Source organism: Quercus lobata, chromosome 8, assembly GCF_001633185.2.
Source record: "Quercus lobata isolate SW786 chromosome 8, ValleyOak3.0 Primary Assembly, whole genome shotgun sequence".
Taxonomy (NCBI): Eukaryota; Viridiplantae; Streptophyta; class Magnoliopsida; order Fagales; family Fagaceae; genus Quercus; species Quercus lobata.
In genome coordinates, this window is record NC_044911.1 from 6,220,755 (window position 1) to 6,283,344 (window position 62,590).

The following is a 62,590-nucleotide window of genomic DNA, read 5'->3' on the forward strand; positions in this document are numbered from 1 at the left end:
TTTTAATTCTTACAGTGACGTTTTAAAGCCCTATAGCAGCGTTTTTCTGCAAAAAATTTTTATAAGTACAGGTTTAGGGGGTCCTATAGTGGCGTTTTTAAGACCTATAGTGACGTTTTAAAGACCTATAGCGGCGTTTTTTCTTAATTAATGGAAATCGAGTTTTTAAAACTCAATTTTCAGCCTCATTGTTTTCCCCATTTAACTTAATCCACTTACAAATCGAGACTTAAAAACTCGAGTTTTATCTTGGAACTCGAGTTTTAGACACTCGAGATGCTAGTTTTCAAAATTGTTTTGAAATGTGACAATTAACTAAATTTTTTAATATTTATTGTTATTTAGAAAAAAAATTCGAGAGATGCGAGAGGGACCGAGTGAGCCGTGTTGGAAGGGCCAAGTTACTGTTAGAATTTTTCTAAACAAAAAACAAAAAATTGTCATGGTTAGTAATTGGCGGCTAAGCTGACCTTGAAAATATATAAAAATAATAAAAAGTCACCATCATTTTGATTTAGACCAAAAACAAAGAAAAAAGAAAAAAAAACTGTTGTTGATGTTAATGTTGGATATGTTTGGATAGAACTTATTTTGCTGAAACTGAAAAATAGAAACATTGTAGCGAAATATTTTTTAAATGTGTGAATAGTGTTATGAGACCATTTTTAATAAAAAAGTTGCTAAAAAGTGTAATTTATGAGACCCATGAATAGTACATGAGAACACTATTCACAATTGACTTGTCAACAATTACGGGCTGAACAAAAAAAAAAAGGCAAAACGCGCTACAATGCTAACGTGGATGTGGAATAATCTATATCCAAACTCCACCATTATAGATTATTGGGAGATAAAGTAATATTAGTGAATCAATTTAGAACCAACAATAGTAGATCAACTTAACTATATAAAAAATGTTGTTAATTTTTTTTTTTTTATATACTATTTATTCTTTAGACCATTATTCTTTGAATGGAAGCTAGCCATGAAGGCTTGAAACTTATCTTAAATTATTCTATTTCTTTGTCGGGAAAGAAAGTTGCACGAAGATTTCGGCCATTGCAAATTTCTTCTAACAATGCACCTTGACTTTGTAATTGAAGACTTTACGTTGTTTCAGACCATCTAGATCCATTAATTCTCATCCACTAATCGTGCTTGAGATTGAAGACAAATAGACTCTCTCTAGCTTGCCTGGCAATGCTCTTAATTTGTTAAGAGTCTTATAACTTAATTAATTGACATTTTTTGATATTTTAAACAGAGATATGTGTGCAACGTTCAAATCTCCCACCACTAACTATTGATCAATATATATAAAGCAATGCTCTTGACTTGAAAAAATATTTTTCTAGTTGCATTTTTACAAAATATGTTATAAGTTGGATTCTCTAGGTAAGTTTTGCATAACAATTTTCATTGATAATGTGGCAAAAATAATTGAAATAATACTGCATAAAGCATTTTTAGATAAAAATCATGAAATTACATAGTACATGTTGTGAACCACCAAAACAACATTAATCCTAAACAGGAAAATAATCCAACCCAAGGTCTTGTCAATTGCTGTCACACAGATAGAACTTATTAACCCCCACATGGACACAATAAACATCACATATATGAAACTCAATAGTCATCTCATAAACAAAACTAAATAACAGTCATATAGATGGCTGCTTAGATACCAATGTCACAAAGACTAAGGTTCAATGCAAGCTGGGTAATCACTAACATCTCATAGAAGGATAAAACATAAGAAGCTTATATATAGGTTTAAAATAATTAAACTACACAACATATTGTTGAGTGGTTTCAAATAAAATACTCTCAATATCCCACAAAGATTTATAAAGCTCACAACTTTTCCATAATAATTCACAAATAATGAATATCTTCCGACCAATATCACAAATAATGAATCTCTACAAATTTTCAGGTTATCCTATAAATTTGTTAAATAATTAGGAGTTTTTGCTACAAAATATGTTAATCTGAATGATTTTCTATGTTTTGAAAAGAACAAGTTGAATACTTACATATCATTATGATGTTTGTTGAATTTTTTAGAAATTTTCAACCCTGAATCTCCTCCTACATTTTATAATTAGCCAAATACCTGGGTGCCTACAAAACAGAAAATTCCATAGTTTTCAGAACCGGACCGGACCAGGAGGTCGAACTGTGAAAACCGAGAACTGGAATAAAACCGGTTTTTTAAGCATAAAGAACCGGATTTTTTTAATTCCGTGAACCGTTAAAACCGGACTTGGACCACACGAACCGGTGAGAATCATGCGGTCCAACCCCTTAGCAATTTTTTTTTTTTTTTTTAAAAACGACAACTTAACACAATTTTATTCTACTTACTTAAATTATCCATCTTTTACAAGGAATAAAAAAAAATATAATTAAAATCCTTCAAAGATATTCAACTTTACTTCAAAAATTAATCATAAATTTTAATGTTTTCATGGTTGTTATTTTATTTTATTAACTTTCTTATTTAATTATTAAATATATGCTTGAAAATCATTAAATTTCCCTCACATATATAGATATATTGTCAATTTTGCTAGTTTTATAAATTTAATATCTATATTTAGGCTTTAATTAATTATTAAATTAATTATGACGTCATCACGATTCGACCCCCGTTCGACCTCGATTCGACCTCAAAAACCTTGAACCTCTCCCTTTTATGGTTCAATGAACAGTCCGGGTCTGAAAACCTTGGAAAATTCTAGACTTGCATTTTAGGATGTTTAGGAACTATACTTTGCTAGTTTGGTAAACTTAAAAGGGTTTCCTGGGTAAGTCCATATGTATACCAAACTTGAAAATCTTGATTTGATGTTAATGGGGGAAAACAACTATGAAAATTGAATAATATAAACTATCAGAATTTGTTTTGTAATAATTTAGTCAATTTGAGTATTTAATCATTAAGATTATTTTATTTTATTTTAGTTTTTGAGCAAAAATCGAAACTAAACCATGGAGAATGGGATGCACTTGCCTTCAAACTATCAAGCTTGGCTGAATCACCCCTCTCAACTTTGAGATTTTTTTTTTGAGAATAACTTTGAGCTAGATTACATATTTAAGTTTGTAATTTTTTTTTTTTTTTTTTGAAAAAAACTCCAACTTTATTACGTACTACTCAGGGACGAACCTACAGTAGGCAGGGGGGCCATTGCCCCTCCACCCCACACAAAAAAAAAAATAAATAAATAAATAAAAAAAAAAAAAATCCTAGTGTGCATATATATAGGTTGAAATTTTAAATTTTCGTCCTAATGGCCCCCCCAATTTAAAAATAATAATAATAATAAATAAATAACTGGTATACCCAAAATATGCAATCTGAAAAAATAACCCATAAACTCTCATCCAAAAAAACAAAAAAATAGCCAACAAACTAAAAACTACAAAAAAAAAAAAAATATATATATATATATATAGACTAAAAACCTAAATTAAAATTCTCAAATTTTTACCCTAACCTCACTCTTCCTCCCCTCAACCTCATCAACACCTCCAATCTTCATCACTACTGCTGCTGTTCTGCTCCTCCTCAAATCAGATCTGGACTATTGCTACTACTGTTGCTCCTCCTCAGAACTGGATTGTTGCTACTGCTGCTCCTCCTCAGATCCTTTGCTATATTGCTCTGCCTTAGCCGGTTAGCCCTTTGCCCTCTGAGTTTTTTTATGAACTGTGGTGTTTCATGTTTGATTGCTGTGTTTGTGTTGTGGCTTTTGTGTGGACAGTGGACCGGTTTCAGTGTATGTAAATTGTAACTTTTTTTTTTTTTTTTTTTACTCTTATCTCTAAAGAAATAAAGAGGGACCACTAGGAGTCTAGGACATGGACGTGACTAGTTTTGTGTAGGGTTGTACACGATGCAGTGCGGTCGGTTTTTGTGGCCATTTCTACACCGCACTAGAACCTTCGGTTTCCTAAAAACCTGAGCCACCGCCGCACCTAAGGAATGTTTCTTTGGCAACATCGGTGGCGGTTCTAGTCGGCGCGGTGGTCAGTGTCCACCTATCTATCACACACACAGAGAAAAAGAGAGATCTAAAACCAAAATCAAACCCAAAAAACTCAAGGATTCAAACCACAAATCAAAACTTAGATCAAAAGATTCAAAACCCACTACAAACCCAAATACTAAACCAAACAAGCTGAAGATTCTTGGGACTAACCATCGATTAACTCACCTTCAAAGTCTAATCAACCACCAGGCGATGGAGGTAGAGACAATACCTTGAAGATCTGACCTGGATGGCACCATGGCAGCAAAAGCAGAGGTGGCTTGAAGATAAAAAGCTGAAACGGTGGTGGGTTTTGTGTTGTGGGTGGGGATGGAAATCTTAAATCTGACTTGAAAGGGTTAGAAATCTCAAGTTTTGTGTATACATAAGCAAATCAATTCGGTTTAGTGTTCATCAAAATCCAAAAACCTTCGTCGAAAACCATAATAGCCAACTTCGGTGCTTGAAAATCGTTGCTGACCATCGTGCCTAACACCTATGGTGGAGGTTTAAGGCAGGCAGATCGGTTCGGCTCCGACCGGTTTCGTAGGTGGCGGGTGATGCCTATACAGCCCTAGTTTTGTGAATCTGTGAGACTAGCGTTTAAGTCATTAGTGAGACCAATTGACCAAAGTCTTTGGTCTTATTGTTTTGGTTTTATCAAAATTTTTGTCTTTGTGACTTTGTCACTTTGTGGGGCTAATATTAGTAATATATATGAACTTGTGAACTTTGTCTTTGTCACTTTGCTTGATGTGGCTAATATTAGTAATATATATATAAACTTGTGCTTGTCTGTTTGTGATTATTTTGGTTTTAGATTTTTTTTTGGTTGAGAAGTCCCTTTTTTTTTTAGTTGGTGTATAGAACTACGAAATATGGAAATAATGAAACTTTTTTTTTTTTTTTTTAAATTTGTAGATCATGAGTAAGTCCACTACAATATTAAATTTTTTCAAAAGAAAAAATCTAAATAATTCTAAAGTCATAGCTAGTGATTTTCTAATGGGCTCTATGATTTTGTACATTGAGAAGGAGATTGCTGCAAAATTTGTACAGAATCAATCATAGACGACTTTCGAGACTTAAAAGAGTGTCGAGTTCCATTTTGATAAATGTGTTGAAATGTTTAAAATACACTTATTATGTATGTTATACTTTGTTGACATTTTTATAATATCAAATGTTTAAGAAACACTTATTTTATATGTAGTATTTTATTGAATATGATATAGATGTTAGTTTTTATTTTCATTAAAAAAAAAAAAGTTTTAAGCTTTGGCCCCCCCAGGGTTGAATCCTGGTTCCGTCCCTGGTACTACTTGATTAACTTTCCCCATAAATAAGTAAATAAATATAGTGACCAAAATTACTACGCATGCATATAAATTTTTATTTTTGAGAAACAAATTTTTACTAATTGTATATGACTTTCTAATTAATATTAGAAAGTCATATACAATATTGTTTAGAGTATATTGTTTGAATTAATTAGAAAGATTGATTTTAATTTATGAATTTATATTATGGCTAGAAGTCATATACAAATTTTACTAACAAATACATTCTCAAAAAAAAAAAAAAAAAAATACTAACAAATAGAGACACGTTATTGAAGACATTCCGGAGGACATTGTCCCTTTGGTAACTGCTGATATTTCTTGAGGTTTTTGTTTCAATAATAGCCCAGTTTGGACATCCAGTCTAGTTTCTCAAAAAAATAAAAACAAAAACCAAACAAAACGTAGAGACACGTTATTTATGTGCGAGATTGAGTGTATTTCTTTTTTTTTGTACAACAATATTGAGTGTATTTCTAAATTTATTGATTAATAATTAATGTTAGATACAATCTTTAATTTTTCTTAAGAGAGATGCTACGTCTACAATATTTTTACAACAAATCAAATGTGGTTAGTTGTTATTGATTCAAATTTCAAATTAACGCTAAGATTACTTTTTTGTCCCAATAATAACAACTAATAACAACTTGCCACTTAGGATTTGTTGTAAAAATGTTGTAGACATATCATTTCTCTTTTCTTAATCTATGTTAGAGAGTAAATGATTTTCTAGCAGACTTGTACACACAAGAGGATGGTCCAAAAAAAGATAGATTTTTCTATCCGTGCGTTTTTCTTTTTCTTTTTAAATTATTAAAAAACCTTCAGATATTTTTATTTTCCTTTCGACCTTAAAAGATAGATTAAATTAAGTAATGTTTCGCACAGTATTTACACTATTATATTAGATATTTATGTGTTTGTGGATATTATGTGAGAGACTTTGCATTGGTCCAAACCGAAGAGTATTGTTTTGGAAAACAAGTTGCTCAAAGATTTCAGCTATTGGAAATCTCTTCCGATAATGTACTTGACTTTTTTATGTATAGAGGACTTTAGGTTATTTTGGATTATCTAGATCAAAAGTCTTTTGTTTTTCTGGGTACTAAATCTTTATCTACAGTCACCATATACTAATGAAATTCTAGTTGGTAGTAAAATTTCCATACCCATACTTTGTCCAACTAAAAAAAAAAAAAAAGAAAAAAAAATCCGTTCATGAGTGATACAAAAGGCAATTTTTCCATTTCATTAAGTCTAGATTCACAAAAAAAAATAAAAATAAAAATAAAAATAAAATAAAATAAAAAATCTTAAGTGTTTTCAATTCAATTAAAAAATAACAATCTCTGTCTTGTAGTTGAATTGATACCTCCCTATGTATAAAGTGCTTGAGGATCTAGGAGAGAAAGAGTTCGAGTTGCGGGGTTAGCAGCAGCATGTTGTAATTATTTATCAAAAATAAATATATAAATAACAAGATTACAAATAGATTATACAAATTTTATAAAAGTCCCACTTTTTTTTTTTTTTTTGGAGAAACATAAAAGTCCCACTTAAATTCATTACTTTTGTAAAAAAAAATAATAATAATAATAAATGAAAATTCTTAAGTGATTCTAATACAATGTTATACATTTAAAATTCTTAATTTATTAAGTTACTCATACTTTCTAGTAAATAGCAAATACATACATAACTATGTACAACTGAGTGTATGTGTGTTTTGGTCTTAAATGTCGGTGTCGTCCTAAAGATTGGCCCTCCAAAGAAAAATTTCTGATCCTATTGGGAAAATTAGGTATTTGATGACTTTTGTGCCCTATTTAGTATCGAGACCATTCATGGGTAGAATATAACTATAAACTCTTTTAGCCGAACAATTGACGGCAGCACTACCAAAATCAAAACTGATAGTGACCTACTTGAAAGCCAAACATCATCAACCTCACGTTTATAGCCAAGCCCCCTCTGACCCACAACAAAACTCAAAGACCGCTGCTACTCACAATGGAGATATTTTCATATGCAAGTATATGAAACATCCCTCTCACTCACATGTGAGCCCCCACAAAAATCCTACCTCATAGCAAATAACCAATGCTAATTCACAAATCACTTTTGTCATTGGTTTCATCATCAATCTAGTTGTAAAGTGTCTTAGCACTATGTGGATCAATCAACTTTAGATCTCTAACTGACCCAACTTTGTATTTTCTTAGAAACTGAAATTTAATCTATTCAGCTCATATTTTGTGCATCTTCAATTTAACTACAGCGCCACATCTATTTTTTAAGCATGTTCATTTCATGTGTTCTGAAGAATATATGACATGCACAATGCACAAGAAGTAAAGATTAATGAAAAACAATCGCGCACATATAAACAATCATAAAAAATTTAAAAATAAAGTCAAATTAGGACACAGAAGAATTGGGATTAGGAACATCATCAAAATTTTCCAAATTGGTTGTCTAGTCGTCAAGGGATAGAGTTAGAAAATTGTCATTAGGGGGCCAGTCAAGACTAAATAATCATATTAATTCAAAAAAAAAAAAAATGTGTGTCTCTATTACATAAATGTATGACCTCCACTATTAAATTTTCAAACATCAATTTCAAGATTTGCTTCTCCAAATGTCATACACAAAGACAAATAGCACTTGATGCGTTTATCAAACCAAATTCTACCTAAATCTGGTTGTTTGAGTATGTTAGTATGACATATTAGATTAAAATAATGAATATAGACTATAAATTAGTTTTATAAATAAATGAAAAAAAAAAATCATCAACCTCAAAATAAATAAATAGAAATTCAAGTTTGATTGAAATGGATAGAAATTGGAAGCAAAATAGAATGAAAAAAGAGATGAAGAAACGGAAGTGTGAAAAGATTGAAGACAGTAAGTGTAAGACTATGAGAACATTTGCATAAGTGATGAGGTCTCTTGGAAGGTGGCCGGAAAGTACAACATTGGTAGGGGTGGCAAAATTGGACACGACTCGCGAACTCGACACGACACGAAATTAGTAGGTTATGGGTTAAGGTTTAATGGGTTAATGTCATATTCGAGTTGACATGATTAACCCGTTTAATAAATGGATTGGGTTAGTGTCCGTCATATGAAACCCGTTTAACCTGTTTGACCCGTTTAATTAAATGGCATTTTACTAATATACCCTTCAAAACCTAGGTATATAAAGTTATAAACTTATTAGTTGTTGTGGTTTATTTTCTTTGACATATTATGATTAATTATTTATGATATTGAAATATGCTTTAGTTTTAAATGATTATTTGTGATGTAGTTACTTGTTAGTTCTGAATTTTATATTAAAAATATTTATTTGTTTAGATTTTCATAATTCATACCAATTTGGTTAATACTAAAATTAGTTGTTTTTTTTTTTTTTGGATGAAATCTGATAAATAGGTCGACACGATTAACCCGTTTAATAAATAGGTTGTGTTCGGATTGAGGAGTCTTGACCTGTTTAATAAATATGTCAGGTTAGGGTTGACCTATATAGTCAAATACTCACGAGTTGACATGACACGAACCCGACACGTAAACACAAATTGCCACCCCTAAACATTGGACAATATATATTGAAAAGGCGAAGTAATTTCTTTATTGTAAAAGTGATTAAAATCATAAAACTTATGAAAGTTGTGGGCTTGTTAACGTGTTGGGGGAAAACAGGTCAAAGTAATTAAGTATATTTGAATGAAACAAGAAGTCAAGGACATAGGGGGAGGGGGGGGAGAAATTTTGTAGAAGCTATTTTTTACTGGCTATAAAATGTAGCTTCACCCCTGGTTGTCATTAATTATTTGGAAACAAGGATGATAGAAGAATTTTTTGGCCATTTATGAATAGATATTTTTTTTCCCTTTTGTTTTTTAATCTATCACAGCCATTTATGAATAGTTGAAGGGAAAGGGGGTGCTAAATGCAACCTCCTTAAAGTTTAAGGGTGTTAGTCCATTTTACCCCCCAAAAAAAAATTTATTATAATTTTTTTTATATAAAAAAGAATAATAATCTGGGGTCAATTCAAGAAATCCCATAATTCCGTAAGTTTTCTATTCGACTTAGTGTTGATTTCAAGCAACCTTGCTAAAAATCTTGTACCTCGACTTTTAAGATAAATCTAGAGTTGTAGAATAAAATATACATACTTCCTCATAGTTGTTTAAGTGTTTGGAGAAAAAAAAAATACTATATGATAGTGTATATAAAAGGGTCTTATAGTCTATGGTCTTTATCTCATATATATATCCATTTGATGGAGATACAAGCTATATATATAGGCTAAATTAAGGTCCCTTTTAGATTAAGATTTGTTCCATTACTATTCTTCCATCAAGGAGTTTAAAACTTGTAATTTCAAGGTGTTTATTAACCAAAAGTGTTATACCAATTGAGAGTTACCTAGAAATTGTCATTCATCGTAATGTCTTTCACAAATAAAATTCTTATGACTTGAGTTTTCACTTATCACTTAAATGTGGGTCACAAAGTCTTCTCAAAATCTTATGTTCTCCCACTTGGCCCACGTGACATTTAAATAACTTGATAAGTGATATTCATTTAATATGGCTATGATATTACCCATGTCAACTAGTTGTGAAATGCTCTCACTTAAATAAAAAATCCAATACATGCATAATGGCGGTAATACCCTTAATTGTAATGAGTACTTCCTTCTATGTATTATAATATATGGTAATCCTTATATGAGTAATTTATGAGCCATTAATTCTTTATGAATAGACTACTTATCAGTCATTCGGGTTCTCCTTTATACATCCCCACAAATATATCATTTTTATATATATCCACAAATATAATTAACTTAATAAATATACTTTATGTGCACAAGATAAAAATCATACATTTTCTTCTCCAAAAATAACCAAATATGTGTCAAAAACATAAAATAACAAGAGAAATAATTAAACACCAAATGAGCTAACAAGTTCTGTATGTCCAAAAGACTTTTATACTGCTTTGCCAGCAAACATTTAGTTATGAAGCTAGTACATTTACAACTTCTAGGTATACAAATCAATTTAACACATAGCAGTGTGAGTGAGATTAAGGAAGAGAGTAGTAGTACAAACGAGATCATTGAGGTCAACAATCATGGATTGGTACGTACGGAAATGATCAAATAAGAGTTTGAGGTAAGTAGTTTGTATTCGTTGGATCTTAACTTGGAAGATAGCATGTATGTTGGTCTGGGGAAGAGTGAGTCAAGCATGGAAGTGCTAGCTTGTATGTTAAAAATTTTTGTCGTAGCTGTTTACAAGTATTTCGAGTCCATTTGGGAACATCTTATTTAGTTGAAATTGAAAACTTTTTGTTAAAAGTACTATAGATGGGACCCATGAAATAGTAGAAAAAATAAGCTAAATAGTAACAAAAATAAACAAAATAGTAAAAAAAATTGGCTTTTTAAGCCAGTACCAAAAGCAACCTTTGTGTATGAAATCAGTTAAAATATTAGTTGAAGGGGAAAGGGGCGTTAGTCCATTTTACCCCCCTAAAAAAAAAAAAAAGAAGATTTATTAGAATTTTTTTTATAACAATAATAACCTGGAGTCAATTTAAGAAATCCTAGAATTCCTAAATTTTCTATTGCTTAGTATTGATTTTTTTTCTCAAAAAAATAAAAAAAGCTTAGAGTCTATTTGGGAACGGCTTATTTAGTTAAAACTAATATTTTTTTTTTTTTTTTGTTGAAAATACTGTAGATAAATGTATAAGATAATTGAAATAGTACAGTGAAACCCATGAATATTTTAAAAAAGTGTTGTAGGATCCATAAGTAGTAACAAAAATAAGCTAAATAATAAAATAAACTAACTTTAAACCCTAATCCCAAACATTACCTAACCCCAAACATTACCTTAGTGTTGATTTCGAGAAACCTTACTAATAGTGGCAAAGTCAAAAATTTTTCTAGGAGCTAAACTAAATATACTCATATTCATTTTTATTTTTTCCTTTTATTTTTTTGAGAAAAAGAAGAAAGGAGATATAACCATATTCTTAAATAAATAAATAAATAAATAAAAAGGCATTATTGTACAAGTTAACTTTAACTCTTCAAAGGCCCATAGTTCGGCATTTTGGGCCCAGAAGGCATGATTGCAATTTTTGCGTTTGGTCTCGTATTGGACCATCAAGCAATACAAAAACACAGCAAAAACCATTCACTCGTGTCCTTAAATTAACCGTACATTTTTTTTCCATAAACCCAATTTTGCCCTTTTTCCCTGAACACTAAATCCAACGCTTTCTCACCTTTCTTTGTTCCACCGCCAGTTCTCTCTCTCTCTCTCTCTCGGCACTCAAAAGACCTTCAAACTCATTCACATTTCACAGCCTTTTTTTTTTTTTTTTCCTTTCATTTTCTTTTCTTTTTGGGTGATTTGGGATTGTATTTTTATTTTCTTGAGAAGATCTGGATGTATATGCTTGGCTTGTTCCTACACCAGTGCTCTTCCTCTCTCTCGGTACTCAAAACTACTTCCAAAAAATCTCACCCTTTTGTTTTCATTTTCTTTTCTTTTTCGGCGAATCTGGGATTGCATTTTTTTTTTCTTGAGTAGATCTGGATTTATGGGTTGTGTTTTAGTAGCGAAGTCCTTGAAAGAGTACTGTTGGTGTTGTGTTTGATGTATTGTGATTGGTCTAGATGTTTGATCAGAAAATACGTTAAATTCAGGAAGAACGAAGAGATAAAATTAATAATATATTTTGTACTTTTTGGAAATTCACACCTCAAACAGAAATTTTAACAAATTGCCAAACACTCATTTTTTTTTTTTAATTTTTATAATTTATAATTTTTTATTTTTAATACTGCTTTTTAAAAAATCTCAATTTAATAACACACATTTTGAAATTGCATTTTTTTCAAATAACATAATATAAAAAAGTTAAACCAATAGATCATCTTTTACACATTTTGAAAAAGAAATAGAATTTGAACCCCATCATAGATCATCTTTTATATAAACTATGACAGATATTTGGTTTATAAATAGTAATTCAAAAGAAGTTGTAGATAAGAATTTACAGACATTAAAAGCAACTGACAGATTAGTTGACGAAGAAACTGGCCCTATTAAAAAAAGAGTAACACGTATAAAAGATAGAAGTACTATAGAAAATGACAGACTAAAAGAAATGGTGGAAAAACAAAATAATAGAGAAGTTTCTAATTTAGTACAAATTATATGTAAAAAACTAGACACAGATAGACAAAAGAGCCTAATAGAGACAGACAAGAAAGAATCTCTACATGAGAAGCTAATAGATAATAATAAAGAAATAATAAAAAAAGGAATGGTAAAAGAGATGAAAGAAATGTTTGAACGACAGAATAGAGAAGACGTAGGAAAAGTGATAGACATAGTAAAACAAAAAAACATGACAATGAAAGAGAGAAAAGATGATAGTTTTAGAAATAATGATGATAGCTTGAAAGAATTGTATGAAAGACAAAACAATGAAATGGTACGTAGGAAGTTAGATACAAAAGAGATAGAAGAAGAGGAAAAGATAAGACATGAAAGAGAAAAAGTCAACAATGGTAGGAAAAATAATTATGGTAATTTAAAAGAAAAAGCAAATAGTGATAGTGTAGTAAAAGCAAAAGAAGGAATAGTGAAAGAAGTAGTCAATAGAAAAGACAGAAAGTGTAATAGTTTTAAAGAGAAAATTGATGAAAGACTAGAATTAATTGAAAGATCTATAATAGATATCCAAAATGATAATTTGACAGAATTAACTAAAAAAATGAAAATTCTAAATTTACCTTTAGAAATAGACAAATTAAGAGACATAACAGTTTTAAATACTACAGAGTTATCAGATAATGAGAAAATTGACAGACATGTTAATAGTACTATTTGTCATAAATGCAAAAGATATGGACATACTAAAAAACAATGTGACAGACATAATAGAATTACTAAACAAATTAGTAAATTAGAATTTGAGAAAGATATTATAAAAGAATTAATGGAAATATTTAATGTTAGTAAAAAAGAAATAGATCAAGTAAAGAAAGAGTTAAAATCAATCAACCCACTTAAAATTAATAAAAGAAAAAGAAAACAAAAAGACATAATAATAAAACTGATAGAAAATCTACCAAATCACCATAAAGACAAGAAAGAATATTTATTAAAATTGAAAGACTCTATAGAAATACCTATTGCTTGCATTAGGTGTAGGAAATATGGACACCATGTTACAGAATGCTGAAAGAAAGAGAAAGAAAAAGACAAGAAAGAAAAGGGTAAAATAAACCAAGAAATTAAAGAAGAAAATCCGACAGACATAAGTGAACATGATATTGTAAAAGAATTTTCTAATTCCATGGTAGACCCCTTTGATCCTCCTACAGATAAAGAAGTTATAGATATTAATGTTTCAAACAATAGTAATAAATTTGATAGACAGAATTTCTTAAGTTTAATTGACAGAATAATTCTCCAAAAATGGCATACAGATATTACTAAACAGTTTTCTTTGACAGAAATTGCTTTGACAGATTCAGGTGCTGATATGGATTATATACAAGAAAGATTAATACCCTTAAAGTATTATGAAAAATCATCTGAAAGATTAATTCAGGCCAATGGAGAAAAACTAATAATTAATTATAAAATACCTATTATTCATATATGCCATGATGGAATAAATTTTGAGACAGTCTTTCTTTTAATTAAAGATCTTCCTTCTAAAATTATTTTAGGAACTCCTTTTATGACCTTAATTTATCCCTTTTTAGTGACAGACGAAAGAATTAATATATTGGAAAAAGATATATTCTTTAAATTGATTCTACCGCTTGTCTTGAAAGAAATACACTCTTCCAAAAAGGTTACTATTTTAACAGATATCAACGATAGAGGAATCTATAGAACTGAAAGAAGTTTGTCATCTTTAAAGGCAGAAATGCTACTTGTTAATCAATTGACAGAAAATGACAAAAAGAAAGATAAACAAGACAAAGAGACAGAGATATGTTTTTATTCTCCTTTCTTACATAAAGTCCAATCTACAGAATAACTCATAAAAGACGGAAATATGAATACAATCTTTTGTAATCAATATGCATGGACTAATAGTATATGGACTGACAGATGGCAACTTGAGACTATTGCCCCCACACAAAATATAGATGGTACAATTATTATTTCTTTTAATAATAATGACAGACATACTGATAGACTGATAGAAGTACTAAATGACAAAAGTACACTCTTTATAGCATTTTTAAATATTCATATAACAGATATTTTAATAAAAGAATCTTTGACAGACTCTTCTTTAGTAAACATTAAAGAAAATATTAATTGTGGTAATCTCTTGAATAATGACAGATTTAATCTCCCTATAGACAGAATTAATCCCCTGATAGATTGTCCTATTAATGAAAGACTTTACGAAGAGATATATAGTAGTACATGCATGGATAGAATCATACTAGATTTAAGGAATATTCTGAATCTCATTTATCCTGACAAATCCCATTATTACTACTCTAATACTATTGCTACTCAGTAAGAGCAAGAAAGTGTACAAAGAAATGTTTGTTTTATAAATATTGTTTATTTTATAAATGCTTTTCTTGTTTTTCTTATAAAATATTTCAAAAGAATTTCACAGAAAGACATTGACAGAAGAATTTCAAAAGAAGTTTTTATTTGTTCCAAATATAATCCTTTTCCAAAAACCCAATTGCAGACTACCATGAGTAAAAGATTCTCTCAGAAAGACAAGGGCAAGGCACCAGCGGTGCAACCTAGAGGTTTCCGAAAGCCCTCAGTCAAAATTTCGGATATGCATGAAGGCGTCTCGATAGAGACAATATCCCTTCAGGATACACTACTAGCAAAGGCAATGTATTCATGTGGTGATAAAAGTGTAATTCTGCAAAAAGTGCCCGACAGTGATCTTATGTTTCAAGATGGAGAATTTACAGACCTTCCTTTTCATATTAAACTACTTCTTGATAATTTACAGGCAGCCTTTACCCTCAGACAGAAACCCTTATTCCAAATGACCCTTTAGGCTTTGGAATTACATCTTGTTAACACTAGTGCAGTTATTGAAGCACTTAGTTGTCAACTCCCTGGCAAGGAGGATGGAGATTCAAGCTCCATAATGACAGAATCACAGTCTCTAAGAAGCTATCTTATGGGAACAAGCTTTTCAAAGCTCCACCCTAAGATTCAGCAAAATACGAGACTTGCCATCACAGCTTTACTTCCTGAAATTCAACAGAAAATATTAACTCATACAACCTTAACAAGTTCTTATGATAGATGGATTCATCTTTTCAAGGTATTAGTTTCTACAGCAATTATCAGGACAGAAGATATGACAGACGATACATGGCTATCTCATAAAGCTACATGGTATGAAAGTTTTGGAGACGCAGACAGAGTTTATGAAGGACTAGGAGACAGATACAATCCTTATCCGGGATTACTTATCAATACAGAGATAGAAGATCCAGTAATTTGTGATCCTTTTTGGCTATCTGAAATGCTAGAAGCAGGGTTTATCAGCAAATTAACCATAACTTCTGCAGATCAGATCAGTTTATTTCCTAATGTCATCAGAGAAGCAGCCGTACAGATTGGAGGACTTAATTATATGAAATTACTAATTTAGAGTGCTCTTCCAGCCTGGAATAATAGCTATTATATGGAAGTTCAACCGGCCCACATTTTAGTTCTTATCCATGATTGGGGTTGTATCCCTGAACACAATTGGTATACAGGAGATACTTATTTATCACTTGATGGTCCAGGTGCTCTGGCTCAAGAATGGTCTACTTTCATGAATAACAAGATTTATGATGTACAGAAAGAATTAGACAGAGAAGGCTTCCACTTATATGGCTACACCAATAGAATAGTTGTATATGGTCCAAGACCTTCAGTAAGAAAGCTTATCGGGCAAAGAAAGATTGTTAAGGATCCCAGACTAATGACAGCAAAGGATCATGGTCCTATTTACCGTCTTATTTCATATTGTGCCCTATGTAATAGTTATGGAGTGTACCACGAGCATGATGAGGACAACTCTGATCTGCTAGATTATGATAACTACGCAGATACAGATTTAATAGACGGATAGACAGAAGGCATAGACAGACAGAATACTCTTCCGACAGAAAACGGCGACAGAGTACTATTCACCAATGACAGATTACTATTCACCAACGACAGATCACTATTCACCGACATGCATGAATAGCTTCCAGACAGATCCATTATAGTCCAGACAAATACAGACAGATCCAAAAAGATATTTTGACAGAATATTATTCACATGCAGATAAACTATTCAAGATAGACTTTACTGTTCAAGATTCTACCAACAGATTAACTTGAGTTCACTTTACTTAACTCAGGTTACTTTTGAAGACTTACCATGGTTCACTTTATCTATAAATAGACAAACTTCGAAGACAGAAGATAGGTCCAAGTTTTAGGTTCAAATTTTAAGTCCAAGTTTCCATTCCAAGGTCCAATAGATCCAAGATAGCCCTCTCCCTCAGAAAGACTTTAGCTCTCCCTTTCCCCGAAAGACTTTTGTACTTTACTTTACCTTTTTGTAATCTTGTAACCTTACCTTTCCAGACAGACAATCTTGTAACCCTTTACAGATTTTACTTTGTAATCTTGTAATTCTTCAGACAGTGTTTATTTTCAAAGCTTGTAAGAAAGACAGAAGTTTTCAGTTTTAATCAAAGACAGAAGTATTTTCAAGTAAGATTTTATTTGTTTCAGTTTTCATATTCCATACCCTATTTTAATCTATTTTGACTATATCTATTTTGCTATTTTCTTCCTTATCAACTATTTTATCATTGTTTATGCTTCTATATTACTGCTTTGCTCTCTCCTGGGTAGTAAATGGTATCAGAGCTTGCTAAAGCCTTGTACCTCATTGACATTAGTTGAGCTCTTGCCTATGGATCCTTCCCACATTTAGGTCATCTTGCTTATGGGAGTTGGCCTATTGGATATTTGGGTGATATGATTGAGTTAACCAAAGCTTACTATTTTCAAGAGCTAAAAACAATTTTTGTTATTGGGTTTTACAAATCTAGGTTGTGAGTTACTTGTTGATGATGCTATTACTGGATTTTAAGGTTGATTTGGAAGTTTTTAACACAGGATTTTTGTTGATTAGATGCTATGGCTTTCTTTGGTTGCTTAGAAGCGATGAATTTGGGTGGCTATTTTTTTGAATTTGAGTAGTTAGTTGAATATATATATATATATAAATTCAAATTGATGTAAATTTAGGGAAATCTAAATGTTCTTCCTAAATTGAGAGAAAAATAACCTATTTTTTTTCAATATTTTTTAATAATATTTTTTAATTTCAAATTTTCATAATACAAAAATTACATCATTTTGGGACAATTATCAGCAACCTATAATGGAAGTTGATGGAATAACTAAATTAAAGAAAATTAAAATTTAGAGAACTAAATTGAATGAAACTCAAGTTATAGGACTAAATTAATTTTTATGTAAAATTAGAAAATGCAATTTATAATTTAAACTCTCTTTTTCTAGTCAATTTTTCTGTAAAAATATTTGAGAATTAATTGTCCGGCATCAATTTTGAATCTTTAATATAGAGCAAAAATTCAATTCTTTGCAACAACCAAAACACTAGATCACCCCTTGACCAAGAACTCCACTAAAAATTTCAAACCCTTAAATTAGCCACCAGAATTTACTGGCACCCCTTCCGTAGCCTAAAACCACCAAATCATACAATAGCCACCCCACTCAATTCAGTGATCTTGATTATAACCCAAATACGAAATTCCCGAAATATATATTACAACTAATAATTTTTTTTTTTTTAAAAACAACTAATAAATTTATATATATATATATATATATATATATATATATCAAATCAAAATTCTCACCACTACTGCAAGTCTGCAACCTTTATGACCACGGGGACGATTGAAATTTGATGTATTTCAAGGCTTTCGAGGTCATGAAATTTGAAGGTTGCGGATTTTTCAATTTGAAAAAAGCCAACTCAACCGATTAAAGCAAGAAGATTCATCTAGCCCATTCAAACTTCAAACACCCAATCTGATTTTGACTTGACCCATAAATCCTGTCTCAGCTATACTATACAGTATACACATAAGAAACGAGTAGGCAGTAAGAAAAAAAAAGGGAATAATAGGTGGGAAGGCCACACAAGAGACAATAACATTGGTAACGATCTTGTTGATGAAGAAACATCAAGAACAACCAAAAACTTATTGCTAAAAGTGAAAGTACAAGTGCCAACAAATGTTACTACAATACTAGAGCGCTTTAAGAAGAATGACAAATTACAATTTACCCATATGTGGTTTGGCTAAAATTTAAGTTGCCTACTTGTGGTTTGAAATTTAACACTTTTCCTGCCTAAGGTCCACTCCATTAGAGGTTTACAACCTACCTTTGGACTTTCTCCATTAAAAACACCAAAAACATAACAAAACCAAAGAAAACAAAATCAAAGAGTGGCTTTGCAAAAATTTAGAAACTTTCTCAAGAACTTCAATAGAACACAAAAATTATCCAATCGCAGCTGTTGCTAACACTCTTTACAACAATTATACACATCCAAAACCTACTAAACTTGTATACAAATTAGAACACCACAATTGAACAAATCAAACATAAAAAATAATCACTAATCAGAGGTAATGGATGGAAAATTGGAGGTAATCAGTGAGGAACAATGAAACGTGAAACCCCAACCCCACTTCTCTGTTCCTTCCTCCAACCCTCCATATTTTCTCTCAACAAAACAACAAACACGTTGAAAAAATACCATTGCCATCTATCTCTCCTCTGAACAAACCCACTTAAAAAATCCATACTTTTTACATCATCTAGTGATCTACTTAAACGAAAACAAAAATAAGAAATGAAATAAGTGAGTTCTAGAAATATATCCAGCAAATGTGTGTGTTTTATACCCATCAAAATTAGAGCACTCAAATAGAACTCAAGAAATTCCAGGTAGTCCTTGTAATAGATTGTGCTCCAAATCTCAACTAACACTATTAAGGATGAGATGGTGAAGATGGTACCACCTCAACACAACCCACATCACACCCCTTCAACAGCACAAATCTAACCTTCATTTTGTTTCCCTTTCAAATGCTAGACTAGAGAGAGAGAAAGCAAAGATAGAGAAGGAAAAAGCTTGAGGTGAAAGGTGGAGTAAGGAGGCCCACCATGGGTTTGGGTTGGCATGAGAGAGAGAACTCAGGGTTTAACAGATCAGGGGAAGCCACGGTTGTTGGTGGCCGTGGTGATGAGCAATAGAGAACATGCCTTTGAGGCTTTCAGCCATGTCTGATGCAGATTGTTCAGGTCCCAAGTTAGGTTCCTAACATGGCACAAAGAGAAGCACATGGGGGAAGACTTGTTGCCATAGATGACGTGTATGAACGCGATGAGGTTGCACACAATGCGCAATTAGAGGCATTCTTTCAACGAATAGAGAAGTGGTTTGATGCGCTTTCAAAGTAGCTCACCGCCTTAGCCATTGGAAATTGACCTCAAAACTATCATCCAAATCCATGTTATGTGGAGGAGGAGGAGGATCTCAATATCGAGGAGGAGGACTGCAATATCAAAGAGAATGATGAATACATTGAAAGAGTTTGTGCAATAAATTAGGATTATCCACCAATTATGGTGACTATCTTGAAGATTTTAGTCAAGGAGACAAGATTGAGCTTGATAAAAATAATGTCATATACATACATGGTGAGCCCATAACTCACACCATTGATGAGACTTTCGACATTCAAAAACAAAAGGTTATTGATTTTACTGATTACAATCATATGTTGGTACAATTGATTTGTTCAGTTGTAGATGGGTTCTCAATTGATGAACGAAGTTTCAATCTACTAAAGCTTGAACTTGAACACATTAAACAATATGATTTCATTGGGGTGGATGAGCTTCTCTCAAATTTTTTTTGATAATACAGTTAAAATTAATTTGGAAAGATTAATGGAAAATGTTATCGATCCCTTCTAGGAGGATTTAATTGAACAAGAATCGATAGAGGTCAACAAGAGGTGTGAATGAGTGATTTTAAGTAATCATTGTAGAGGAGGTATGAAGTTTATGGATGTGTACATGGATTCTTTTTTAGTACTTGCTTCATATATCCCACCATGGCAAAAGATTTCAAGAATAAAAATTCGTACATCAAGATTTATTATGAGTGAGAAAAGATTGATAAGTAGCATATTGATTTGTCTTGTCGTGCGCAGAAGGATAGGATGGAGAGGATTATTCGGGGTTCCAATTGATCATGGAAGATTGCCACAATACTTGAGGACGAGTTTTCCCCAACCCCGAGAGAATGATGTAGATTGGTTAAGAGAGAATAAATATTTTAATATTTTATATTATTTTCTCTTTCCTAGTGGAATTAGGATTTATTTGCTTTTACAAATTCAATCAAAATCCTTTTCCTAGTTGAATTAGGATTTTAATTGTTTTCCTTTTCCTAGTGAAATTGTTTTTCCCTTTTCAAGTAAAAGTAGGTTTATTATTTCTTTTACTAAAAGGAGTAGGAGAAATTCTATTTCTATAAATATTCTTTATAGAGAAGTTGATTATTGTTATGTGTTTATTAATAAAAACATTTTAGAGAGGTTTTCTCTATTATTTTGCCTACTAGCCTAGTGTTTTTATGGAACTTAAGTTTTAGGAATAATTGTAGTAATTGTGTGTTACAGATTTTATTTCTACATGCTCACACAGCATCAATGTCCTATTTGGCTGAGAGAGAGAGAGAGAGAGAGAGAGGGCCAAAATGGCCACATACCACTATTTGGCAAAATATGTAGTATTTTACCATTGTTTGAGAAATATTTTGCAATCTACCACTCTTTTGGAACTCGAGTTTCACAAACTCAAGTTTGGCAAGTTACTCAAGTTTCCGAGTTTTATAAAAAATGGCACCTGGAACTCGAGTTTCATAAACTCAAGTTCCTTGTACATAAAGGTCAATAGACTTAAAATTTCTTGTTTACACAGTTTTATTAGCATGCAAACCAACATTGACTGACTTTGTGATGTCATCCCTCTACCTCATGTCTAGCACCACTGCCAACTTTATTTGAATAATTTTCCTTTCCAATACCTTAGATAAAAGAGTGCAAACCAACAAAAGAGTGCAAACCAAGATTGACTGACTTTGTGATGTCATCCCTCTGCCCCATGTCCAACACCACTGCTAACTTTATTTGAATAATTTCCCTTTCCAATACCTTAGATAAAAGAGTTAGAAAGGCATGCAAAGTATACTGATGTAATGTGTGGTAAGTGATTTTTGTTTGTTTATTTGTTTTTTTTAAGATAAATAATGTGTGGCCTGTGAGTGCTATGGGGAACGGTGTTTTTCTTACATGGTCAGTACTCGAGTTTTTGAAACTCGAGTACCATTTTAAACTCGAGTTTCACAAAATCAAGTTTTAAAAAAGTGGTAGATTACTAAATATTTCTCAAATAGTGATAAAACATTACATATTTTTCCAAATGGTGGTATTTGGCCATTTTGGCCAAGAGAGATGGTTAACTTGTGTGAGAGAGAGAGAGATAAATATCTTGTTGGTGCAAATTGATATGAGAGAGAGAGAGAGAGAGAATAAAAACATCATCTAAATTGCCAATTTCTATGTTAAATTGAAGTTCCTGAACCAGGTTTTTATGATTTTTACAAATTCAACTCTTTGATCTTGTTTCCTTTGGTTTTGTTATTTTATTTTAATGTTTCTAATGGGTCTCAGGTGAGTAAAGTGTCAAATTTCAAATCATAGGTAAGCAATTTAAATTTTGTTCAAGCCACATATTGGTTTGTTGTAATTTTCCCAAAGAAAAATATACCACAATGTCTAAACAATGGGTTGGAATAGGACAAAATGGGCTTCTGCCCTTTTCCGCCAAATTAATTAGCATTTAGCCCTTCTTTCCAAACTAAATAGGGAAATGCCCCTCTTTTGAAACTCGACTTTCTCAAAATCGAGTTTAAAAAAAAAAAATTTCTGGAGCCCTATAGTGACGTTTTTAAAGACCTATAGTGACGTTTTAAGAACCTATAGTGGCGTTTTGTAACTTGATATCCAGGAAATCGAGTTATAGGCAATAAAATTGCCTATAACTCGATTTCCTGGATATCTTTTATTGCCTATAACTCGATTTCCTGGATATCAAGTTACAAAACGCCACTATAGGTCCTTAAAAACGTCACTATAAGTCCTTGAAAACGTCACTATAGGGCTTAACTCGATTTTGAAAAAGTCGAGTTTCAAAAGAGGGGCATTTCCCTATTTAGTTTGGGAAGAAGGGCAAAAAACTAATTAATTTGGCTGAAAAGGGCAGAAGCCCATTTTGTCCGTTGGAATACCTGAACCATATATAGTAGACTTCATGTTGGGAATTTACACAAATTCTTAGATTTGTTAGAAATGAAAAATAGATAAAAATAACACACGCATAAGGAAATCAGATGAGATAAGAAATTATGTATATATTTCCTATGTTCATGGAGTTGTAGTGATTTAATATTTCTAAAAAAACATATATATAAGATGTGACAATACAGTGTTTCTCTCAAAACAACATGGCCTATCGGCTCAAGCCACTGTTCCACAGACTAGGCTTTAGAAAATCTTCCATTAAAACCGTAGCGCTTTTATATTGAGTCAAATCATAATTTTGATCGAACACAGACTAGGCTTCACATATCTCACCACTTAATACACTTGTTGAAGGGTCAAGTATGTTGCTTTGCCTAGAGAACGAAAATTACCCACTACTTGATGTAGAGAAGTTTCACAAAGATTTAGAAGGTGCACATCAAACCTACATGGTGCATGAAGTGGAAAAACTTGATATGATAATATTTTCCATTTGCCAAGATAAGGTTATAATATTTTCAACACTAATTCCACCTATTGATTTTATCATTTCAAATGTATTTAACGGTATGGTGGAATAAAAAGCATCTTTGACGAGGAACTAGTCTAAGGCCCCTTAGAATTCATGCATGATCCTAAATGAAATAAGAAAGAAATGCAAAGTGGATCAACACATGACTTAATGGTTTGAATATGCATACGACACTTCACTGAATGGATGCAATCTAAATGAAATGAACATGATTACATGACAAAACTATCCATTAAGGCCAATTACAAGGTTTATAAATCAATCACGTCACTCAAACGATGGTTACACAATGAAATGTCATTCACGCATCTTGTTGAAAACATGGTGTGCAACATAAAAACAACCCCTGATTAAGTGAAGGATCAGGCAAAAAAATGTCCAAAATTTACACTCACAAGGCCTCAATGGCACCAAAGGTCAAAAACCCCATCATGTACAAACATTTGACAAAAAGCAATTGAAAAAAAGAAAAAAGAAAAAAGAAAAAACACAAGCACAATATCGAAACTTGTAAACACCAAAATTCATAAACCTAGATATGAATCTATGTGATTTTATTATGTAAATGCGAGAAAATATCATGAGATTACCTTGATTTGATGAGTGAAAGATGTTGGAATCAAAGTTATGGTTAAACTGAAATTTGAAAGAGTGTGAAAGAGATAGGGTTTAGTTTCAGACGACCAAGAGAAAGAAAATTAAAGGCCAAATCATTAAAATACATGTTTGAGAATCTCAATTGACCTAGTGTCTACCGAGACATTTTGTATGACCTTTGTTGGCCGAGTGTCTAATGAAAATTCTTGCAATGCAAAATATAAAAGTTCGGACTCTCAGCTCTCATAGAGAAACTATATTAATTCACTCTCCACATGTAAAAATTACTTGCACAAAGATTAAAAGCACAAAGAAAAACATATCTTTGGCTCTTTCACAAAGAATTTAATGCGTTTATAGATGTTTGGACCAGAGTAGGGTTTTTTTTTTTTTTTTTTTTTTTTTTTTTTTTTTTTTTAAGAATAAACAGCAGAATTTTATTCAATGAAAGAATAAATTTATACAGGAACAAGGCAATATCAGGGAGAGCCAAACAAAACTACACAAGCTACAGAGCTTTCCCACCACCTATCAAAAATAGCAGCAATATGCAAGGTTACATAAAGGAAAGCCAAAGAAAAACAAGACTATCCTACAAACTCAAGACAAGCTTCCATAATTAGCTTCCAAATATTCTATAGCATGAGCTATAGCAGACCTGACTAGAAAAGAAGAGTCAGGGCGTGGAGTACCGTAGTGGGCCTCATTCTGCTTATTCCAAATCATCCAGCTGGTTGTGAAAAATATTGCAATCTCTTGGTCATTTTTCATTTGCATAATTTAATCAACCACATTCACAAATGAAAGATTTGTGCTATGAGACATGGTCCCCCTTAAGCATGTGGACTTCCAAACCATATCAGAATATGTACAGCTTAGCAGGATATGGTTTGTTGACTCCACCCCATCCTTACAACATTCACATCCAGCATCAAACAAAATTTTTCTTCTAGCTAGATTTGCTTTTGTAGGCAGTATATCTCTACAAGCTCTCTAAATGAAAGTTTTGATTTTATTACATACCTTGGCCGCCCAAATTGCTTTCCAAATTTTATTGCACTGTGAGTATTTGGATGATCTTGTAATTGGATCAATGAGGTTATCCACTGTGGCCATTGATGACATTGTGGAGCATGGGGTTACCACCTTGAATGATGGTGGAGTAGTTGGTTCTACATCGTTTGCCATCTTTGTGGACCTTGAGGAAGGCTCATGCTTTGGTCAAAGCTATAGATGTCCTTAACTCCATTTGAAGTGTTAGGACAAGCAGGTTTCCACTGCCCTACAAGAGGGCTTAAGATGTTGACTACATACCCCATATCCGGTCTTTGGTATGGCTTGGGAGTAGTGCAATGTCCTGCCAGCTCAGCAACTTTGTATATGCTCTCTATGGTCTCCTCATCGGGGTTAATAGTTTGGTCAATGGCATTGGCAATTGTCTCCTTGTTGTTTAGAATCCTACAAAACTATGTGACCAAATGAGGGTTCTCATCTGGCAGAGTGTCATCTACAGCTTTTCTTCTAGTAATTAGCTGCATCAAAACCACTCCAAATGCATATACATTCGCTTTGGTGGTCACTGTTCCTGTAGCTGCTGACAAGGAAAGGAACTCATCAAGCTGATCACTTGCAATGGTACAACTAGTGACATCTAACTAGAAAATAATTATTCATGGTGAACATTGGTGTCAACATACTTGGTATGACACAAGCACATGAAGAGAAAAGATTGTACAACAACAAGAAGCCTCAGCCTCAAATTGTAAGGTCGTTTATAGATCATCAATAGATTAGTCAAGGTTGACTATATGTATATAGTGGTAGAGTCAAAATTTCAGTTTGGAGACTGGGAAAAATTAAAAGACATGAATGGAATTTGATGATGCCGTAAAATCACCAGTGAGCTACACGATCCACGCTCGCTCAAACTAACAACCTGCAAGAAGAAAGAAGTGATCTCGCCAAGGGCACCGGTGTGGTATCGACCAAATACCCTCCAACGGTCAAGTGACCCTCCAATGGTCAAGTTAGAATTGTTCTCAACTCTAGAGTGCTAGAGAGGGTAAATCATGCGTACCTTGATTTGTGAGGGTATTGGGGCTTTTATAGTAGTAGGTTGACCTCTCCTCCTTGATGTAGAAGTCTTTTCCTTATAAGAATTCCTCTTGAGTAATCCCAAACATGATGGACAAGATATTTCCTTGTAGGGTGGATTTTCCGTTGACGCACGTATCTTCTAGAACGCTCTTTGCGCTAGGTTTCTGATTTCCTTGGAGGCTTTATGTGTGCAACAAGAACCTAGAATCACTCTAGGCCCTGGGCTCAACTATCGCCGGCCCATGGGCTTGGATCCGTCAAGCCCAACGGGGTGAAAGCCCATCATGCTAAATTCTGCCCCTTCAAAATTAATTATAAAATTTATAAGATGTATGAATAATATATATGTAAAATAATACAATATCATGCAAAATAAAATGTAAATGTAAATTGTAATTTGTATATCATTTCTAGATTAATTTACTTAGTTGCGCTCAAAGTTTTTTCATATTTTTTATTTTTTTTCATGATTTTTTTTCAATAATTTGATTAATGAGGATAAATTTAGAAAATAAATAAAATATAAAAGTGTTAAAAATATAACAATGTGCTTGGAAAGTTGCACGCTAAATGTATTGATTGCTTTAAAAAAAATGTAGAACTCAATATTTCTTTATCTATTTTTCTAATCATTTGAATTTTGAGTTTATAGCAAAAACCTGAAGGTCAAATGTAAAACTTACAAGAAATTATATATCAAGCTGGATAGGTAGGATGAAGAAAATAATTTTCATGAACTTGTTAAGATTAAGGAAATGAAATAAAGAGACTTGCATTGCTTCTAATTAATGCATTAACGATGAGGATCAAAGAGTGTGAGTAAAAGAATATAGGCAGATTTAAGAAGCATGAGGATTGACATGGAAATGACATAAAAGAGCGGAGTGATATGGACTTGCGACCCAATCATTCCCTTAACACCCATGATTCTAAAAATGGCAAAAATCATGGAGCAATGGGAGCATTAAGAAGTCTATACTAAATTACTAATAACATTCCATCGTCAACAACAAGAATGAGAGAATATTTACAACCTTATCATTATACACAAATAAGAAAGTTCACTGACGTATCAAAGAAGTTTCAGCCGACGTCTATTACCTCAGTGATATGAATTTCCTTGATTGTGCAAATCTTTTGGGAGATTGTCTAAGTTTTGAAAGACCATTCATCACTAAACTCTTCAAATTCAATTTGGCCTGGAAAGAGTATTTCGGCCAAAATGCTGAAATTTCAGATTTTTGTTTCCCTCTTAGAAGATGTGGGTGGTTTGGTTTGTAATGGGCTTGTGGTATAGAGGGAGATGGGGATGAGAGGAAGTTAAACTAACTGAACCCACATATATATATATATCTTAGCTGAAAACTGAAAAGCATGGGAGAGGGTCAAAAATATTATAAAATAATAATTTTTTACCACACGTACATTGTCTGTCACACTCTGGTTTTGGTGTTTTTCTTTTTATCTTTTCCTCTCTCTCTAATATTGTTTTTGTAAAACTTTGTAATTTGTACGATGTTAGTAAAAAAACAATCAATTATATTAAATATAGTGTTATCAAAGATTCACAAAAAAAAAAAAATATATAGTAGATATATATTTACTCTAAAGATGGACAAAATGGGCTTCTGCCCTTTTCGAGCAAATTAATTAGCCTTTTGCTCTTCTTCCCAAACTAAATAGGAAAATACCTCTCTTTTGAAAATCGAGTTTTTCAAAATCGATTTAAGCCCTATAGTGACGTTTTCAAGGACCTATAGTGACGTTTTGTAACTTGATATCCATGAAATCGAGTTATAGGCAATTTTATTGCCTATAACTCGATTTTATGGCCTATAACTCGATTTTATGGATATCAAGTTATAAAACGTCACTATAGATTCTTAAAATGTCACTATAGGTCTTTAAAAATGTCACTATAGGGTTCAAGAATTTTTTTTTTTTTTTTAACACGATTTTGAGAAACTCGATTTTCAAAAGAGGGGTATTTCCCTATTTAGTTTGTTAAGAAGGGGAAAATGCTAATTAATTTGCCCAAAAAGGGCAGAAGCCCATTTTGTCCCTCTAAAGATAGAACAATTTGTATCTAAACTTTAAAACAGCTTGAATTTCTTATTAAAATAATAAAGCTTCAATTCAATCTTAGAGTCCAATTACTTCCTTTTGATTACGTTGTAAAACATATAAAAACAAAAATTGGCATAAAAATAATTTTTTCCGTAACGTTAATATGGTTATTTATAATCTTTTTAGTATTATGAGGTTTGAATACTCACTTAAAATTATTTATGGGCCTTGGATAAATTTTTAATAAATATTATGAGTTATTTTATTTTTGTTTAATTTTTTAAATTATTTAATTATTAATTAAATTATTTATGATATCACTAGTCGGACCATTGGTTTGACCCCTAGTTGCACCACACAAAAATCCTCTATGCCATTTCTTTTGTTTCTACAAACTCTTTGTCTTCTAAGTATGTAAATTTCTCTTCGTACGTAGCTTTTCTTTCTTTTGTCTTTCATATTTTTACTTTTATAGCCCATGTGTTTGTTTATGTTCTTTCTTTAGTAGTTTGTATTTGAGTATGTTTCTTAGTATTGAACTCAGTAAAACTGCCTCCATTTGATGAAGGTTCTTTGTTTTTCGTGACTTTAGTGCGTCATATTGTTAAATGATCATGGTGGTTGGTTTTGTTCATATTAATTTCAGAGATTATTTAATTAGCTATTTCTTGGCTTATATATATATATATATATATATTATAAATTTGTAATATGTAATTATATTTAAAATTTTGTATTTATATATTTCTCTCTTATTCACTTAAAAAAAAAAAAAATCTTTTTGGTTATTGATTTTATTATTTTCTTTATTGAAGGCAAGTAACCAAAAATAAAAACATAAACGTCTTCTAAAGAGACTTTCTAATAAAATCTTTATATCTCTATTGCTTGCATGCTACATATCTTCCATCATTAATGCCTTATGTTTAGGTATGTCATGCAACAAAATCACAATAATTGTTGAAAAAACAAATTGTTATTTTAACGGTGCAATATATTGGATAATTGAGGATACTAAGGACTAGAATCCTAATTTTTATTAATTCATTTTTTTTATTTAGCAATTGATTTTTTTTTTTTTTTTTTTTTTGAGGTTAGGGATTTTTGAGATTGAAATCCTAATTTGCAATCAAAGAAGAAGAAACAATTATCTGTTTAAGTATTCTTACAAAAATCAATAAAAGTTATCTTTGCAAAACATTCATTTACATCTTAAAAAAATAAATTTGCTAAAAATTGTGCTCACTTAAAGTTCATTCCCAAAAGAGGTACAATATTTGTTGGATAGTACTTAAAGAGTTACAATATTTGCTAGATAGAACTTAATTTATTATATAGGTTTAGTTGCTACAATTTGTATGTTATTATTGTTACATGTTTCTAAGTATACTATGCATTTATGATATGATGATTATTGTAAATAAACCGAAATTAAATAATATGTCATAACTCATAGTTAATTTTCTCATGTATCACATGGGTCAGCGACTAGTTATATTTATTTCATTATTATCTTTCTCTTATGTTATTTATTTCATTATCTAACACTTTTCTATAATTTTCTTTCTTACTTGTAAATTTTTCATCTAAAATTTTTTGTTGCATTTTTTTTATATATTTTTAAGAGATCCTATTTGAGATTCAATTAAGCACTGCTGCAACTTCATTAAACAATAAAATTACCAAAATTCTCAACATGCCTTGATAAAGACAAATTCAAGTTTCAACATATAACTCAATGACTTGATGGATATAAGCAAAACAAGATTAATTTCATATAGATAATCTAAAGCTAAAATGCAAATTACATCATTTAAGTTTGATTGAAATTCATTTCAGTCCTCTTACTTAACTTTTGTGCAACTGAGTCCTCTAAAACTCAAATTTATTCAATTCAAGTATTTTGTCCAATTTTGTTAAAAATTTGCCGTTAAGTATGCTATTAATTAATTAAAAAAATTTATCACATAAAAAATCTTGAAATATTTTTAATAATTTTATAGATTTTTTTTTTCATGTGAAAATAATATTTTTTTAATGAAATTTTTTTAACAAAATTCAAAATTGGATAGAAGTCCTAAATTAAATAAATTTGAAGTTTAAAAGACTCAATTAAATAAAAGTAAAGTTAGAAAATTGAAATAAATTTCAGTCAAACTTAAAGGGTGGAATTTGTATTTTAGCAAAATCTAATAACAAGATTGAATCTGTCAAGAGTGCTTACTATGTAGCCTTGCCATTGGTGGAAAAATCTGAATTGGGTGAATGCTCGATGGAAGATTGTAGAACCCCACTATGGAAGAAAATGTGGCAGCTCAAACTCCCCTCAAAGATCAGAATTTTTGCTTGGAGAGCATGCATGGAAGGACTGCCAACGAGATTGAATCTGCATAAGAGGGGGATAAACACTGAAGTGAACTGCCCTTTATGTGAGAAAGGTGTAGAAAGTACTAGTCATGCCTTACTGTACTGTGAAAGAAATTGGGATGTGTGGTGGAATTGGCATGAGTGCCCGATTAGCTTGCTGGCAGAGAATAAAACTTTTGTGGATGTTGCTTTGCAGATTTTGAGCAGGGGAACACCTCATGATCTGGAAACTCTTTGTGTCACGGCTTGGTCTATATGGTATAGAAGGAACAAAATGGTCCATGAATCCCTTTGCCTTGCTCCATCCCAAATCTGGGGGTTTGCGCAACAAACCCAAGAGGATTACAAAGGAGCTTTGGTTGTACACCAGATAAGACAGCAGCATTCAGATGTTGGGTGGACAGCACCACACCCGGGTTTTTACAAGATAAATGTTGATGGTGCAATTGATGAGAATAGAAGGTTGTCCAGTGCGGGTGTGATCATTAGGGACTGTGAGGGAAGGGTAGTAGTAGCAAGAAGCAAGGTGTTGAATGGAATGTATGAAGCAGAAACATCTGAAGCTTTTGCAGTTGAAGAAGGTATCCTTCTTGCCCGTGAAAGAGGACTCAATCAAGTTGTCATAGAGTCGGACTCTTTGTCAGTTGTCCAGGCTATCAATACAAACTCAAACATGGGAGAGCTGGGTTCAATCAAGGAATCATTGGCTTACTAAGGGAGTTTAGAAGCTGGAATGTGAAGCATCTGAAAAGGGAATTCAACAGAGCTGCGCATGAATTAGCATAGTTAGCAAAAGTTGCTGGGGCTACTCAGTCATGGGATGGAATAGACCCACCTTTGCTGCAAAGTTTGCTCATCTTTGATAGGGCGAAATGTTAGTTTATTGTATTTTGTCTTTTCTCCCCTCTGTTGTACTTCAATTTCGGATTCAGTTAAATGAGAATTGAGTTTTTCCTCTCAAAAAAAAAAAAAAAAAGGTTAAGGCATAATTAACAAAAGGATATAAAATATATTATTTTTCCCAAAAAAAAAAAAAAAAAGAGAGAGTTTTACTAGACTTTGGATAACGCAACACAGGGTGATGTAAAGTTGAAATCTAATTTCCAATTTTGATTTTGGTGGAGAGAGTGAGACGGATTGTTTGGTGAGTGAACGAACAACATGAGACAATGGATAGTTAATGCAGACAATCTCTCATGTGAAAGATTAATTGAAATTTCAAACTGTTAAAAGGGAACTGATTGTCAACAATGATTTCGCAAACTCGCCACTTTTTTATTTTGATGAAATCTGGCCACATTTATTTTTTCGTGTGGGTAAAACAACTCAGGATTTTCATTGGGTTGGTTTAGGTTTACTATAGTCTATAGGCCCATAATTATGGGTAAGTTTTGTAGGATGGGGAAGAGAGTGCACAACCGCCTTTGGTTTGACTAATAATTTTGGGACCTTTTTCAATGGGGACCTTAGATAATGACTTGAGTGGCCAAAGCCTACGGCTCTTGAAATTGAATACATAAATAATTACAAATTTTTAATTTAAATTCAAGGCAAATAATGGAATCCTATATACTATGAACCATGAAATTAAGGCCATTTCAAATTAGCAATTTAATGCAATAGAAACAGCACTAATCATTTTGTTCACTTTTTTTTTTTTTTTTTTTGGGTGCCTTTTTTATATATAAATACATGAAATTATTTTTAATTTCTTTTCCTTAATTTTTTTTTTTTTCATTTTCCTTATTTTTTTTTTATTATTCTTTTTAAAAATTCCTCCTCTCTCCGTCTCTCTTACCCAAGCCACTCTTCATGGTTCAAACCCCGTTGGCTCGTGGTCACAAGATGTATAAGGCGAATCGGAAATAATCTCGGCCGTCCATTACACTCTGCCATCATCCGCGGTTTCTCAACCAGAAAAAATGCCGTGGTTCTCCGATTCTTTTTTTACTCTGGTTCAATTCATGTAGTCTAGGCCATTCATTGTGTATTCCATGCTTAGACTTACATAGGTGTATTTTGCGTTGAGTATTCCATTCATGTAACCGCTCTTTGGAACTTGTTGCTTGATAAATCAATTGTTGGGAAGATGGTTGGGACTATTACTAATTTGTCTCCAATCCTTTCATTGTCTCCTTTATTGAATCTTGATAAACACCACATCTCCTAGATCAATCATATAGATCAAAAGGATATGGTCCATCTTTATCTTCATCACTAATCATCATGGCTTTCAACATTTCAAATTAATCTCTCGATAAAAGACCAGTAAACTCATTGCTAGAGAGGTCGAGAATTTGTATTGACGGGAACCATGAAACCAATTAAATCTCAAGACAAGAACCATAACTCCAAAAGACAGGTATATTTCTCTATGTGTTATAACTAAAGTTTCTCAATTAAATTCTTCTTAAAAGGAAAACCATTATTCAAATATGTTGAAATGAAGGACTGCAACAGCCTTGTTTGTTGGCGTTGATTTTTTGCTGATTTTTATGTAGGAAAAAGCAAAGCAGAGACTCTGTTACTTTGTTACACAATAGGTATTTTTTTGTACTTCATGATTTCTTTCTCTTACACATGTCATCAACAAGGATAGATTGGTCTCAAAATTGTTCAAAGCCCTCTTACCAGACCTTTAATGGATCCAAATTGATGTAGATCATCCCTTTTATACTCTCCCTTGGCTGGCTACAATTCTTTTAGTGAGCTTGGTTCATACAATATAGGAAAATGCCCGACACTAATTGTGCTTCTCTCTCTCTCCATTAGTGTGATTATTAATTTTATATTGACGGGAAAAATTCTAGAATGTTCAGAACCATACCAAAATTTTTTCATCCTGATAATCGAAGCATGCCGGACATTATCTAAAATGGATTTGGACCCAAATTATCTGGTGAAACTACTAAAGAAATATCAAATCCTTTTTTCAGAACGCAAGAAAACACGGGGGTGAGTCCTGTATAATCAAGGAGAGTGACTGGATGAGGAAGAACGTTTCTTTCAAGGTGGGATTGGGAGTGTATTACTGGCCATTTCCACTATATATCCAATCTCTATTCCCCTTCTTAGGATTACTTAGTAGAAAGTAATTTAGCAACAAAAAAAAAAAAAGATTACTTAGTAGAAAGTAGAATCTATGGAGTGTAGTTTTCTTTCTCAAATTCAGAATTCTTCAGTAATTTTTGCCATTATAAATATTTCATCTACCATTTTTTATTGAGCAAAATAAAATATTAAAAGTACAACTGAACACAAGGCCATCCTTCGAACTAAGTCCAACATGCCACATAGTCTCAAAAAAAAAAAAAAAAAAACGCACACACACGAATACTCTCAAATATAAAATACATAAAATAGAAGTACAAGTGAGCACAAGGCTAGCCCCAGAATTAAGCCAAACATGCCATTCAATCTCAAAATAAACAAACAAATACACAAAATACCATCAAAGGAGAGGCTAGTCAAACAGAGCACCCCTTTAATGCATTAATTTCTTCTTTGTCCAGGTCTTTGATTATTAGGCCTTCTCTTCTTGTCCTTTTGTTTTCCTTCAATGAACCTTACTAGCCATTTAGGTTTTCTTATTTTAAACACAACATATCCCATAGCTAATCCAAACAACAAGCCACATCCATAGCCGATTAACACAGCCTTCCAACCAAATCCGCTTGCAAAAAATGAATCATTGTCTTCTTGGAATGTTGATGGTGGTGCTGGTTGTGTCAGCTCATTAGTGCCACATTTACTTGACAATGGAAATCCACACAATCCTAGGTTTCTATCATAGGAGTTGTTTTCAAATGTAGCAAATTGTTTGCCTCGAGGTATGGGTCCAATAAGCTGGTTTTGTGAAAGATTTAACATGGCCAAAAATGTTAGATCTGTTAGTTGCAAAGGAATTTCTCCAGTGAGGCTATTTGAAGAAAGGTCTAAGGATTCAAGTGCTGACAATTTTGCCAACGATGATGGGATATGGCCAGTTAGGCTATTATGGGAAAGGTTGAGCAGTCGAAGGATTGTAAGCCTTCCAAGTACTTCTGGAATCACTCCTTGGAATTTGTTGCTTGATAAATCAATTGTTGTGAAGATGGTTAGGATTCTTTGTAGTTTAATTTCCAACCCTTTCATTGTCACCACCATCGAATCTTGATATAGACTACTTTCACATAAACAACTTTTACCCATATAACTTTCACCCATATAATGCGGTTCAAGTCTGCCTTCATCATTAATCATCATGGCATTGAAATTTTCAAAATAATTTCTTGGTAAAAGACCTGTAAACTCATTGTGAGACAAGTCAAGAATTCTTAGCTGAAAGAAAAAGACCCCACTATTGTTATGATTTCCTATAGGTCCATGGAATTTGTTGGATTTCAAGACAAGAACCTGCAGATTGGTAAGAGCTTCAAACCAATAAGGAAATAAATCATTAATCATGTTGTTTCCGAGGTCAAGAACTTCCAGATTTGTACAGTTGATAAAAGATTTTGGTAATAACCCTTTTAAATTATTGTCATTGAAGACAACAGTTCTCAACTGATTACCCTCTGCAAATGTATCAGGTATGGTGCCCTGGAAATTATTCATTCCCAAATTCATCACCCTAAGATAATAACTGAAGTTACCTAAACATTTTGGAATCTTGCCTTTCAAACTGTTATTAGCGATATCCAAAATTTCAAGAAAACTTACATTGCAAATCATATATGGGATCTCCCCAGTCAGTCTATTATCATTCAGTTGAATTGTCTTTAGAGATGTGACTTCCGAAATCTCTGTGGGTAATTCCCCAGATAAGCGATTGTGTCCTGCAAGTAAGCATACAAGAGATTTGGCGTTTTTGATATCGGATGTAAGTGGGCCTTCGATATCATTGAATGAGATATCAGTCATGGCCACGTTGGGTAATCCCCAGATTCCAATAGGAATGTTACCTGAGAGCAAGTTCTTATTAACTCTAAAACGAAGTAAAGTGGAACAATTGGCATAGCTTGCTGGAATTTCACCGGTAAGATTGTTTTGCAACATTAAAAGGCCCCTCAAAGTACCTTGCTTGCACATATCTGGTGGAATTGGACCAGTAAAGAAATTCTCAGAGGCGTCAATGAAACCAGTTTTAGCCCAGGAGAGAAGGTTATGAGGCAGCGGACCAGTGAAGCTGTTTCTATACAGAGAAAGGTTCACAAGCTTCGTGAAGTTGCCAAACTCGGCCGGTACCTGGCCAGATAGCTCGTTTTGAAATAGTTGCAGCCAAACCAGGTTATTCAAGAACTTCAACTCGGATAGATCGCCTTCAAGATAGTTATCTGAAAAATCAAGCATTTCAAGCTTTGTGAGGTTTCTTAGACCGATAGGAAGTTTTCCTGCGAATGAATTGTTGTAGAGCTCAAGCTGCCACAGGTTGACTAGGTTCCCGATCTCAACTGGGATTTCCCCCGTCATGTTATTGACGGAAAGCTCCAAGTTGATTAGCTCTCTAAGGTTTCCAATCTCTGCTGGAATTGTGCCTTGGATGCCGCAGTTTGATAGGTAAAGCCAAGTCAAGTTAGTAAGCAGCAACACCTCGTTTGGAAATGGAGAAGGATTAAAAGGATTGTCTCCAAGGCTCAGCCAAACAAGACCGGTCATGTTTTGGAGTGATTTCCATGGGAAAGTCCCGGAAAATCCGCTTGCATTCAGATGTAGATACCGTAATTGGCTTAGAGAGGATATTTCTGGAACCGACCATGCTGTGAACAAATTGTTGCCCAAATCCAAATATTGCAGTTTGACACAATTGTTCAAGTCGTCCATAATTGGACCGTGCAAGTAGTTGAACCCGAATGAGAGCTTTTCTAGTGATTGGAGCTGGCATATGGAATCAAGAGGAAGAACCCCGGTTAAATTTTGGTATGAAAGTTCGATTTCTGTAATGGAATCGTCGGAGTTGCAGGAGATTCCAGTGAAGTTGCATATGGAATTTCTGGATTCCCAAGAACTGAAGACATTGGTGTTTGATGTTTGAAGGGCGGATTTTAGTTTCATGAGAATTTGAAGGTCATTGGATTGGATTCCAGAGGGAAGGTGGAAGAAGCAAAAAAGGAGAATGAAAGGGTAGATAGGCGGACGCGACATGTCCTACGGTGGACTGAATGGCGTAAACTTTTGTCGGTATTATCTATTATGATCTTATTTAGAGAATAATGAATTTAAGGCTGAAGATAGTGCCATTTTATAGCAGAATGGTGGGAAGTCACGCTATTTCATCTGAAAGTAGAAAGTCAATTCGTGACATAAGCATTGTGACTGTTCAAGTTTTAATTAGTATGGCCGTGACTTGAGAACTGGGATATGCCGCAGCTTTTTAATCTTCGTCATCTTACATAACCAAAAAAAAAAAAAATTTGCTGTATTTTTATTATTATTATTATTAGGGTAAATTTCATCCACATTCATGAGGTATGGGCTAATATCAATCAGGTACAAATTTTTTTAAAAATAGTCAATTTGGTGAGTCTTTTGGGTTAATATTGCAAAATCTAAAATTAATTTGCGTTATAAGAACTGTTGGAAGTTATTTGGCAGATTGAGGAGAGAGACTGAATTTCGGCATCACCATTGCCGAAATTCAACCAAAAAGTAGGAGAGAGAAGAATCAAATGGAGGAAAGAGAAAATGTTGAATTTCGGCAACGTGGATGCCGAAATTCCACTGCCCCTATTCAGCCAATTTCGGCATCACCATTATGAGTAAAAAAAAGTTTCATGTCCACAATATTTTCACAATAAATCACATGTAATTAGTTATTATTAGTTCAAAAAAATTTGTGACAACTAATTGTGGCAATGGCATTGCCGAAATAGGAAAAAAAAAAATTTGTGGCAAACTAATTGTGACAATACCATTTCCGAAATAGGGAGAAAAATAAAAGTGACAAACTAATTAAGGCAATTGCATTACTGAAATAGGGAGAAAAAAAATTTGTGACAACCAAATTGTGGCAATACTATTGCCGAAATAGGGGAATAAAAAAAATTTTAGCAATTGTGGCAATGGGATTGCCGAAAATGTGAGGGAAAAAAAATTGTGGCAATGAGATTGCCGAAAATATGAGGAAAAAAGAAAGAGAAAATGATTACTTGCTATTGCCGAAAATGTAAAAAAAAAAAAAAAAAAAAAAAAAAAAAAAAAAAAAAGGGGGATTACGGCAATGCTATTGCCGAATAGGGAAAATTTTTTTCCTATCTAGCATTTTTCTTTTTTTTTTTTTTCTCACATTTTCGGCAATGCTATTGCCGTAATTCTTATCTTTTTTTTTTTTTTGTTTATCACATTTTCGTCAATATAATTTCCGAAATAGGGAAACAAAATTTTTCCCCTATTTCGGCAATTCCATTGCCACAATCCTTCTCTTTTTTTTTTTTTTTTCTCACATTTTCGGCAATGCGTCATAATTTTTTTTTCCCTCACATTTTCGGCAATGGCATTACCGAAATAGGGAAGTTTCCCTACCTATTTCGGCAATCCCATTGCCACAATTGCTTAAATTTTTTTTTTTATTCCCTTATTTCGGCAATAGTATTGCCACAATTTGGTTGTAACAAATTTTTTTTTCTCCCTATTTTGGTAATGCAATTGCCTTAATTAGTTTGTCACTTTTATTTTTCTCCCTATTTCGGAAATGGTATTGTCACAATTAGTTTGCCACAAATTTTTTTTTTCCTATTTCGGCAATGCCATTGCCACAATTAGTTGTCACAAATTTTTTTGAACTAATAATAACTAATTACATGTGATTTATTGTGAAAATATTGTGGACATCAAACTTTTTTTTACTCATAATGGTGATGCCGAAATTGGCTGAATAGGGGCAGTGGAATTTCGGCATCCACGTTGCCGAAATTCAACATTTTCTCTTTCCTCCCTTTGATTCTTCTCTCTCCTACTTTTTGGTTGAATTTCGGCAATGGTGATGCCGAAATTCAGTCTCTCTCCTCAATCTGCCAAATAACTTCCAACAGTTCCTATAATGCAAATTAATTTTAGATTTTGCAATATTAACCCAAAAGACTCCATTTTGGTCCTTAAAACCAACTTAATCCCTAAATATTTAGTTATTTTTTTTCAACTGTTTTTTTATGGACTAAATTGACTTTGGAGACATCTTCACTGCATTTATGATATGGCCGTAAGTACAAAAAATATCTTGCACATTTGTGAACAATTTTCCCGAAGCATATTGGCTTTTTATCACAGCTAACACCCTACTTTCTTGCAAAGCAAGGCTACTTTTTTCAAGTACTTGATTTTTTAGTAGTGTTAATTACACACAAACTATTTTATACATTTATACACACCCCAAAAAGCAACTGACATGGTGACTTCCAAGTTGGATAATTTCTTTTGGGTATGTAAAATAGTTTATGTGCTATGGTACATTAAACAAATGCCCGAAAAACACTTGTTAACTAGACCCCTTAAGGGGAAAGTTAGCCGATGCTTTAAGAACATTAGTTTAGGAAATATTTTTAAGAACTTTTTATATTAATAAAAAAAATAAAAAAATAAAAAACTAGGTTTTTGTCAACTTTTTATATTTTCCATAAAAGTAGTATAAAAATTCTTAAAATGGTTCATTAACAAAGCACTTATTAACCGAACTCTATATATATTAAAGCTGTTTTTTCCTTTTTCTTTTTTGTGGGTATTAAAAGGAGTTTTGAACTTCATGGAAGAGAGTCCTGATTATTAAACAAAAGACTAAACAAAGAGCTTTTATTTAAAAACTAGACTCTTTGAATTACAACACTTTACAAGCACCACTGTTATTACACCAGTGCACACATGACACTTTTACATTCATATACAATATCCTTAAATACACATACACATACACATACACACACCTAACACTTCTGCTATGTTTGGAAGTTTTTAGAGAGAGGAAAGTAGAGGGGAGTAGAGGGAAGGAGAGTAGTGAAGAGGAGAGTAGAGGAGAATGGTTATCCTCCACCTTGTTTGGATGTTTTTAAAATTAAGTAAGAGGGAGGGGAATAATTAGTTTTTTCATTTGTAATTTTGTTAATATGGTAAGGGTAAATTTAATAATTCATTTGGTCAAGCATTTTTATGCTCCAATCTCCCTCAAAATCTCTCCAATTTGAAGGAATTAAAAATGAGGAGTTAGAAGTAGTTCAAACTCCTCCAAATCCCTCCCCCTCCTTCCTTAAAAAACATCCAAACAAGGTAATTAAATTACTTCTCCCCCTCTCTCTACTCTACTCCCCCTCCTTCCCCCAACATCCAAACATAGCATTACTAACACTAGGACACTTATTTTGACTTTGCTTTACTTCACATTCTACAACACTTGAAGCTTTATGGCACACCACACACTTCACTTCACACGGCTTCACCTCACTTCACACAAGTATTTCTCTTCACCGACAATTCACCTTATTCCACACGTCTTACACACCTAGGCACATGACATCTTATTTATACTAGTCTTCTGTCAGTTAAGAGAACTGACTTTGAAGCTTCTAGCTTTATCTTTTTAAATACTATATTTTACCAAGCTTCTAGCCACCTTAAACTTGTGGTTGAAATTCACTAGTGCAGGGAAGCTTGTAGAGAAAATATGAGAACTATAGAATTCCGGAAAGAGAGCAAGAGAGAAATGTCTGGAAGAGAGAGAGGCGGTGCTTGGTTTTTAACACTGATTACACTGATTTACAAAGAAAATTTTTCCCCCGCAACTGATTTGAAAATTTGTTAAAATTGTTTTGTAGGGTATATTTGGAGGGCGAATGGGCCAGATTTTTGGGTGAAAATCAAGCTAGTGGTGCTTTCTTAAGTCCATTGAATAACCAGCGAAGTCGACACACTTTGTGAGACAATCCCGAAAAAGAGAACCTCAGAGGCAGCTGCATCTAAACTTTCCCTGTGAGCTCTCATTAAGGAATGCATTTTCACATCAACATCACAGCAACAAAAAAAAGTAAATTTCTTAGAAAATCAAAACGGTTAGAAAAATTCAAATTTTAAACAGTCCAATAATCACTAAACACTAGTTTCTAACATTTATTAATGCATCACCGCACATTCTTGGTGTGGTGGTCACTCCACAAGTACTTATACTTGTGGAGTGTGGAGGGTAAGGCTCAGGGTTAAGTACTTGTGGAGTGTGGAGGGCAAGGCTCAGGGTTCAAGTCTCCAAAAAAGAGTTTCACATATATACACTTAGAATAGACTAAAGTAGAATTTCTACATTGTATCACAAAAAAAAAAATTATTATTAATGCAAATCGTAATACTCTTCTTACCCAAACCACCTCAACGAAAAACCAACTACTCCTCAAAATCTAAAATAGAGAAATAAGGGATGAGCTCCCCAACTAAGCAAGTAACCAATATATATATATATATATATATATATATATTTTAGTGAAGAATCAGGCAACAAGTCTGAACTAGCATGATCAAGCATATATACAAGAAAAATAAATAAATTATTCATAAGATAAATATCATATACTTAAAAATTTTATTTCAGATTAATTAGAAAAATGAAATATAATTTGCAATAAATTCCAAATATTAAAAATTTTAGCCAACTTATGTGACTGATCGAATTGATGTCAAATGACCAATTAGAATTTGAGATTCTAATAGGCTTAGATTATTTTCTAGAAAATGAAAAGAGAGCATGTATTACTGTAAATGAAAGTGAAAATGATCAAATTCATATGAAAATGCAGAAATTTGTCAAGAATGTGAGTTTTGGTGAAAAAAAATGCAGGGCCAAACATATAAGTTTTCCAATGAAAACCGTAAACAAGGCCATGTAATTATGAAGACTACTTGATTCTAAGAAAAAAGAAAAGATTACAGAGACTTGAATCCGTAACTTGCTCTTTGAAAAAGTGTGAAAGGAAAATCGAGTTACCAAGACTTGACACAAGTTGCTTGCATTTTATCCTTACTCCTTTCGGGAAATTATTGTGTACTCCCGGAATACTATAAATACGTACTTCCTCCTCTCACATGAATGGTGGGTCAGACTAATTAAATTCATGGTGGAACTCACTATTCATGTGAGAGGAGAAAGTACACATTTATGATATTCTAGGAGTACCTAATAATTTTCCACTCCTTTAACAAAAGAATCAATTAAGGGTCTCAGAATAAGAAAATCCGCCATGTGATTTCGGAAACTTGACTCTAAAAGTGTAACTTGCATCTTTTCTAGGAAAGTAATGCACAAAAGACTTGACTCTAACAATGTAACATGCTAATGATGTTAAAAAATCCACTATGAATTTTATTTTAAGCGAATTTGCCATTACTTGTTTGTTTACATTTTAAACCAGTAATAAATAAAATGTAAAAAAAAAAAAAAAAAAAAAAAAACTGTCAATAAAATATCACCCAAAAAAAAAAATCATTATAGCCATAGGTCTAAAAAAACCCCGACTCTGACTCTAGATCATGAGAAATTTTGGTAAATTTAATTGAAATTATTTTTGGGAAATGGGAAAAAGATGTTAATTAATGTTATTAGTTTAACATATCTTATACATTTTACATAACCTTTTCATATAGCAATTTACAACATTATCTGTGCATCGCGCGGGTCTTTGACTAGTTTATATAATTACTATAGTGATTATGTATTTTTACACAATTTCACATGATTTGATGTTGATAAATTTTTAGCTTAATTGGCTAAAATGTGATATATATATATATATATATATATATACAAGTTCTCTAAGAGCATTAGCGTTTGGGGTGTAAATCCCTCCAAATTGCTATTTTACATTCTTGGAGGACCAAAACATGCTTTATCTGGTTGTTATTGCTAAAATTTTTTAGCAATTATGAGTAATAAGTTTGTACTTTGTACATATACAAACAATTGTAACATGGTTGTAAAACAAAAGTATTTTATTTTATTTGGTTTGTTTTAAAGGATGAGATAGAAAAGGAGTGGAAGAGAGAGAAAAATGAATAAATAAATGAATAGAGTTAAAAAAAATAAGAACTGAAATGTTGGTTAAGTTGTAAAATAAGTTGATAAAATAGATAAAAATATCTTTTAAATATGTAAAATAGATATTTTTTTAAATACCCTAACGCTTATCTGTTAATGTTTCCTATATTTTATTTTTTGCTAGATACTATAACTTTTTTCTGAGGGAAAAAAATGGGTGTCTTTTCCTTGGAAAAATGGACCATGCAATTACCAAGACTCTAGTTGACTCTAGTAATTAAATTGCATTTTAAGTCTTTTTTAGAAAGGAATCAAGAGCCCTAAAAAAAAAAAAGAAAAAAAAAAAAGAAATGAATCTGGTGCCAAAATAAATAAGACCTTGTGATTCTAGAGACTCCGTACGTTGTAACTTGCATGAACCAAGTCACCGCAAGTGCCTTGGTCAAAATTCTAAGTAGGTGGACGGACGAACCAACTCACCAACAAATGCCTTGGTCAAAATTCTAAGTTTTCCTACCTACGGGAGGACGAACGAACCAAATCATCAACAAGTACCTTGGTCAAAATTCTAAGTCTTCCTACCTACGGGTGGACGGACGAACCAAGTCACCAACAAGTGCCTTGGTCAAGATTCTAAGTCTTCCTACCTACGGGTGGACGGATGAACTAAGTCACCCACAAGTGCCTTGGTACAAAATTTAAGTCCTACCTATGGATAAAAGGACGAACCAAGCCACTCACGAATGCCATGGACAAAATTCTAATTCTTCCTACCTACGGGTGGACGAACGAAGTGCCTTGGACAAAATTTTAAGTCTTCTAACCTACGGGTGGACGGACGAACCAAGTCACCTAGAAGTGCCTTGGTTAAAATTCTAAGTTTTGCTACCTACGGGTAGAAGGACGAACCAAGTCACCCACAAGCGCCTTGGTACAAAATTTAAGTCCTACCTACGGATGGAAGGACAAATCAAGTCACTCACAAGTGCCTTAGTCAAAATTCTAAGTCTTCCTACCTACAGGTGGACGGACGAACCAAGTCACCCGCAAGTGCCTTGGTCAAAATTCTAAGTCTTCCTACCTATGGGTGGACGGACGAACCAAGTCACCCGCAAGTTCCTTGGTCAAAATTCTAAGTCTTCCTACTTATGGGTGGATGGACGAACCAAGTCACTAACAAGTGCCCTAATCAAAATTCTACGTCTTCCTACCTACAGGTAGACGGACGAACCAAGTCACCAACAAGTGCCTTGCTCAAAATTCTAAGTCTTCCTACCTACGGGTGAACGGACGAACCAAGTCACCAACAAGTGCCTTGGTCAAAATTCTAAGTCTTCCTACCTACGGGTGGACGGATGAACTAAGTCACCCACAAGTGCCTTGGTACAAAATTAAAGTCCTATCTACGGATAGAAGGACGAACCAAGCCACTCACGAATGCCATGGACAAAATTCTAATTCTTCCTACCTACGGGTGGACGAACGAAGTGCCTTGGACAAAATTTTAAGTCTTCCAACCTACGGGTGGACGGACGAACTAAGTCACCTAGAAGTGCCTCGGTTAAAATTCTAAGTCTTCCTACCTCTGGGTAGAATGACTAACCAAGTCACCTGCAAGCGCCTTGGTACAAAATTTAAGTCCTACCTACGAATGGAAGGACAAATCAAGTCACTCACAAGTGCCTTAGACAAAATTCTAAGTCTTCCTACCTATTGGTGGACGGACAAATCAAGTCACCCGCAAATGCCTTGGTCAAAATTCTAAGTCTTCCAACCTACGGGTGGACGGACGAACCAAGTCACCCGCAAGTTCCTTGGTCAAAATTCTAAGTCTTCCTACTTATGGGTGGATGGACGAACCAAGTCACCAACAAGTACCTTGATCAAAATTCTAAGTCTTCCTACCTATAAGTGGACGGACAAACCAAGTCACCAACAAGTGCCTTGGTCAAAATTCTAAGTCTTCCGACCTACGGGTGGAAGAACGAACCAAGTCACCCACAAGTGTCTTGATACAAAATTTAAGTCTTACCTACGGATAGAAGGATGAACCAAGCCACTCACGAGTGCCATGGACAAAATTCTAATTCTTCCTACCTACAAGTGGACAGATGAACCAAGTCACTCACGAGTGCCTTGGACAAAATTTTAAGTCTTCCTACCTACGTGTGGATGGACAAACCAAGTCACCTAAAAGTGCCTTTGTTAAAATTTTAAGTCTTTCTACGTATGGGTGGAAGGACAAACCAAGTCACCTACAAGTGCCTTGGTACAAAATTTAAGTCTTCCCTACGGATAGAAGGATGAACCAAGCTACTCATGAGTGCCATGGACAAAATTCTAATTCTTTCTACCTACAGGTGGACAGACGAACCAAGTTACTCATGAGTGCCTTGGACAAAATTTTAAGTCTTCCTACCTACGTGTGGATAGACGAACCAAGTCACCAAAAGTGCCTTGGTTAAAATTTTAAGTCTTCCTACATATGGGTGGAAGGACGAACCAAGTCACCCACAAGTGCTTTGGTACAAAATTTAAGTCCTATCTACAAATGGAAGGATGAACCAAGCCACTCACAAGTGCCTTGGATAAAATTCTAAGTCTTCCTACCTATGGGTGGACGGACGAACCAAGTCATCCGCAAGTGCCTTGGTCAAAATTTTAAGTCTTCCTACTGTCCATAAACCAAGTCACCCATAAGTGTCTTGGTCAAAATTCTAAGTCTTCCTAACTACGGGTTGACGGACGAACCAAGTCACCAACAAGTGCCCTGGTCAAAATTCTACGTCTTCCTACCTACAGGTGGACGGACGAACCAAGTCACCAACAAGTGCCTTGGTCAAATTCTAATTATACCCGGCCCGAGGCGTTATTCAGAGTTAGACCTCCAAGACCACTTACTAAGCATAGAATCAAACAAGGGGGAAATTCGAGCTAACAATGCATGATCCTTTGTAAAAAAGGTGATACAGTGAGCTAACCATTTGAATTGTACAAGTTTAACTTTCACAAAAAGTAAATTTTCATTGTAACAATTTGATGTATTTTTCTGATAAGTAATCTAGAAACAATTTGGTGTAATGATTTCTCCAAACAACTATTTGCATAAAATTACTCAACTGTACCTCAAGTTTAAATATATGATCCTTTTCCTTCTGATCCTGGCGGTCAGATTTGGACTTATGGTTCTCTTCTTGATTTGCCTTTTCAAGGACCACTTTGATGCTCTCACCCGTCCGCGGGATATATCCAAATGCTTCACATATAAAACCTGACACTGTCTCATATTGATGACCCTGTACCAAAATAGGTGAAGTGAGTTAATGGGAATTTCTGACAAAGTGAAATGAGTTAACAATGTGAATGCTACAAGCATGATCTCATTAACTTAACCTTATGGATTATCATCTAGATATGGAAAAGGAAAACAAATAAGAAAGGGAAGGAAAAACTGTTTATAAATTATATGGTAAGTTTGTTCATAAATAACAACTAAAGCAGGAATTCCCATCACCTATGAGCAACTGGACACTACTTCAACTAAAATCACAGGTCATGATTAAAAACATCAAGTGGGGTTTGTGGGATGCCCCAATGGTTCCAGCACCTCTTGTGGTATCTAGGCAACGGTGTTCGAACCCCACCAGCCCTCTCCCTCTATTTATTTATTTTATACTGATATATATAAAGATTATTCAAATTGGGTGAGTTTAAGAATGGAAGTTGATAAAAGCTTCCATCCATCTGAGTTGACACACTGGACATTTGAGAAGCCTAAACTATGAGATGGAAAACCTTAAAGAGAACAAAGGGTGATCATTAGCAAAATGCATAAGATCAACCATGGTCATGGCTTATTCCACACAAGAAGACAAATTTCAGTTATGATAAAATTATTATGGTTCTTCACATTTCAAAAAGAAAGCAACCAAGTTTGGTCCCAAAATGTAGGGTGGCCATGGATTTTCAACAGACTAGTTAGGCCAGCCACATGTATTCTTTTCTTCCATTCTATTTTACCCAAAAGTCATACTCTATTACCTTCTGAATTGATATGTTATTTTTTACTACTTTTATTAATGTTATTTTTAGTCTTCCTCTACCTTTTTTCCATTCCCTCAACTTGAACCAACTCACTCTTTCTAACTGGTGTATTAATCCCTTTGAACTAAACACAACCAAACCATTTCAAGCAATTCTCCCTCATATTTTTATTATCAACAGATTTATGAAAAAAAACAATATTTTCATTATCAATAGGAGCCATCCCTATCTTTAAGCATATTTCTTCATTTCGAATCCTATTTTTCCTTGTACTTTCACTTATCCTTCTTAATATTCTCATTTCAACTAGACATTTCAAAAAAAATATATCTTTAAATTGCTCAAAACAATTGTTACAACTATTAGTAACATGTCACAGTTAATGGTTAAACAGGTGAACTAGCACAAAGAAATGGCTGGACTACATAGATTCCTTCAACCAATTGTAGTTGGACTAGAGAAACCAGGAAAGAATAGGTATATGGACTGATACTTTATAATGCAGACCAAGAAAAAGAATTTAGCATTTAAAAAAGAATAGTGTACCCCTGATATTTTACTTTTCAGAATAATAATTTAAATCAATAGATTTGTAATATACCTCAGGCATTCTGACGTTTAAATCTTCGGAAAGCTGATCAATAGAAGTGTCTGCATCCACATCAAACACTCCCTCTGCTCGCATTACTATGTAGCCTGTTTTTTTCTGAATCTCCTCCTGTTATATTGCAAACAAGTTGAGAATGAGGATTTGGGGGAAAAATTAGCACCTCAGTGACAGCATAAATTGTAATGCCAGCAACCAGCACAACTGATATCTTAAATGGAATAATTACATCCTAGATCCTACCAAGAATGTCTTCCAAAATACAAAATTTAATAATAATAGCAAAATAGTTTACATGCAAATGTCTGAATTTTAGTAGCTTTGCACCTATTTGAAATCTACTCATAAAACCACTTCACTATATGCAACAGCAGAAAAATTGATAAATATCATTTAGTAACTGGGCAAATTGATAAAATTGATAGTAGCTTTTACTGAGTGTTCTTCTCTATCTGAGTTTATGCCTTCCCTTAGCTTAGTTTCATGACATCTCTCTTGCTGTTATGTTGTGTTGTGCTGTGTTGCTGTTGTGTTGCGTTGTGTTGTTGTTCATCATCATGAACATCTTGTAATTCTCATTTTTTTTCCCTCTTTAATATAAGTTTTCTGATTACCTATCAAAAAAAAAAGGATACAAGGCCAAAACATCGAAAAGCACCAATTATTCAAGGTAGTATCAAGCATAGATTGATAAACTATCAATTCTTAGAGACTGCCTAAATGTCGAAATTTTCACAGAAATAAATTTAAGTGCCTCTTGATTTATCAAATAGAGTCAACTAATACAAAAATGCCAGAGCAGTAAAATCCCCCAAGTTATCCCAAAATGTAAACATGGAATGCTAAATCACAAATCTCAAGGGTCCCTATAATGTCACAACTGCCATAGAAATAAAGTTGGTTGCCACTTGATTCATCCACTAGATTCAACAGACAAAGACATCCAAAGAAGTCATGTGACAAATGCTAAAATTTTTGACTCTTTCAATCACAGTTTTACATTTAGATTGTTTTTGTTTGTGAAGATTTGTAATCATATGTAATCATGAATGAAAGTAGTATACACTCATGGAAGTGAAATCTAGCACATTTTCCTATAAGGTAAACTAAAACTTGCACAGGCAATCATGATAAGCTTCTCTTTTCTTCTGAACAGAGAAAACCTGGATACACAGAGAGAGAGAGAGAGAGAGAGAGAGAGAGAGAGAGAGAGAGAGAGAGAGAGAGAGAGAGAGAGAGAGAGTGCGCTTTACATTTGAATCATTTTCATCAAAGATTTCACCAACAATCTCCTCAACAACGTCTTCCAGGGTCACAATCTGTTCACATCACAAACAAAAAATTAATAAATATTACAGTTGCAGGGCACATTGTGTTGCTGAATTTGTTGATAACTGATCATGCAGACTTTATACAGAAAGGACCTTAGAGAAAGTATGAGTTAAGTCAAACATTATATTAAAAATATCAATTACTGAGATGGAAACTCATTTGTCTTATTTCCCATCTTTGAAAACATTTTTTCTTTTCTTTTTACTTATTAAGTACTTTATCAATCAAAGGAAAAGACAGACAAGTTAATGGAAAATATACAAGAGAAGCACCAATGAGAAAATTTGAAGCCTAGATCATGACAAAATCCAGAAGTAATTTTGTCTTCCCTGAATGAGATTTTAGGATATTAAATTAGGGGATTTTAGAGACATCAAAGTTCTGAAAGTGTGGAATACTTTGCCTAATGTGTTGCATTTGGACGAAGTGAAATTATAGGAAATTTGAAGGCTTCAATTGAGTCTATTCTTAAGATCACTTTTATTTTATTAGCTTAGGGATATTGGGGATTTTGTTTGCTCCTCTGTTTTGGAAAATTTCTGGATCTATGTAATTTTAGATTCTAGTTCTTTGTATTGCTCATGTATACTCCGCACGTACTAGGGTTTTGACCTCTTTTCCTTTTTAGTAAAATTTTATTATTTATAAAAAAATTCCTGAAGTAACATCTATACAAAAATAGCATATATTAGTGTTCAATGTCAGAAGCCTCATATTGGTTTCAGATTCTAGGATCTCGGTATTTGCTTATTTTCCATTTAGTTTAGGTCCCTGATGTACAATGTCAAACAGCAGATTCAGCACCAATTTGTTGGATTCAGAGATGAGTGTGTCTACATACTCCCGCAGTTTCACCATATTCATTAAGGACAACAGCCATGTGAACTTTCCTGATTTGGAACTCTCTAAGAAGATTCCAGACTGACATCGAATCTGCAAAACCAATAGATATAATACACTGAAACTTTATAGCTTACACACACACACACAGCAAAATAATGTTGACAGTCTGTTAAAATTGTGGTACACACCAATAAATGCTAATAACTGAATTAAACTAACTGAAATGAAGAGTCACACAACTGTCAACTAAACAGAATGCATGGAACGGGACAGTCAAAAGTTTGATCAACAAATCAGACAATTCATGTAAAATGTAAAAGAACGGAAATTCAAGTGATTTAGCAACTATTTGGTTGATTTTTAAGATGCCTTCATTAGGGGGTGTGCAATCCTTGTCTGTTGAGTACAAGTTCTAGCCAACACTAAAGGCTTCCCCCACCCCCAAAAAAATAAAAATAAAAATTGAGGCTTAGTTGAGTCAATTCACTTTTGGATAAGTTGGCATCTTTAGCATAAAATTCCAAAGAGGTCGCACCACCCTATTGCACAGAAAGATCTGAAAGAAGTAGGAAAACACCTTAAAGTATTTGAGTAAGATAAATAAACATCTTTCTTTTCAGGTTTGTGTTGGTTAAACTTGGGAGAAAGTTACTTTGATCTGCCAGAATAATATAAGGATAGGGAAAACATAAAGCCAACTTTGTTAGCATTTTCACATCCTCTATTTACACTTCAAAATGAAAACAGAAATCTACTCAATTAAGCTAGAAAAAACTGACCTTCAGTGCTTCATATAATATCTAAATAAATGTTCTCAATTTTTCCATAAGAGACCCCAAAATCACTAATATGCATATTAACAAACAAAGTACAAACTCCAATGCTAAGAAAGAATTTATCTGTATTTCTGTTGGACAATGTTTAAACAGAGTCACAGTTGAACACAAGAAAAAGGATAAGAAATTAAGAATGGATAAAGGGGGAAAACTTGAAAGATAAAAAAGAAAAGGATAAAAGATAAAATTTCAAAGAAATCAATAGCTACAGTTAAAATAATATGTATACACACACACACACACACATATATACATATATATAAATGAGATGCCAAATCAATTCTTCTCATATACAACCAAAGAAAAAACTAAATTTTCAACTTTTTTTTCCTTCTTTTCAAAATTTATTTCCCAATCCCACCTGTCCAGATGCCTCTACCATCCGTGAGTTAGCAAGTCTATATAGCAGGCATTGATGTAATCAGGAAACAAAAAGTGATTTTTGACAACCTAATAGGCTTGGATTTACATGACAATTAATTATACAGCCATAAGCACTAACAGAATGTTGTAAGTTCAGGTCTTCAAACCATTTATTCTAACTCAAACTCTTAACCTTCATGCTACATTTCTCCTGTTTATTAAAAATGGATATTGGGACATGCAGTCATTACTCCAGTTGCTGCACTAACACCAGCTTCACTGAATAATGCCGTTGCAGCTTCTGTGACTAAGGCAGTTGCTCCAATATTGACAACACTGAGTACATTAATAGAGTCCAAAAAGATAAGGAATTGTTTCAATTCAAGCTAAGAAAATTGAATCCTTAATACTAAGAACCATGAAAAGGTCAGTACGTTGTGCCAATAAGTATAGTAGTTAGAAACCGGGTGACATCACTGCGAAGTGTTCTAAAGACGCCATTCTCAGAATCCTTTTCAGCCAATTCACGCACCTGATACAGATTGAGATCAAATAACCAATTACACTTTAGGATTATAGACTATAAAGGCTAGATTATTAACTGGAAAATGAAAAGAGAACACCAACCAATATACTCATATAAGCACCCAGAATTATTTTTCAGAAAAAAATATATCTGCCACATGGTTCAAAATCCGAAATTAAACTTTAACTGGGAATCTATATGTTGTACCTTACATTCTCCAATTAAAAACTTTAACTGGGAATCAAATTATAAATATTATGTAGTTTCATGATCAGAGAATTTTTTACTTCATAATTCATATACAGAAGAGAAGGAACTATAAACTATGTTAACTTACATGTGTGAAATTGAGATTTGCATTAAATGAAATAAGCAGTTTTAAGCAATGAACCACATTGCAGAATAAAGTTTAGAGTCAACTTGCATGTGTCACCATATAATCTAACAACCAGAAGCATAAAACTTCCAAACATACTCGATATAAAACTAGATGTAACAACCAGCATAATACGCAATCAAATGAATAATAAAGTTCTAGCCATGCTTATTAGACAACGTTCCTACAATAATGACTATGCTTGTTAACTTCATCAAGAGATAATATGACATTAACTCAACATGTTGCTTATTAACAATCATGATTCTAACATTAAGTAAAATGCCTTAATTCTTTAGTGCTTAGCATCCACAAAACCTATAATTACTCACTATCAGGGAATAAAAAAGGCACCTTCCAAGGCCAAAGTGTGGTAATTGAAGTCTCTGCCATGGAGAAGAACACCGAGAGTCCCAAAAGAGCGGCCATAATAAGACCCTGCTCTTGAAAACCTGAAGAACCTGTAATGTCTTCGGCCATGCATTCCTCAATAACAAAATGCTCTGCCCAATAACCCCATAACCAGCATTCGCCGCACCTTCCATTGCAAACACTCTCTTACACCCAAAAACCAAAACCCCACAAACCATTGCCGCTAAAACAATCCCTCGCTTTATCAACTCCCTAACAAACTCTAAATTCACACCCGAAACCGCATTTTCATCGCTCAAACTCTCACTATCTTTACCTACAAATTCCAAACCAGCTCTACCAACAAACAAGTCAGTTTCTTTTTCTCTGTGTCTAGAATTGATATAGTTCCTATAACCACAACGACCTACGCAATTCAATGCTAACCGAAATGGGTACTGATTATTTCTCTGCAAAATCTTCATCGGCATTCTCATTTGCCTATTGGAAGGCACCAAATACAGCGACTTTACGCTGGAATTGTAAGTGAGTGCATTGAAAATCGGCGATTTAAGCAACATATCCATAAATTACACAGAAAACAAAACCCAAAACCCAAAATTGAACACCAAAAAACTAATGGGTACCTATGACAAAACTGAATAAGAATATATTCCTAGTGCTTTACAGATAACAACAAATAAAGTAATACTGAGACAACAACAAAAGCATAGAAAAGCAATAACGTTGTCCTAGACTATGTTTAAGGACTGTGATTTTTTTGGGGGGGTTTAAATGATAAGTGAAAATTGAGATGAGGAGGGTAGGGTCTTAGAGAGAATTTGAGAGGGTGAGAGAGAGAGAGAGAGAGAGAGAGATGGGAGTGAAGAGAAGAAAGCTTAGAGAGGGATACAGTGAGATTGAGATTTGTGGAGCAACATGTTGGGGTTGTTGGAGAAGGTGTGTGAGGGGGCATGAGAGAACGCCGAGCTTGGAAAATTGGCTGTTGTACTTGTGTTGTGCAAGAGGGGAGAGAAGCAAATCTCGTAGAAAAAGGCCCTTTTATTTATTTATTATTATTATTTGAGAAATAATATATCCATAATATTTTTACAATATTTTTAAAACAAATCCTTAGTAATAGATTGTTACTGATTATTATTGTTGGGACAAAAAAATAATTTTAGTGTTAGATTCAAATTTAAACTAATAAGAACTAACTACCTATAATTTATTATGAAAATATTAAAAAAATATTGTAAACGTAATGATTCTCTATTTATTTTTACCTCTATTTGACTATTTGTTAAAATAGTTTGCTATATAAGAGCACTCACAGCAGTGGTGCTATATAGCTATAATGCTATTTTTTAGCTTCAAATAGCAAAAATTCTTCACGCAGCAGAGGAGCTAAATCTAAAAAATTTAGCTCCTCAGCTACAGTGCACATCTATCTTTAGATGTGCACTGTAGCTCACATCTAAAAAAAAAAAAAAATTTTATTACACTCTCTCTCCTCTCTCACCTTAAAATATTCAATGCATTTTCTCTCTGTCTATCTCTCTCCGGCTTCTCCTCTTTCTTCTTTCCTCCTCAAATTTTTTTTTCTCTCTTCACCGGTCTCTCATCTCCCTCATCCCTCAGTTCGCCGGTCTCTCCAGCTCGCCGGTCTATCCATCTCGCCGGTCTCCGTCGTCCTCAGCTCGCCGGTCAATTTCTTTTCTCTCTAGCTCGCCGGCCTTCCTCATCTCCCTCATCCCTCATCTCTCTAGCTCGACTGCCCAGCGCCGACCGAAGCCCAGCCTAGCGCCGACCACTCCTCACACTGGGCTGGGCTGAGCTTCGGTGGATTTTTGTACTCGTGCTCATTCCTTTTGCGCCGACCGAAGCCCATTCCTTTTGTGGTCGTTGTGGGATTTTTTTTTTTTTTTTTTTTTTTGCTGTGAACTGCCGGTAGTGGTGGTGGTGGTGTTGTGTTTTCCGATCTGTTGTGGGCAAGTGGGCTTGTGTTTGTGTTTGTGGCAGTGGGCTTGTGCTCGTTGTGGGTTTTTTTTTTTTTTTTTTTTTTTGCTGTGGACTGCCGCCGGTGGTGGTGGTGGTGGTGGTGGTGGTTGTGCCTGTGGTTGACGGTACACGGTACAGGTGGTTGAGATTGGTAGTGTAATATTTTGTTGGTAGTAAAATATATTATTTTATTGTAGTGGTTATAATATTTTATTGTGATGTTTATATTATTTTATTATGTTGAAAGCTAAAATAGATCCACTGCTGCAGCATATGTGTAGGTAAAATAGATAAAGTAACTTTTAGTGGAGCTAAATTGCTAAAAATTTAGCTCCACTGCTGTGGATGCTCTAATAGTAATTTTAATGAAATTTTTATTATTATTAAAAGGTAACTTCTTTTATTGTGTACGGTTGCAACTTTAACAATGATGGTAAAAATAATTTACATTCGGCTTGGAAGAAGATAAAGAATATTATTGAAAATAAATAAATAAATATTATTTTTATAATATTCATTCAATTCCCTAAGTTTTAAGGAAGGAATGTTTGGGAGTTTAAATGTGATATCGCTCCGAATCAGTAAGGTGGATGGCCTGGCTTCGGTGGGCTATCGAAACGGTTGATGGCCTGCAAGGAAGGAAACGCAATCAAAGAGGAGACCGGAGAAGACCGGTCGAACCCCCTCCGATGGAGAAGTTAGTTTTGTAGAGAAGGAAGTTCCAAGTATTTTGGAAAATTGTCTGAGTGAGAATCTTACCTTTGTCGGGTTCAGACCGGTCCCTTATATAGGGAGCCTGGGACGGTTACTTGTCCAATAACCGTTCCAGGATTTGTGGAAACCAACAACTCCGGAGTTAACTACCTCAACGGATATAAAATTGTAACCGCTAATGGAAGTTAACTTATTCGAAGGGTTTGTTGAAAGTCTAAGTGTTGAGCTTCCGTCTGTCTAGCATAGGACGGTTTGGTTCGTCCAAAGATATCTATCGATTGTCCATGGACGAACCCAATGGACGATCATGCCTCATGGAGGACAGTTTATGGAGTGGTGCTATTATTCATGGACGCTTCTTCCTCTTCTGGATAAACTCTGGGATCAATCCTGCGTTGTAGGCTCTGGACGAGCCAGTTGGACGAGCTGGAGATGGGAATTATTTTCCGCTTCTCTATCAGTTGCCCCTTTGTCCAAAGGGTCGTCCAGGACATTGTCGTGATTTCAACAAAGTTTCGCTTTTTCGTACGCCACGTGTCACGAAACCGTTGGTTGGCCAGCCGCGTCGATCCCGTTTCCCAAAGAGATCACCACGTGTCAATCTCTGAGTGGTGAGTGTCGCTTCGTTGACCCTGTTGCTGGGGCCTATAAATAGCGCATTCTCTTTCATGCCCCTCACTTTTTTCCTCATTCTCTTCTGCAAACTCGTCCAAGATTCTCGTCTAGCACTCGTCCTAGTTTCATCAGGTATTTCCTCTTCCTTTTTTCTTTTTAGGCTCTCGTTTTAAGTCCTCTACATTTCAACCATGCCTTCATCTTCTAGTCTAGAGAGAGAGATAGACGACTACCAGGACGGTTCTTCTGAGAGTGACGGTAGTGTAGATAGTTCGTCCTGTAGTGACTCCTCAGACGAGCATTACTCGTCTGGGGTTCCTGGCATTCCCTTAGAGGAATTTCAGGAACAACGACGTAGGGCGGCTTCTGGATCTGGGGCTAGCTCGTCCAGACAGCCATCAAGTCCTCCTCAAGACGAGGAAGAGGACGAAGATGTAATCTATAGTTGTGCCCCAGAGGTAGCGTCCACCTTAGACGATGCTAAGTTAAAAACTCTTGTAGATAGATACCAAATCCCTAAAGAGCTTAACCCTCGTCTACCCCAGCCTGGAGAATGGTGTTGTTCCCCTTCCTCAGGCTTAGGGGTATACGCTTCTTACCTATTAGCTGGCCTTAGGTTTCCCTTAAACTCTTTCTGCAGAGACCTCTTCCAAAGGTTGGGTATTGGGCCAAACCAGCTCAATCCCAATGGTTGGAGGACGATAGTTGCCATGCAAGTATTATGGCGTGAGGCATTGGAAGGGAACCGTCCAATTACAGTGGACGAGTTCCTTTACTGTTATAAGCCCTCAGAGATCAAAAAATCTGCTGGGTTCTACCAGTTCTCGTCCAGAGGTTCGTATTACAGTTTAATAACGGGCCGTAGTTCGTCTGACCGTCTTTGGAAAAAAGAATTTTTTATTATTTCTGGAAATTGGGCTGGGGACCCAGCTGATGTGGGTATTCCCTCCTTCCCTCCTTTTACCAGCCCTCTAGGTCGTCTTCGCCCTGAGGGTATGTTTTTCTTTCCATTTTATCTTTTTTGTCCTTCAACAAATTTTAATCTGTCACTCGTCTAACCATTTATCTTGGTGATGCAGCTGTCGTTCGTCCACGTTTGGATAAGTTTTTCTTGGATCAGATAGAAGTGGTTCGCACTTTTCCAGGAAGGACTTTCCACGACTTGGTTACTTTTACTCGTCTAGCAACTTGGGGACTTGGTCCAATCCCAACTGCTGAGAATTTAAGTCACGAAGAGCTCACTCGTCGAAGTAAGTGTCGTCCACTATACTTTGTTATTTCAGTTTTTTTTTTTTTTTTTAAATTAATTTTTCTCGTCATAGGGATAAGCACGATGAGGGAAAACAAAGAGAAAACAGTGGCTAGCGGGGACGAAGATGCTGCTGCTCCTACTGTCAAAGTGGCTTCCGTCCAGGCTGGGAAGAGGAAGTCAAAACCAATTTCAAGTACTGTGGACCTGGACGACCTTCCCAGTCGTCGTGGCCACAAGAAGCAAAAACAAAGGCCTTCCCTTCCAAAGGTTCCCAAGTTCGTGCCACCAACAGTGAACTTGGACGAGCCTGTGGTGGACGTGGAGCCCGTCCAAACGATTCATCCTGCTCCGTCTGATCCTCCCCCAGCTCCCAAAACTTCTCAGAAGTCTGGCTCGTCTGAATCCTCTGATCGTCCCTCTAATTTGGTTCTGGACGAGGGTTATGCATGGAGGACGTTCAAAGGGATCGTCACTGATCATGAGGTTAACGAATGCTACAACATGTCAGTGAAGGAGTTTGAGCGTTCTGGCATCCATGACCTTTTCAAGGTAAATTTCTTCCTCGTCCTTGTGTGTAAACATTTAATTTGAATAAAATGTCTAACTCCTTTTCGTCCAAATGCAGGCTATGTCAAAGTTTTATACAGCGACCTGCCAGGCCAAGGAGCTTGCTACAGAGGCCAAGACAGCCAAGGATAAGGCTAAGGAGCTGGGCCATGAGGTTTTGCTTAAGAAGGGGGAGGTCATCAGGTTGACAGAGGATTTTAATCGTCTGCTGGGAAGCGAGACGAAGTTGAAGAACGAAGTAGAGGAGCTCAAAGCTGACAACTTAGAGAAGGATACCCGCATCGTCCATCTCGAGGGACAAGTTTCAGAGCTTACCTCGTCCTTGGAGAAGGCACGTGAGGAAGCAATAGCTGCTTTTAAGAAATCTGACGAGTACAAGAATCGTCTAGACAGTCATTATGCAGCTGGGTATGAAGACTTCCGTGCTGATGCCAAGGAGGCGTATCCTGATTTGGACTTCAACTCGTTCAAGCTCCCTCTTGCTACAGAGAGTTCCGCGTTGCAGACGAGTTCCGAGGACGTCAACATCATGGACGATGCTAACACTGAAGTCATTCAGGACGATCCCAAGACGAGCTTGCCCAAGTGAAATCTATTTCCTTAGAAAGTTTACTTTTATTTGCCTTTTCATAGAAGTGCCTGTTGTTTTGGGCTTTTTACTTCTTCCTTTTTTTTTAAAGTTTATGCAAGTACAATCATCTCGTCCAGGATTATGGACGAGTTTTATATACATTTTCATATTCAAAACTAAAGGGGTTTTTGGACGTTGGTCGTCCACCCTTAGAATTTCATGAAAGAAATGAATACTTCTACTTTTACTTCCATTGTGTTTGAATATATATGTTTCCAGCTTTATGTATGAAATTCTTATTTTCATCAATGTGTGGTTCGTCCATCTAGGAATTTACTTCACCTCGTCTTGGGCATGGGGGTGAATTTTATTACATCACCAAGAAAGTAAATTGGTTCCTTTTGCCTAGATTTTTCGTTATTCCGAAACTATGGACGATCATTTTGTCGTCCTTGATGATTAGACTTTTTTAACGATTTTTCGTCCAATGTAATGGATTGTTAAGCTAGTTTTGAAGTCTTCGCTCGTCCGCGTCTTGGACGAACACTTTTGGGAATTCATCTCGTCTTGAGGTCTAGACGAGTATTTCCTTTTCATCTCGTCCTTTCTTCTGGACGGATGAAATTTTGCTTTATTTTCAGCTTATTCTTCATCTCGTCCTATGTTCTGGACGGATGAAACTTTGCTTTATTTTCAGCTTATTTTTCATCTCGTCCTATGTTCTGGACGGATGAAACTTTGCTTTATTTTCAGCTTATTTTTCATCTCGTCCTATGTTCTGGACGGATGAAATGAACCTTAGTTTCAATTTTGGGTTAGGTTCCATGTCGTCCTGTGTTACGGACGGATAGACCTTAGCTTCATTTTCAGCTTAGGTTTCATCTCGTCTCTTGCTTTGGACGGATGTACCTTTTCATCTTTCCTTTGGAGGAAAGCTCATGGACGATATGTCCTTTCGTCCAAGGATTTCATTCGTCCATGCTCGCTTTCTTTTTTGCGGATCAATCTAAATGACCATATAAGGATTCCAATAATATACTTTAAAACAATATATATATTTGAAAACCCAAACTTATGTAATCATTCGTCCACAGGCATGGCACATGCTCATGAGCTAGTGCCTTATTGAATTAGAAATACAAACCAACTCATCCATGAATAGCACAAAAGTGAAGACACTAATGTACTTTCTAGGGGATTATTAAAATACTTAAAAACACTTAATAGTAGTACGCTTCTGCTCGTCCGGATACCTCGTCCAAGGACACTGGTGAAGAGTCAGCACTTATTGATGGTACTTCCTGAGGTGCTCAACATTCCAAGGGTGTTCCAGCCTCCGCCCATCCAAAGCTTCCAAATAGTAGGATCCTTGCCTTTTGCAGTTGATAACCCTATAAGGTCCTTCCCAATTTGGGCCAAGTTTCCCGTAGGCCGGGTTTCTTGTTGCCAAGGTAACCCTCTTCAAGACGAGATCCCCTATGTTGAAACGCCTAGGCTTCACCATAGCGTCATATTGTCTTGCCATTAGATTTTTGTACCTTGCTGTCCTCTGCTCTGCATCCATCCTGACCTCGTCCATAAGGTCAAGGTTAAGACGGAGCTGTTCCTCGTTTTCTTCAGCTTGATACTTCCTCACCCTGTGGCTCGTCATGTGTACTTCTGCTGGTATAACTGCCTCGCTTCCGTAGGCTAGTTTAAAAGGAGTCTCTCCTGTTGGAGTTCTCGCTGTCGTTCTATAAGCCCATAAAACACCTGGTAATTCATCCGGCCATATTCCCTTTGCCCCTTCGAGCCGAGTCTTGATGATCTTCAGCAAGGATCGGTTCGCTACTTCTGCCTGGCCATTGGCCTGTGGGTGGGAAGGTGAGGAGTAATGGTTCTTCATTCCAAGCCGTTCACAAAATTCCCTGAAGGGTGTATTGTCAAACTGTCGTCCATTGTCAGACACTAGTACTCTAGGTACTCCGAATCTGCATACAATGTTCTTCCAGACGAAGTTCTTGACATTCTGCTGCGTAATTTTGGCTAAGGGTTCGGCTTCCACCCATTTTGTGAAGTAATCTATTCCCACCACCAGAAACTTCATTTGCCGAGTTCCAGTCGGAAAGGGCCCCAAAATGTTTAGTCCCCATTGCGCGAAAGGCCAAGGGGCCATCATTGGCGTGAGATATTCTGCTGGTTGTCTGGGAATGTTGCTGAAGCGTTGACATTGATCACATACTTTGACATATGCTTTAGCATCAGCTTGGATGGTTGGCCAATAGAACCCGCTACGGATGACTTTATGGACGAGTGATCTGGCTCCTGAATGGTTCCCGCATGCTCCTTTGTGAACCTCCCTCAACATGTAATTCGCTTCGTCTGGGGCCAAACATCTTAAGAGAGGCTGGGAAAAACCTCTCTTGTATAACACCTCGTCCATAAGCACATACCTGGCTGACTTGACCTTGAGCTTCCTAGCTTCGTCCTTCTCTTCTGGAAGCCTTCCGTCCTTTAAGTAGGACACTATTGGGGTCATCCAATTTCCTTCTCCCTCTATCTGCATCAGTTCTGGAAGGTCTATACTTGGCATGTAGTATACACCATCTATATCGTCCAACGCCTCATTCGCAGATGCTTCCTTCGCCAGAGTATCTGCCTCTACATTCTCTTCCCTTGGGATTTGAACAAAATCTGCTTTTTTGAATTTCTTCACAAGGCATACTACCTTCCTTAGATACTTCTTCATTCTGTCTTCCTTGGCTTCATATGTTCCATTGACTTGGCCTATGACCAGTTGAGAATCTCCCATGACAAGTATTGTGTCTGCTTCTACAGATTTGGCTAGTTCCAACCCCTTTAAAAGGGCTTCATACTCCACTTCATTGTTAGTAGTCTGGTATTGCAGACGGGCCTTGTATTTCAATTTGTCCCCTTCCGGCGACTGCAAAACAACTCCTATTCCTCCAGCATATAATGTAGATGATCCATCTACATGGACGACCCATTTGTTGTACTCTCCTTCCCCCAGGTCTTCGTAACTTGGAGTGAACTCTGCGATGAAATCTGCTAGGGCTTGAGCCTTTATTGCATTTCTCGGTTTGTACCGAATGTCGAATTCGCTAAGTTCAACTGCCCACTGAATCAGTCGTCCTGCGGCTTCCAACTTGTTCATTGCCTTCTTAAGCGGATGGTCCGTCATGACATTGATGACATGAACTTGGAAGTAATGTCTCAACTTCCTAGAAGCCGTTATCAGTGCAAAAGCCAATTTTTCCATGAGCGGATATCTTCCCTCTGCTCCTCTGAGTGCCCGGCTAGTGTAGTACACCGGTTTTTGTATTTTCCCCTCTTCTCTGATTAAAGCTGAACTCACGGCGTGTGGGGACACCGCTAAGTATAAGTACAGTTCTTCTCCTTGCACGGATGGACTTAATAATGGGGCAGTTGTGAGATAGTCCTTCAGGTCTTGGAAGGCCCTTTGGCATTCGTCCGTCCACTCAAATGCCTTCCTGAGGACTTTAAAGAAAGGTAAACACTTATCTGTGGCTTTCGAAATAAACCTGTTCAAGGCGGCAACTCGTCCTGTGAGGGATTGGACTTCTTTGATATTCTTCGGTGGCTCCATGTTCAATATAGCCTGGATCTTGTCCGGATTTGCCTCAATTCCTCTTTGCGAGACCATGAACCCCAGAAACTTTCCCGACGATACTCCGAATGCACACTTGCTTGGGTTCAACTTCATCTTATATCGCCGAAGTGTTTCAAAGGTTTCCTGTAGGTCGTCTAGATGGCTTCCCCCGTCTATGCTCTTCACAAGCATGTCGTCGACATAAACCTCCACATTCCGTCCTATTTGTGGACGAAACATATGATTCACTAACCTTTGATAAGTTGCCCCTGCGTTCTTCAAGCCGAAGGGCATCACTTTGTAGCAAAACAAGCCTTGGCTGGTGATGAAGGAAGTCTTTTCCTGATCGGCTTCATCCATCTTGATCTGATTATATCCTGAGAAGGCATCCATGAAGCTCAGCAACTGATGGCCAGTAGTAGAGTCCACCAATTGATCAATGCGTGGCAGAGGATAACTATCCTTGGGACATGCTTTGTTCAAGTCAGTGAAGTCTACACACATTCTCCACTTTCCATTAGCTTTCTTCACCATCACCACATTGGCTAACCAGTCCGGGTAATAGACTTCCTTAATGAACTTTGCCGTGGTTAGTTTTTGAACCTCTTCCTTGATTGCCTTGTCCCTCTCGGGAGCGAATACCCTCTTCTTCTGACGGATAGGCTTAAAAAAGGGGTATACATTCAATCGATGAGTGATCACACTTGGGTCGATTCCTGGCATGTCGTCATGACTCCATGCAAAAACGTCAATACTTTTTCTCAGGAACTGGATGAGGTCTTCTCTTGCCTTCTCCTTCATACCTGTTCCAATTCTGGTAAATTTCTCAGGATCATCTTCTTGCAAAAGAACATCTTCCAACACTTCCGTGGGCTCTGCAATAACTCTTCTCTCCTCGATGCTCATTGTCTGCATCTGTTCGTCCAAAGCCATCATGGCTAAGTAGCATTCTCTAGCTGCCAACTGATCTCCTTGTGCTTGTCCTATCCCGTACTCCGTAGGGAATTTGACTGATAGATGGTAGGTTGAGGTTATCGCCTTCCAACTATTAAGAGTGGGTCTTCCGATGATGGCATTGTATGAAGAAGTACAGTCTACCACGAGGAAATTGACTTCCCTGGTTATCTGTTGCGGGTATGACCCTACCACCACTGGTAATGTAATGGTACCCACGGGCTGCACCTTCATTCCTCCAAATCCTATCAGCGATGAGCATACTGGACGAAGTTGATCTCGTCCAAGCCTCATCTGTTGGAAGGCGGGGTAGTACAATATGTCTGCTGAACTTCCATTATCAACTAACACTCTTCTGGTTGTATAATCTGCAATGAGCAGTGTAATAACGATCGCATCGTCATGCGGGTGATGGATCCTCTCAGCATCTTCATCGGTGAAGGAAATGGTTGGCTCGTCCATTAATCTCGTC

The 62,590-nt window shown here is 34.9% G+C and overlaps 2 protein-coding genes and 1 pseudogene across 2 annotated transcripts; 1 reads left to right on the forward strand and 2 right to left on the reverse strand.

The window, feature by feature from the left end:
- Nucleotides 1-33,904: 33,904 nt before the first annotated feature.
- Nucleotides 33,905-36,699, reverse strand: LOC115957925 (receptor-like protein kinase 7). The gene is made up of 2 exons (XM_031076265.1): nucleotides 35,211-36,699; nucleotides 33,905-34,610 (listed from the first exon to the last, which is right to left on the reverse strand). Exons 1-2 carry the CDS (start codon nucleotides 36,691-36,693, stop codon nucleotides 34,063-34,065), a joined length of 2,031 nt encoding a protein of 676 aa, XP_030932125.1. The 5' UTR covers nucleotides 36,694-36,699; the 3' UTR covers nucleotides 33,905-34,062.
- Nucleotides 36,700-45,576: 8,877 nt separating this feature from the next.
- Nucleotides 45,577-52,831, reverse strand: LOC115956215 (annotated as a pseudogene).
- A 2,434-nt stretch (nucleotides 52,832-55,265) lies between these two features.
- Nucleotides 55,266-57,740, forward strand: LOC115955378. Its single transcript, XM_031073488.1, has 4 exons — nucleotides 55,266-56,157; nucleotides 56,244-56,414; nucleotides 56,487-56,965; nucleotides 57,042-57,740. Exons 1-4 carry the CDS (start codon nucleotides 55,356-55,358, stop codon nucleotides 57,570-57,572), a joined length of 1,983 nt encoding a protein of 660 aa, XP_030929348.1. The 5' UTR covers nucleotides 55,266-55,355; the 3' UTR covers nucleotides 57,573-57,740.
- The last annotated feature ends 4,850 nt before the right edge of the window (nucleotides 57,741-62,590 follow it).

Excerpts from the sequence above, each read along its gene's own strand:
- LOC115955378 (XM_031073488.1), top strand. The coding sequence starts at position 55,356 with ATGCCTTCATCTTCTAGTCTAGAGAGAGAGATAGACGACTACCAGGAC. Across the intron at positions 56,415-56,486 it reads CGAAGAGCTCACTCGTCGAA|GGATAAGCACGATGAGGGAA; the intron begins GTAAGTGTCGTC and ends TTCTCGTCATAG. Across the intron at positions 56,966-57,041 it reads GCATCCATGACCTTTTCAAG|GCTATGTCAAAGTTTTATAC; the intron begins GTAAATTTCTTC and ends GTCCAAATGCAG.
- LOC115957925 (XM_031076265.1), bottom strand. The coding sequence starts at position 36,693 with ATGTCGCGTCCGCCTATCTACCCTTTCATTCTCCTTTTTTGCTTCTTC. Across the intron at positions 34,611-35,210 it reads GAAAGGCAAGATTCCAAAAT|TACTTGGAAGGCTTACAATC; the intron begins GTTTAGGTAACT and ends TGATTCCAGAAG.